Here is a 68,042-nt window from a genome sequence, read left to right as displayed (position 1 = left end):
CAGAAAAACACAATCTCTTATTCACTTTGAAGTAAGAGGGATTTTTTGTTGTTGTTGTTGTTGACAAAATATATGCTGAGAAACTCAAGGAATTCTATGACTGCAATGAACACTTGGTAAATTAGAATTTTGGTGACACAGGGATGTCAACACACAGGCGAAACTATCCTCTAGGTAAGTGTGTGTGTGTGTGTGTGTGTGTGTGTGTGTGTGTGTGTGTGTGTGTGTTGGGGGGGCTGGGGACGCCTGGCTGAGTGGTTTACTGTAGGCTCATATCTGGAAGGCTGTTCACACTCGCGCTCTCTTGGCTCTAGATTGCAGGTGTACCCTGCAATCCCAGCACTTGAGGGGCTGAAGGCAGAGAACTAGGAGTTCAAGGGGAGCATGAAATCTAGAATTTGAGATAGCAAAAATTTTCTCTCATTTAAAAAAATAAAATCATTTTATTTTAATTTGATTTTAGCTCACAAATCAAAAGATAACACAGCTGGGGTTAAGGAAACCACTCAAACGCTTGCCCACTCCCAAGCTATCCATCTCGGTATCTGTATAGTTAGAATGACTGAAGCCACATGAGCATCCACACAGTTAGAATGCTGAAGCCATGTGAGCATCCACGTAGTTAGAACGTCTGAAGCCATGTGAGCATCCACACAGTTAGAATGTCTATGCTGATCGTAAACCATAGGGCTTTGCCCAGTGTTTACACTTTCACTGTAAATTGCATTTTATGCAATTATCCATAACAAAAATCTACTAAAGCCAAAGTTAGTTTTTATGTATTTATCCAACACACACACACACACACACACACACACACACACACACACACACACGACAGTTGAAAGTAGGGGGAAAATCTTTCTATTCTCTCTCATAACTCCGTTCTGCATTCCATTTTTCCTCCTTACCTGACGTCACCCTTCTTGCTGTACCTTGTTGTAGGTGCCCACACTCACATCTGTTTGCACACATGCATGTACATGTGATCGGCTGGAATCTGCATATGATGGAGAACATGAGCTTTTCCCCCTTTGGGTTTGGGTGACATTGCTTAATGGTACTTTCCAGAACCAGGTATTTTCCTGAAAATTTGATCATTTCATTGTTTTACAGATAAATAATACTCCACCTTGTGTACGTACCCCATTTTCATCACCCATCTGATGAAGGGCGTTAGGGTGGCTCCATCCCCTTGCTATGAGGTGCAAAAGTTCTAACAATGGCTAATGTTCACATTCTGTACACTTAGAAAAGAGACCAGCTTCCTTTGAAAATTCCTATAGCTGTGGCCATTTTCAACGTCATTCCTTGGATTCGGGACAGATAATAAAAGCATCAAGTTATCTCGCCACACTCCCAAGCCTGTAAATTTTCTCATCAGGTAGCCAATACCCATTTGTCCACTAGGTGGCGCCAGAGGCCTACTCTTTCACGGCTCAGACTGAGCAAATTAGGTACTTAACATTCTTGGTGCTCATTAAAAAAGCAATTCTGGGCTACCAAGAGAGTTCCAGGAAAGGCGCAAAGCTACACAGAGAAACCCTGTCTCGAAAAAAACAAGAACAAAACAAACAAACAAAAAAAGCAATCCTGTTATCAAATTTACGGCGTGGGAAACTGAAAAACAAAAGTAAGAACAGGAATCCAGTCTTGCTTGGTGTGTAGATTAGTATTTTGCTAACTTGCCACAGCTAGGGTCATGTGGGAATAGGACCCTCAATTGAGAAAATGTCTTCATCAGATCGACCTGTGGGGCATTTCCTTGACTGATGATTGATGTGGCAGGGAGCAGCCCACTGTGGGCGGTGCCACCCCGGGCAGGTGCCACCCCGGGCAGGTGGGCCTGGGTCGTATGGAAAGGCAAGCTGAGTGAACCATGGGTAACAACCATGAGTGAACCATGAGTGAACCAGCGCTCCTCCATGGCCTCTGCTTCAGTTCCTGCCCCGCCTTCCCTCAGTGATCAGCTGCGAACTATGAACGGGTGTGTAAGCCATATTGACCCTTTTCTCTCCAATTTGCTTTTGATTACAGTGTTTATCACGGCAACAGAACTCAAGCTAGGACACTTGTGTGGGAGCGCAGCTGGGGGACCGGCTCCCACATTCAGGGTACTCTTGAGGAGTGAGGGATAAGAGATTTAGATAGAAGGATAGAGTGGAGAGAAACAGAAACACAGGATAGCTTCGGGAGGGTCTGGATCCTAATCCACCGGCCCCTTCTGTCGCTTCTAAAGGGCTATTTATAGGACTGCCAAGGGGTGGAGCAAAAGACACCCCCCACCCCAGCATAGCCAAGTGCAGACCCTTTCCAATCACCTAGTAACCATGCACGTGGTCAAACAATCCTCTAATGCAGCTCTGCTGGGTAAAGCAAGCTCGGCTCTCACTAGGAAACCTTTGTGGGCCTCCATACACTTGGTAATGCTTCTCTAGGTGAAATATTACTGATGTTTTAGTGACTGCATACGTTTTCTGGACAGGTTAGTCTATACTCTTGTTCCTATTTTTTTTTTTTTTTCGAGACAGGGTTTCCCGGTGTAGCTTTTCGCCTTTCCTGGAACTCGCTTGGTAGCCCAGGCTGGCCTCGAACTCACAGAGATCCGCCTGCCTCTGCCTCCCGAGTGCTGGGATTAAAGGCGTGCACCACCACCGCCCTGCTCTTGTTCCTATTTTGTATCTGATCGTCAATAAGCCCATTTCAGGAAGACTTAATTTCTGGATTTAAAAAGCCTTGTTGCTGGGTGGTGGTGGCGCACGCTTTTAGCCCCAGCACTCAGGAGGCAGAGGCAAGCGGATCTCTGTGAGTTCAAGGCCAGCCTGGTCTACAGAGTGAGTTCCAGGACAGTTAGAGCTACACAGAGAAACCATGTCTCAAAGGGGGAAAAAGCCTTATTAATCAGTAGAAATTCAAATGTGTGCTCCGTGAACTGAACAGAAGATGTGGAAGCTGTCCAAAGCTATCACGTCTAAGATCCATTCCTACTTCAGAATGATGACAGGCAGGTCTTGGGGAAATTGTTGCACGTGGGTGGCTTCTCTACTCTGGTCACAGACGGACACTTCCTGCTCTCTTAGCACCCGAAGGCTTCTGCTGTGGGTCACCCAGAAAAAACTGGGACCCTTGAGAGAAACAACAGAGAAGGACACTCTTCAGACTCCCACGAGGCATTCCTTACCCTCGATATTTGTAGAGAATGGAATTGCTAGAAGAAATTTACCCAACTAAGGGGACATTGCCACCTGTCAGGCTGTAACAGAGGACTTGAAAATTCTCCAGCAGAGCTGGAGAGGTGGCTGCCTCTGCAGAGGACCAGATTCGGTCCCCAGCATCACACAGCCCCCACAATTGTTTGTAGCTCCAGTTCCAGGGATCCAAACCTTCTTCTGGCATCCATGAACACACACACACACACACACACACACACACACACACACACAGTGCATATACACGCAGGCAAAACACTCATACATGCAAAATTTAAAAGTCCTTTAAAAATCCATCTGAATATTTTCTTTTGTTAGATTTTCATAGCTCAGGCTCCTTTTTTCTTTCTTTCTTTCTTTCTTTCTTTCTTTCTTTCTTTCTTTCTTTCTTTCTTTCTTTCTTTCTTTCTTTCTTTCTTTCTTTCTTTCTATGAAGTCCCGGCTGTTCTGGAACTTGATCTGTAGACCAGGCTGGCCTTGATCTCACAGAGCTCTGCTTGCCTCTGCCTCCCAAGTGCTGGGATTAAAAGTGTGCGCCACTATGCCTGGCACCCAGGCTGGTCTTGAACTCAAAATCTCCCTGCTTTGCTCTCTACAGGTGTGTGACACTGTGCCTCACTTCGTCTGAATCTTAAAACAAGCCAGATAAAAGAAACGATGAGTGCACGTCTTACTTACTTTTCAATCGCTGCGACAAAGCACCGCAGCCAAGGCAACTTACAGAAGAAAGAGTTTATTGGGAGCTTACAGATTCAGAGGGTGAGGAGTCCTGGCAGGGATCATGGCGGCAAGCAGACTAGCATGGCACTGAGCAGTAGCTGAGAGCTCACATCAGATCCACAAGCAGGAGGCAGAGGTGGGGCAGGGAGAGCTAACTGGGATGGCCGGGCCTTTTGAAACCTCAAAGCCCACCCCCAGTAACACACCTCCTCCAAGGCCACACCCCCAATCCTTCCCAAACAGTTCCTCTAACTGGAGACAAAGCATTCAAATGTATGAGCTTAGGGGGCCGTTCTCACTCAGACCTCCACAATGTATGAAGCTGAATTGAAATGCTTTTGAGAAATAGGTTTTTAGAGACTCAATTTTATTTTTATTTGTATGTGTGCTTCTGTGTATGTGCATGTGAATGCAGTGACCACGGAGGCCAGAAGGGGGCATCAGATCCCCCTGGAGCTGGAGTTTCAGGCTACTGTGAGCTTCATAACATGGGTGCTGGGAACTGAACTCTGGTCCTCTATAAGAGCAATGTGCTCTCTTAACTGTTGGGGTGTTCTCCTTAATTCTCCATTCTTCCTTGCTCCCTCCCTCCCTCCCTTCTTTCCTTTTTCTCCTCCTCTCCCACCTCTTTTCCATGCCCCATCTCTGTTTATTTGAGACAGGAAATCTCTATGTAGCCCAGGCTGGCCTCACACGTCTACCCTTCTTATCTCTGCTTCTGCCTGCTGGATTTGCAGGTGTGCACCCCCAGGCCTGGCTGGATTTGGCTTTTCAACAGGAAATGTGGAGCAACATATGGCAGGCTCCTCTTGTTTAGGTAAAGGGAAATATTCTGGACCACACGGCATCCCTGCCCCCCCCCCCCCCACAGCTCCTCACCCCCCCCCCCCACCCCAGTTGCTGTTTGTCCCCTGGAGGGGAACTGGCTCCACTGCCCAGATGCCTAACCTACCTGCTCGGCCACTTCTTCCCCAGAAACTCCCCTGTTACTCTTCTGCTTCCCCAAAGCCAGCTGCCGCTTCTCCTTCCCAATGCCCTTTGCCAGTGAAATGAGAAACAGGGTGGATCTCGCTTCCTTATGCTGCTCTTTTGAGTTGAAGTGTCAAGTGCCTAGATCTGATGACAGGATTCAGTTCCTGCATTTGTGCCCTGACTTCAAAAGAGGTGTGTGTGTGTGCTGGTGGGGGAGTTTTGTGTTTTTCATTTTTAAGAAGGTGGGACTTATGAAGCAGGGGAATTCCACAGCACCTTGACATCTCCAAATCTGAATTAATGTAATCAATCAGTGTCCATACCCCAGGCACCTTGAGGTGGCGGCGGCTGTGAATGGGAGCTTTTCTTCATGGCTTCGTGGGTTATGACAGTGACTCTGAGGACCCAGGCAACCACAGCTCACCACATAGGATAAAATGGCTGCTTTTGTTCTAACTACCAAGTTTGGGATGGTTCACTAACCCAGACAGTAGGAAATTATAGTGTGAGTTTCTTTCTTTCTTTCTTTCTTTCTTTCTTTCTTTCTTTCTTTCTTTCTTTCTTTCTTTCTTTCTTTCTTTCCTTCCTTCCTTCCTTCCTTCTCTCTCTCTCTCTCTCTCTCTCTCTCTCTCTCTCTCTCTCTCTCTCTCTTTCTTCTTTCCTTCCTCCCTCCCTCCCTCCCTTCCTTTCTTTTTTTTTCTTTTTCTTTTTTTGTTTGTTTTTTGAGACAGGGTTTGTCTGTGTACCTCTGGCTTTCCTGGATCTTACTCTATAGACCAGGCTGGCCTCAAACTCAGAAATCCGCTTGCCTCTGAGTGCTGGGACTAAAGGTGTGCATCACTACCACCCAGCTCTCATGTGAATGTTTTATGGGGCTGCTTTGCTTGGTGTTATTTCTCTGGTGTTCATAACTTCCATCGCCTCCACACTGTTGAATAAACAACATTTTATTTATTCATTTATCGTTGAACAACTATTTTGTGAAACCATTTGAGAGCAACCTGTGAGGTGAGCAGTCTGACATTTCACCCTTAAATACTTTATCATGTGTATTTTTAAGAACCAGGACACTTTTCCTGCATAACCATCATATTGTCACCTCATTCTGGTAGTTAAAATGAATGCCATCTTATCTAGCACACAGTCTACACTAGAATGTTCCCAAAGTGCCCAGTGGTAAATGCATGCCATATTAAGATGCTGTTTGGACATCATGGTTACATAGCAACAACTAACATCAAGGTGTATTGGATTTCTGCTGCTGTGGGGAAATGTCTGGGATAAACGGAGGAAAGATAGGTCTATTTCGGCTCACAGTTTGAGAGGCTCTAGCTGAAGGTTGACCATGGCTCTTGGCTTGAGATGAGGGAGGGCATCATGGTGTGGAAGACATGGCGGGGCGAAACTGCCCCCATCACAGCAGCCAGGAGGAAGAGACAGATGGGAAGGGTGCGGGGACAAGATGAACCCCTCCAAGCGTGACCCTGTGACCTACTCTCTGATAAGACCCCCGTCCTACTTTCCAATAATGATGAAATTGTACGTCCATCAATGGATTAGCCCATTGATTAGGTGAAATGCTTATGATCCGGTCACCTCTCACTGCCATCCCATGGGTCTCTTTCTGCCAGTGAGGCCACCGAGGGGCTTGGGGACTCATGGTTGTCAGAGCCACTGTATCTGTTAACAGCTCTACAGCATCACAGCCCTTAGCAGAAGATGGAAGACTTGTCCTCCTCTGAGTCTGTGCTGGGTTTTAGGACAATTATCAGCGATTACAGCAGTTATCCTGGAGGATGTCTGTAAGGAGGGCTGCAGAGGTGGCTCAGCAGTGAAGGGTGCATATTGCTTCTCCAGAGGACCCAGGTTTGGCTCTGAGCACCCACACTGGGTAACAAGCTAGAGTAACTGCTTGTTACTCTAGCCCCAGGAGACCCAGCACCCTCTTCTGGGAACACCGGAAACACAAATAAAAATAAGCCTTTTAATAAAAGATGATGATAGACACCTTTCATTCATGTCTTGAGTTCAGATGAAGAACTTCACTCTTGTTCCATGTCCTCTGTATGCTTCCCAGGGTGGTCAGAAGCAGCCAAAGGTTGGGACAAAAATTTCAGCTCAATTACTCAACATTGGCATGATTTCTGTCTTGGATGTAAGAGTCTAACACCCGAGTGATGATCCAGCTTTAGCTGGTAACACTCAGTTAATTTCTTCCTTTGCCTAAGCCATGTTCATCTTGAAGTTTCAGCAGTCATGTGATAGCTGACCTGGGGTCAATTTGTCCAGGCTCTGATGTTCCCTTATTTAGACAATCACTTAGATGTTGATGTGAAGGTGTGAGGGTTAATCTCAATAGTCATCTTGATGAGAACTAGCATTATCTGGGAGACAGGCCTCTAGGCATGCTTGGGGGGTTATTTTGAGAAGATTAATTAAACCAGGAATATCTGTCTACTGTGGGTGGCACCATTCCCTGGGATGGGATCCTGGAGTGTATAAAAACCCCCTTCTGGCTTTTGTAGCCATCTACACTCACACGCAGATACAAATATACACATAATTTAAAATAAAATAAATCTTAAAATTAAGGAGAAATGAGCCAAGCACAGAATTCATTGTTCTCTTTTTTCTGACCGCGGACATCCCGTGAGCAGCCGAGTCTTTCTGACTGTGGACATCCCGTGAGCAGCCGAGTCTTTCTGACTGTGGACATCATGTGAGCAGCTGAGTCTTTCTGACTGTGGACATCCCGTGAGCAGCCAAGTCTTTCTGACCGTGGACATCCCGTGAGCAGCCGAGTCTTTCTGACCTTGGACATCCTGTGAGCAGCTGAGTAAAACTGACTTCCCCATCATGATGATACCATGAGCTGTGAGCCAAGTGAACCTTCCTCCCTCAGGTTGTCTTTGTCAGGCTGTCTTGTCACAGCAACAGGAAAAACAACTAAGACGGAAGCATTCAACGTTTTGTAGGCAGAGTCTGTCCGTGACTCAGCAACCGCTCCCAAATAATCATTCAGAGACTTATTACTAATTATAAATGCTCGGCCAACAACTCAGGCTGGTTAGTAGCTGACTCTTACATTTGAAATTACCCCATATTTCTTATCTACCTTCTGCCACATGGCTGTACCTTTTCTCAGTAGAGCATGCTCATCTCCTGTTTCCTCTGTATCCGGCTCGTGACTTCTGAGATTCCACCCTTCTTCTTCCTAGCAATCTCTCTGCCCCCAAATCCCACCTAGCTACCGACCAATCAGCATTTTATTAACAATGAGAGCAATACATTTTCACAGTGTACAGAAGGATTATTCCACAGCAACATTTAAAGTAGAAAATGTTTGGGTAAAGCTGGCGCCCTCTTCTGGTCTCCTGAGGCACTGCATGCATGTGTTGTGAATACATGCAAACACTCACACATGTAAAATAAAAATACATCTTTGGTTTTTAAAATATGATATGTGGGGAGTGTCCTCCAAGTGAGCCCTGGGAAGGGTGCAAAAAGAGAACATTATAGAATGAACTAGTGCCCTGGGTTGTTACGGGTCACTCTGTCTAGACACCCCTTGGGGAAGGGGGCATGAAGGCGCAGAGTCAATGACATAGACACTGGGAGTCAGGTGAGAAGCAAGCAGTGGGCTTGTTTATTGCAGATATGGGGCGAACCTATATACTCCTTCTCGATTTCCCATTGGCAGCCAGAGACTCTCTTAGCTGTGTTGTCTCTTTCTCATTGGCCCCCAACACTCTGATGGTCGTGCATCACCAATCACCAACTCCAAGTTGGCTCAGTGGGAAGTAGCTAGCATGCATGCCTATGCGTACTACCCAGAACAGGGAAGCTGCAGTTTTATCAGGCTAGCTGGCTGTGCTCCACCTAAACTGGGTCCATTCTGTCTCCCCACTGTATACACCCCACGCACCATTTCTTGTCCCCACTCACCAGTCCCTTGTATCCTAAACTAAAGTTGCTGGGCTAACATATAAAGGGGTGTGGCTTTGCTGTAGCTCCTCCTCTTCCACTGTCTCAGCCTTGTCCTGAGATGGTTTGTTCTGCATGGTCATTTGGAAGGTTTTTTGTTTTGTTTTTTAATCTTGACCAGTTCCCACTGGAATAAAAGATTCTGTAACTCAAGGACTTATGCAAGACCATAGGGGAAAAGTCTTTTCAAAGGTGTCTTTGAAATCTTGGCAGCAATAAAGTCTATCAAGAAGCCTAGGAGCCCTGAAGGCTACAGCTAAGGGCTATGGCAGAAACAATAGGAGTCTGGTCAAAATCATGGAAAAGGGAGGAGTCCTCGGACCCCTCATTTGTCAATGGAACAGCAACTTCTGTGCACAAAGGTCTAAAGCAGATGAGATCCCTCACTAGATCTACTTCATGATGTAAAGACAGCAGACCCAGCAAAAGTCTGGCATTACAAGCAGCCGTGAGCTGCATAGTGTGGTCCTGGGAACTGAACTCCAGCCCTTGGTGAGAACAGTATGTGGATGAGTGCTTTGCCTGTTTGGATATGTTTACCATGTGTGTGCAGTGCCTCAGGAGGTCAAAAAGGGTGCCAGATGCCCTGGAACTGGAGTAACAGATGGTTGTGAGCCACCATGTGGGTGCTGGAACCAAACCAGAGTCCTCTGCAAGAGAAAGAAGTACTTTACCTGCAAAGCCATCTGACCAGCACCTTTTACAGGTATTTGCTTTGTTTTTTTGAGACAAGGTTTGACTATGTAGCCTTGGCTAGCCTGGAACTCACTATGCAGACCAGGCTAGCCTTAAACTGATAGAGATCTGCTTGCCTCTGCTTCTAGGTACTGGGATTAAAGGTGTGCATCACCAGCTCCAGATCTTTCTCAGGTTTTTGAGAATTTTTAGGTCATTTACTTCTAATTTATCTTGTTATAATAAAAATATATTTTTCTCTTAAAATTATTTTATTTGCATTGATAATGATGGTGTGTGTGTGTGTGTGTGTGTGTGTGTGTGTGTGTGTGTGTGTGTATGTGCTAGTGCATGTGCTCACATGCACTGTGTGTGATACAGTGCATGTGTAGAGGTCAGAGAACAATTTTTGGAGTTGGTCCTCTCTTTCCAGTGTAGAATCCAGGAATCAAACTTATGATCAGGCTTGGTCAGCACATGCTGTTACCCACTGAGCCATCTTGAGGGTATTTGAAGGGATACAGTTCTTTTAAAGTACAGATTTAGCTACATCCTACAAAATTTGACATGTGAAATTTTTTTTTTGTACATAGCACTGGGTCTCATAAGGACATTTTCATGTATTTATTGTGCTAGATAGTTTTGTGCCAACAAGCTGAAGTCATCTTGAGAGGTTGACTTAAGAAAGATTCCATAAGGTCAGACTGTAGACAAGCCTGTAGTAATTTCCTTAATTAGTGATTGATAGGGGATTGATAGTGATTGATAGCCCATTGTGGGTGGGGCCATCCCTGGGCTGGTGGTCCTGGGTTCTATAAGAAAGCAGACTGAGCAAGTTATGGGGAGCAAGCCAGTAAGCAGCAGTCCTCCATGGCATCAGAATCAGCTCTTGCCAACAGGTTCCAGCCTTATGTGAGTTCCTGTCCTGACTTCTTTGGATGATGAACAGTGATGTGGAGGTGTCAGCCAGATAAACCCTTTCCTCCCCAGGTTGCTTTGGTCATGGTGTTTCCTCACAGCAATAGTCACCCTGACTAGGACAAGTATCTGATGTACTTAGACCACACTGCTCCTTCAATTGCCTCTTTCTTGTAGATGTGGCTTCATTTCCTATAGACAGCCTGTGCTTTCCTGGACATGGAACTTTTTTGTTTTGGAGACAGGATCTCGATGTCTATTCCAGTTCCGCCTTGAACTCACAGAGATCTGTCTGCTCTGCCCCTCTGGTGCTGGGATTGGTCAATGTAACAGTTTTGATAAGTAACATTTTTACTAGACAGTTCCCAATGAGTTAGTTCATTTGTGGTTTTGTCTTAAGTCTCTGTTCCCAATATTTGTTAGTTTCCAAAGCATGAGGATTCTAAGTGTCCTTTTGTTGCCGTGTTCTAATTCTCTTGCAGGGTTGTTACAGGACACAGTTGGCAGGACTCTGGCTCTCTGAAATTGACCAGAGATTGCTTTAACACCAGTGCAAATCCCTCAGTTCCCGTCCTGGGTGGCTTCCAAAGTTGAATGTAGCTTTTGGTATTTGGGAAGGAGATGTAACGGCAGAATTTTGTTAGTCTTCTGCCTGGTTTTCTTTCTTTGTTTCCACTGCCTTGTGGCTCAGAGCCAACGGTTGCCTGTTGATAGGCTGTATTAAATTAGCCCTTTGAGAACTCAAAGGATCCCAACTTGTAGTGTTTCTGATGTCCACAGGACAGACATTTCCACTGCAGATAACATCCGGTTGCCAGTGGTTAACAACTGCCTTTCAATCTTCTCCAGTCTTTTACGTGGATCTGTGAACTAGGGTAAGCCAGTTCCACACTGTTTTTATTTATTTTGCAGGATGCATGTGTGCCCTGAGCTCAGAGGACAACTTCAAGGAGCCAGATTCTCCTTTGACTATGTGGGTCCAGGGAACAGACTTTGAGTCGTTAGAATTGGTGACAAGTGCCTTTACCCACTGAGTCACTGGCTGGCTGTTATTTCTTGACATTTATGTTGTGTATTTTTTGTTTGTTTGTGTTTAGAGACAGAGTTTGTCTGTGTAACAGCTCTAGCTGTCCTGGAACTCACTCTGTAGACCAGGCTAGCCTTGAACTCAGAGATTCGCCTACTTCTGTCTTCCGAGTGCTGGGACTAATGGTGTGTGCTACCACCACCCAGCTATGTATTTGTTTTAGCCTTGGCTTTCTTTATTTTCTTACCCTTACTCCCCTTTTGTCCAGTTGCTTTTTTTTTTTTTTCTAAAGATTTATTTATTATGTATACAGTGTTCTGCCTACATGTATGCCTACAGGCCAGAAGAGGGCACCAGATCTCGTTATAGATGGCTGTGAGCCACCATGTGGTTGCTGGGAATTGAACTCAGGACCTTTGGAAGAGCAGCCAGTGCTCTTAACCGCTGAGCCATCTCTCCAGCCCCTGTCCAGTTGCTTTTTAAACTGTCTGTCTCTGTAGATGTTTCAAACTCTTGGAATGAAGGGTGTAATGATACGGTTATTTGATTGATAGAAACAAAACAAGGCGTTCCAGTTTGAACAGGTTTATATTTCAGTTTCTGGGGGTCTGTGTGGTGCTGGCTCAGGCATGTCACAGGCTTGAGGGGTCAAGGCTAACTGAGCTTGCAGAGTCGCCACACTGTCCTGCTCAGAGTCCCTTCTCAGTTTCTCTCATTAGGGAGACTCCTCCCTGGCCGCTGCTGAGCAGCTGCGCACTGCGGCTGATTTTCAGGGCAAGCTGGGAGTTCTCTGCTCGCTGTCCACTTTCAGTTCCTGCTTTCTGACTCCTACCCAGAGTTCTCAGTGGCCATCCTGGGAGAGAGGCTCTTAAACTAACATTTCAATTTCAAAATAAATTAAACAGCAAGGCTAGAAGCACCTCCAGGCATTGTGATTTTAGACACCCCACCACAAGCACCCCTTTCCAGAGGCCTGGGACCATTTAGAGTACCTTGAATCTGTGTGCTCAGCCTTCAACGTTACTCACGGTTCAGTTTAATATGCTTGCTCATTTAGTTGTTTATTAGCAAAATAACAGTGTGTACTGGAGACGCAAACCACCTCAGGGTCACCGAGGCTTCATTTGACCACAGGAGGATGAGGGGCCGGTTGGCCCTGCCTTGGGACACACAAAGATGGGAACAGGAACCAGGAGCTGTATTTAACTTGGTTACTGAGGCACCTGTGATAGCTGCTTGCCAAAGGACAATGGTTCTATCCCCTCATCTGTGAACCTGAGAGTGAAATCTCATCTTCCTTTTTTAAGCTTTACCTCTGAGCTACACCCAGTGGTCATATGAGGACTTTTATGATTTGCATTATTTTTAAAAATTGTTTATCTTGTGTGCATGTGGAGGCCAGCCATAGGAAGTCAACAGCAGGTGACCTCCTCAGTCACTGTTCACCTTACTTTTTGCGACAGGGTCTCTCACCGGACCTGGAGCTCATTGATTTGGTCGGCCACTGAGTTATGTGGGTCTGTTTCTGCCTCCCCAGCACTGAGGTTCCAGGCAGGCGCCACTGTGTCTGGTTACTGCGTGGGTGCTGGGAATCCGGCCCCATGTTCTTGTGCACAGGCAGCCCTTTATTGACTGTGCCATCTCTTCAGCACCTGGTCTACAATATTTAAAAAACCACCCAGGGGCTGGAGAGATGGCTCAGTGGTTAAGGCCTGGCTGTTCTTGCGGAGGACCCACATGGTGGCTCACAACCAGACTCCAGTTCTAGAGTTTCCCTTCTGGCCTCTGTGGGGACCTGCACACGTTCATGCAGGAAAAAAATTACACCTATAATAAAAGTAAATAAATCTTTAAGAATTAAAAAAATTCAGTACACAGTAACCTCTCATCTGTGAGGTCTTTTTTCCTAGTGTCCTCTACTCCCTTTCTCTGGGGAAGATGTTTTACTTTGGGGTAAAGAATGATAAGGTGTGAAATTTAATGTGAAGCTTCACAGTTTCCATTTTGACTCCCAACTCTAACTGTATAGAAGTTCATTAGGTTGTGAAGGCTTTGGATTGGGTTAATTTTAGTATTGGATATTTTTTTTATCTATTTGCAGTTTATTTATTTATATGTTTTATTTATTTTTATTTGCAAGTTTTTTTAATAATAAAGTTTATTTTAAAAAAGGAATGAAAGGGCTCTCTGCTCTCTGGGCCGGGGAGGAAGCCCCCCTCCCCACCCTGTGTCTCTCTGATGCCCATTTCACTTTCTGTCCACGACACCAGCGTCTGGTTCCACGACAGGGAAGTCTGGGGACGAGTCACTCATCATAGAATTTTGGCAGCTCATCTCCCAGGATTACTCGATGGTCCACGCCAGCAGCTGTAATGGTGACCAGGTAGATGACACCCCCACTGGAGCCGTCACGGTTCATGGCCAGAGCGATGGCTGCAGGGGGTTGCGTTGGGGAGAGGAGCAGAAAATGGCTGAGCTTCAACACTCTTTCCCTTCCCTTCCACCCGTGTGCCGCTTCTCCCTCAAAGCTCATCGAACAGAGGCATCTTCAGAAATGTCCGGTCAGCAGCATCTGCCGCGTCCCTACTGTAAATGTTCCCACTGCGTTCTACTTCAGGTAACCTACAGATTAATGCATTGTCCAAATCCTTGAATGGTGAGCAGTCATTCCTGTGAGCTGGCGTGGAGCAGGGGGCAGCGCTTGCTTAGCACCCTGCTGGTTTCCATAGTGATCTTGTACCCTTACTTGGTTTGTGCAAAGCAGTCCCAATTCATCCCGACTGCTCCAGAGCTCCATCTCTTTTAACATTCGTCTTGTTCCCTTTCACTCTAAAATGGTTCCCAGTTTTATAGGGTGGGGTTGGAGAGATGGCTCAGTGGTTAAGAGCACCCACTGTTCTTACGGTGGACCCAGGTGAGTTTGGTTCCCAGCACTCACATCAGGTGACTCACAACCGCCTATAACTCCAGCTCCAGAGGATCCTCTTCTGTCTCCACATACACATGCACAAACCCACACACAGACACATTCAAGTACATTTACATACTTAAAGTAAATATTTTTTAAAAGCTTGGACATGGGATGGTCACCCGTGTATTCCTTTTCTGGTTCTTCACAGTCTACTCTCTTCCCATGTCCATACGCCCTCCCCAGTCACCTCTCACTCGGCTAGTTACCATTGGTGGTGAAGCGCCTGCACTCCTCAGGGGTCATGCCTGCTTTATATGCTGCGTCCACATAACCGTAAATGTAGGTACTGCCGGAGCCTCCGATGGCAAAGGGCTGTCGGATCAGCATTCCTCCCATGGTTCCATACACCTGGAGAGACGGTCCCGCAGGTCAGAGTCAAGGATCACCCCACAGGTTCTTCCACTGAGACAGCGAGCATGAAGACCTGGGACCCCCACAACTGAGCCTGCGGTATGCATTTGCTTTATTTTATGTATGTGTGTTTGTTTTGAACCAGGGTCTCACTATGTAGCCCTGGCTGGCCTGGAACTCATCTACAATCAGGTTCTTCAAACTCACTGAGGTCGCGTGCCCCTGCCTCCCGAGTGCTGGCACTGAAGGCCTGTGTCACCACACCTGGCCTGTAGTATGCTTTTAGAGGAACTGCCTGTGGACCACGTTGGCAGAATGACAAGTGACTTTCATGTCTCTGAAGAGAGGAGTGGGGAACCCCCGAGACCAGGAAGGGACACTTACCTGGCCTCCCTCACGTTGGTCCCAGCCAGCTACCATGAGATGCGCCGACAAGTCCTCACGGTACTTGTAGGTGATATTCCTTACCACATTTGCGGCAGCCAGAACAAGGGGCGGCTCCTCCAGTTCCAATCTGAAGAGGACATTGGGAGTAAGGGTCAGTACAATGTTCCAAGTCCCACCCTTGGCACCACGGTCACCCTCTCTGCCAAGTCACACTTGAACCCGCAGCTGCAGCAGACTCGGCTTCTCTCCCATGTGTCCAGGGAGGCATGACCAGTCAGAGGCCTCCAGCTGCTCACCCTCCTTTTCTCAGCTCCTCCTTCCAACTCCCTCCTTGGACTCTAAGGGCCCTGCCCTCAGGGGTAAAAGCAGATAAGCCTCGCTTCCGCCCAGTGACCTTGATTTCTCATATGGCGACTGCTTGATATTAGGAGTGGGGTCAAACTGTCATCTTCTCCCTGATTTCCCACATCAGGGCAGTGAAGTGCACTTTCCAAGTCTCCACGGGGGAGACAGAATCACTACTGTGATTTCCTCTCTGCAGAAGCAGGACACTCGTCCCCAGACACTCCAGTGCAAGTTCAGAGCTGGCAGAGCCACGGAGCTGGGGAGTGTTACTGGGAGGGGAGTCAGGACCCCGGGCGCTTTGTACCCGTGCAGCTCCAGCTGGTAGGCGGCCATGTCGGCTATGGCTTGAGCATCAGCAGCTGAACCAGACAGGGCACAGTAGATACGCTGGTGCAGAGGGGACAGCTTGTCAAACACTCGGTTCACCACTGCTTCTCTGTCGGGAAGGAGCCAAACATTCGAGTTGGTCTGACAAAAAGAACAGCGACGCTCGTAATGCTTGGGTTGAGGCAGAAAAAGCAGAAAGGCATTATCTCGGCTAAGTGACTCACCGTGCTAACCACAGTTAGGCGGGCTGGGCTGGGGATACGGCCCAGGTGGCATAGTCCCTGCCTGGTAGGCACTAAGCCGTCCAGGCACAAGGCGGGCATGGCGGCACTCAGGAGGTGAGGCAGGAGGATCAGGAGTTCAAGGCCAGTTTAATTACATAGCAAGTTTGAGGCCAACCTGGGCCACAGGAGACTCTAGACTTTAGACACCCCCCCCCCCAAATCTAGACTTTTAAAGACTTATATTTTATGGTAAAACAGCAAAAAGAACACCTAATTAAGAAATTTGTGCCTCTGAGCCAGGTGGTGGTGACGCACGTCTTTAATCCCAGCACTCAGGAGGCAGAGGGATTTCTGAGTTTGAGGCCAGCCTGATCTATAGAGTGAGTCCCAGGACAGCCAGGGCTAAAAACCCTTTCTCAAAAAAAGAAGTGAAAAAGGGAGAAAAATGTGCCTCTTACTGGCGTTTCTTGGCTATTAACCACCTTGAGGGCTCTGGTATTTCTACAGACCCCGGCACAAACAGCAGTGATGTCCTCCCACGGCCTTGCTTACGTGTGAGGAAACTGGCCAGGAGGGGAGACCAAGCAAATCCAGTTCAAACTGTGGCATAAGAGTGAGACACCTACTCAACAAAACTATTTTTTATCCTATGTGCAGATCGCAGAGTCCCTCCACAACCTACCCCGTGTCCCTCTGAGGCACGATTTATTTCCATCAGGCTACAAAACATTCAGACCTGCAGATCCTTGCCCACGCATTGCACTATGATAGCTTTCTGGGAAGTTCAGCTCCATTTCCTGGATGGTTACCATACTGTCCAGAAGTTGGTAAGCAAAAGGTGAACGTGGGGCCTCCAGCCTCCTTCCCAACACCTAGCGCTTTAGTGAGACTCACCCTGCTGACACCCGGGAATCAGAACCCACCACGACACCCCCATCAAACTCCACTGCCATGATCGTTGTCTGCAGAGAGACACAGAGATGAAATGTCAGAGCAAGAAGCGCCTCGACCCTTCATCTTAAGGAAGGTGAAATGTTGGTGGCGGGAGGTGACTGACTCAAGGTCACATAGTCCTTCAGGCCTGAGCTCCCCTCTGTCTTCTGTGCTGTTGTATCCGGATGCAGGGAACGGTCACAGCGTGGCTGTGGTACAGCATAGAGAGCCACCTCCCCAGGCCCCAGCTTCTCTGCGTGTAACCCACCCACCCTGAAGACAGAGAAGCAAGGGCGGATTCCCCCCTGAGAGGGTGATCAGGACAGGAGGAGGCCGCCAGCGAGAGGACTGTCTCCACTGCTTGTCCAGTGCGCACGGCACAGGTGCATTATGTGACACAAGGCCGGGCCTTTCTTGGTCCGGGATCTCTCCCCTGCACCCTCACTTAATCAGGAGCGGGTTCTTAAGTTACTGAACAAGGGACACAGAAGAGGCCAGCGGTTAACACGGCCAGGAGCTGACAGGGCGAAGCTGCAAGGATCGCTCAGAGAGAACCGAAGTCTCCTTTAAGGGACTTCTCTGCAGCCAGGGGAGGGGCTGCTGGAGAGCAGAGTTTTTTCCAGGTCAAGAAGAGGATTAAGGAAAAGTGAAGCAGGAGGAGGACACGTCTACCTCCCCCACGCCCTTTGAGCTAAAAGGCACCTTAGAGACCCTCGCTCGGTTGCGCTGAGAAAACCGACTGAGGAGAATGAGTCTTCCAAGCTCACGCAGGTCTCACTCTGAACCCTTGATTAATTTGACTTCTCCTTCCCACTGCTCCGTGGCATCGAGGGGAGATTTTCCCAACCTTTCTGGCCACTCCACACCTCACTCTGATCTCCAGGGACCCGGCACCTGAGTGTGCTTTCTGACGTACTGATCACAAATAAAAACCTAGAAATGGCCACTCGATTTTAGCAGCTGCTCTCCCAAACCACGCTAGGAGTGGGGTTGGGGTTTTCAGAGAGCAGACACTAGCTTCCATCTCCTCCCCGGCTCCTAGGCCGGGGCAAAGTTCTCCTGCGAGCATGGGAATGCGGGAGTGGGGGCGAACACGGGGTAGGGGGGACAGGGCAGCACCTGGACCAAGGAAGACCACCGATCATCACCCCCTCCCCCCAACCCCGGCGCCAGGGAGCTTGTCCTCGCTCAGGGTGGAGGTTATCAAAGCCCAGGTTAAGCAAAGATCTGTCTGATGTGTAGGTCCTTCTCAACGGAGCCTTCGTGTTACCTTCACCCAGGCGCTTCATCCGGGACACTTTCTCAGCACCTCTTTGCAGGGTCCTCAAGCCCCTCACTTGATTTGGCCCCCACTGCGCAGACCAGAGTGAAAGCGAAAGCGCTTTGTAGCAACTTCCCTTAGATGCTTCCAGCTCGAGCCAAAGTACGCACCTTCCCACTAGCTTCGCCTGCGGGGCCCTCCAACAGACCCCCGGACATCACACTTCGGAGCAGGGATACCCTACGTTCACTGTGGAGCGCAAGCGCTGGGCGACACGAGCTTCCTAAGTCTCAGTCTCCTGGTTCACTTCCCAGAGCTTTAGGGTTCCCTGGTCACCCCACCCGCTGACTCTCACCCCCAAGCCCATTACCCCGGTGTGGACTTCTCCTGTCCGGAACAAGCCGGCGGTAGGTGCTCCTGCCCGCAGCATCCTGACAGAGCGGAGCTCGGCTTTCCAATCCGCCGCGCTCGCCCGGCGCTCCCAGCTTGCAGCCGGCGGCCCCGCCCCATCGCCCTGCGAGGGGCGTGCACTTCTACCAGGCACTTGGCGCCCTTCGCCAACCTGAGCAGCGCAGATCTGCCCAGAGACAAGTGACGACTGAGGGTCCCGCCCTGAAGCTGGGGTGGGGCTTGGGGAGGGAAAATTCTTGCAAGCATGGGAAGAAGGCTGGGAAAGGCGAGGAGAATGGGAGTGATGGAGGAGAACATGGGGCGCCAGGGCCGCTAGCCAGAACTTCAGATCTGACTTCAGCGGCAGCTTCCAGAACTGCCGGAGCAGGCCAGCGTGAGCAGGCGGGTCCCAGAAGGGGGGCGTGTCTAGTGATTAGGCGGCGGCTTTCGGTTTCTCCTTCCTCTAAACGCCTGCACTTCTGGTCAGCGCCACCAGCTCCAGCCGGCGTCCCGTACTTTCCGCGCACGCCGCCGGCCCGCCCTTCTTCCCTCCCGTGGAGACTCCTTTGCAGCGCGGACGCCGAGAGTCCCAGGCTGGGACCAGACCCTGGACAGCGCGCTCGATGGCTGCGCTCGCCTGGGTGGCTGCCGCGCTGCTGCTGTTGGCCGACTGGCTGCTGCTGCGGCCCGGGCTCCCGGGGATCTTCTCCCTGCTGGTTCCGGAGGTGCCGCTGCTCCGGGTCTGGGCTGTGGGCCTCAGTCGCTGGGCCATCCTGGGGCTGGGAGTCCGCGGGGTCCTTGGGGTCACCACGGGAGCTCATGGATGGCTGGCTGCTTTGCAGCCGCTGGCAGCGGCGCTGGGGTTGGCCCAGCCGGGACTTGCCTCGTTCCGAGAGCTGGCCTCCTGGGGAGCACTCCGGGAGGGTGACAGCGCTGGAGTACTGCACTGGGGCAGTCGCCTCGACGCGTTCGTTCTCAGTTATGTGGCAGCATTGCCCGCAGCAGCCCTGTGGCACAAGCTGGGGAGCCTCTGGGCGCCCAGCGGCCGCGGGGGCGCTGGAGACATGGTGCGTCGGCTGCTAGGCTTCCTGGGTTCCGAGAAGCGGCGCCTCCACCTGGTTCTGGTTCTCTTGATCCTCTCCTGTGTTGGTAAGAGGGGCTCAGGGCGAAAGAGCAGGCCACAGGGGACAGGGCAGGAATCCAGGGCAACGGGCAGAAAGGAAGATACAGTGTTCCCGGGAAGTGTCAGAGCCTAAGGAGGCAACCTAGGCCGAAAGGGAAGGACCCTGGCCCGAGAGGGAGCTCTGCTGGGACGGGGTCTTCCTGGGAGCAGAAGCTCACATCACAGCCTTAGTGTAAGGTTTTCTCTCCACACCGTCATCTTTCTTTTCTTTTCTTTCTTTCTTTCTTTTTTCCTTTTTTCGAGACAGGGTTTCTCTGTGTAGCTTTGGAGCCTGTCCTGGAACTCGCTTTGGAGACCAGGCTGGCCTCGAACTCACAAAGATTCGCCTGGCTCTGCTTCCCGAGTGCTGGGATTAAATGCGTGCGCCACCACCGCCCGGCTCTCTTTTCTTTCCTTCCTTTTTTCCCTTTGAGACGGTCTTTCTATGTAGTTCTGCTGTTCTGATCTCACAATGTAGCCCAGACTGGCCTCAAACCCAGAGAGATCTGCCTGCCTCTGCCTCCCAGTGCTGGGATTAAAGGCTTGTGTCTCAAGCCCTGCTAACTGACATCTTTCTTGATTAGTCCTGGAAAAGTTTGATGTAGCCGAACAGGCCTCTGTCCGGGAGCTCCGTTCCTGCTTTCTGGACAGTGGTGAAGGGAGAGGGGCAGGAGGAGATCCTAAGTGGTGTGCTCCTAACGCTTGTGACTGAGGTATCTCCTCTTTCTCCCCAGGGGAAATGGCCATTCCCTTCTTCACTGGCCGCATCACTGACTGGATTCTTCAGGATAAGGCAGCTCCTAATTTTACTCGCAACATATGGCTCATGTCCATTCTCACCATAGCCAGGTGTGGAGGATGGGAACGGGGATCCCCGGAGCAGAGGGGACTGGATGCTGGGACTGTTGTTTGAGCATACTTCTGCAGGGATCCCTGGGACTCTGTCCCAGGGAGGAGCACACCTGACTCTGCTTCCATCTCTCCGACACTCTAGTACAGTGCTGGAGTTTGCTGGCGATGGCATCTACAACATCACCATGGGCCACATGCACTGCCGTGCGCATGGAGAGGTGTTTCGGGCTGTCCTTTGCCAGGAGACAGGGTTTTTCCTACAGAACCCAGCAGGTATCTCACGAAACTTTTTCATTTGTATAATATAATCTGTGTATATCCACACACACTCTCAGCTGCCCCTCCTTTATAAACATGTACACACGCATGCCTAGGTCAGTCCCCAGCACCATATAAAGGGGGTGTGGCAATCCCAACACTTGGGAGAAGGAGGCAGGAGATAGAGGTTGAAGTTCAAAGCCATTCATTTACATAGCCAATCTGAGGCCAGCCTAGGCTACACCATCCTGTCTTAAAATCCAGGGCTTGTATGTTAGGCAAAAATCCTACCAGCTGAGCGACTTCTCAAGCCTCCTTATTCATGATGTATCTAAAATGGAGCAAAGCATTGTCCTCTTTACTCAAAGGGAAACAGTCTCTGCAGAGACCCCGGAGAAACCAGCCTCAAACCCTGGAAAGCCGGAGGCTGTGATGTCCAACACCTCATTTTAAAAGGAGGAGACCCGCAAAGGCAGATGCGCTGGGTTCGACCCCAGGGTCCCCCTTGTCCAGTGGACCCTGGGCTGCTTCCTTGGCAGCAGCTCTTTCCTCTCTACGTCTCCTTGACCAACGGCAGGACGCACACAGCACATACGTGGGCTTTAGAAGCCGAAAGCATTCAGGGAACTAGATATTCACATTCCATTAACTGTTTCGTTTTGTTTGCTTGTTTGTTTTCTTCCCTCTTTCTCAAGATAGGGTCTCACTGTGTAGCCTTGGCTGGCCTGGAATTCACTAACTACGTAGACCAGGCTGACCTTGACGCCCCCCCCCACCCCCACCCTAGAGTGTTGAAATTAAAGGTGTGTGCCACCACACCCACACCCAGCTCCATCAGCTTCTTTATAGGTCAACGCAGGTCCACCAGAACTCTCCTTTCTCCTTCCCAGCACTGAAGTTCCCACACCTACCCAAGCTCCCGCCCCTGCTGGCTGCAGCCTCCTCAGAGTGCTGACATGGCCACCCTGGCATCCCGTTTTCTGTTAGCGCCTCTTGTCTCTGTGAACCACTGTCTCTCACTGTCCCTCTTGTCCTCAATGTGGCAGGTTCCATCACATCTCGGGTAACTGAGGACACATCCAAGGTGTGTGAATCTATTAGTGACAAGCTGAACGTGCTGATGTGGTACCTGGGGCGAGGCCTGTGTCTCCTGGCGGTCATGTTTTGGGGGTCACTGTACCTCACTGTGGTCACCCTGCTGGCCCTGCCCCTGCTTTTCCTTCTGCCTCGGAAGCTGGGGAAAGTGTACCAGGTACGTGCTCAGGGTCCTCAGCTCCCACGCTGTTTCTCCTAGACTGCTTTCAGTGCGACTTCCCTCTGCTTCTCCATCATCCCGAGCCCCTGTTGCCTCTGGCTCCCAACTGCCCTGCATCCACAGCCTTGTTCTCTGCCTTCTCTCTAACATCTGGCCACAATCTGTCCTTATGAACTGGAGTCCAGGTTGGAGAGGCAGCTCAGGGTTAAGGGTGCTGGCTGCTGCTCTTCCAGAGGATCTGAGTTTGGTTCCCAGCACCCACACCAGGCAGTTCACAGTGGTCTGTAGTCTGATGCCCTCTTCTGGGCTCTACAGATACCTATACATACATAATGCACACACATACATAAAATTGAAAATAAATCTTACAGAAACCTAGAAGTATGGCTGTAGACCTTTGTCCTCGATCTGTCCCTCTGGCTGCTGACTTTAATCTCCGTGTAGGTAACCGAGGTGTTGGCGTTCCTTCTCATTTGCACGTCCTGTGTGGTGTCTCTGCTCCTTGTCTCCCCCAGTCACTGCAAGGGAAGGTGCAGGAGTCTCTAGCGGAGTCCACGCAGGTGGCCATCGAGGCCCTGTCCGCGATGCCTACCGTGCGGAGCTTTGCCAACGAGGAGGGAGAGGCCCAGAAGTTTCGGCAGAAACTGGAGGAGATGAAGACTCTCAACAAGAAGGAGGCCTTGGCCTATGTAGCCGAACTGTGGACCATGAGTGTGAGTACCTGGAGACGAATGCTCACTTCTTTGTCCCAGCATGTCTTGATTTTACTCTTTCCCAACCCTACTTCTGTTCCTCCTCCAGTGGGAAGTGATTGGCTCTGGGTCTTCGATCACTCTACTCTCTGTCCTTAATTCCTTCCATGTTTTGTGGTGCTGGGAAGCATCCTTCCACAGAGACACACGAAGTCCACTCGACCTGTGTGTGAGAAACACCACTCTCCCAGCTCCAGGTCTTTCCTTTGCTGCTCAGAAAGCCACACATTCCTGTGCTGTGTGTGCCTCATGCTGGCACTGTGTGTGTGAGCTAGTTGGAGCCATGAGAAGTGCCAGAGGCCAGTGGCCAGGGGCATCTGTGATAATGACGTAGAGGGAACTAAAAGCAGTAACCAGCGGTTCCAGGCTCGATCCTGCCATCAGTCAGCTCTGTGACCACACACGTTACCTTTTTCTGAGGCTGTTTCCCTGTTTAGGAAAATGGGAATAAAAACTGGTATGTTGATTCACACCTGTAATCCCAGTACTCAGGCCGAAGCAGGAAGATTGCTGTGAGTTCCCAGACATCATGGGCCATGATGTGGGGAGTGAGGGCCGTGAGATGGCTCAGGAGGTAAAGATTCCTGCTGCCAAACCTGATGACCTGAGTTCCATCTCTGGAACCCACAAGATGGAAGGAGATAAGTTGTCCTCTGACCTTCACAAAGTGCACCATAACATCCACTCACATATAAACAAGTAAATAATTGTAGTTTAAAAAAAAGTAAATTAAAAAACCAAAACAGCAACAAAAAAGGAATAATAAACTCATTCACAGAGGCTCCTGATGTCAGAACAAGCTGATGGATGGCTCAGCTGTTAAGAGTGCATGCCTTAAGCCAGGCAGTGGTGGCACACACCTTTAATCCCAGCACTCAGGAGACAGAGCCAGGCGGATCTCTGTGAGTTCGAAGCCAGCCTGGTCTACAGAGCAAGATCCAGGACAGGCACCAAAACTACACAGAGAAACCCTGTCTCGAAAAACCAAAAATAAATAAATAAATAAATAAATAAATAAATAAATAGGTAAATAAATAAATAAATACATAAATAAATAAATAAATAAATAAGTGCACGCCTTTAGTCCCAGCACTTGGAGGGCAGAGGCAGACAGAGGCAGGCAGATCTCTGTGAGTTCAAGGCCAGCCTGGTCTACAGAGAGAGTTCCAGGACAATCAGGGCTACACAGAGAAAACCTGTCTCAAAAAACAAAACAAAACAAAATACAAAAAAGAGCACAGACTGCTTTTCCAAATGATCAGAACTTATGTAGGGCAGCTCACAACCGCCTGAAACTGTTGCTCCTGGGATTCTGATGCCCTCTTCTGGCTTCTGTGGGCACCTACACTCATGTGCACATACCCACAGAGACATACACACACACACACACATATAACTTAAAGTTGTAAAAATAAATCTTTTTAAAAGAGTCAAATGTTCCTCAATCAAGGAGACGATGGTGATGAGGACCTGGAGGACTCCCTGAGCTGTGTTCAGATCTGACCCTTGATCCCTCCTTTCTCCCTGTCTCTCATGTCTCGGAGAACGCACTTGTGACCTTTCCAGTCCGTTTTATCGCATGGTTTCCCGTAGGTGTCGGGAATGCTGCTGAGGGTGGGAATCCTGTACATCGGTGGGCAGCTGGTGACCCGAGGGGCTGTCAGCAGCGGGAACCTTGTCTCCTTTGTTCTGTACCAGCTGCAGTTCACCAACGCTGTTCAGGTGAGCCCCCCCACCCTCCATCCTTGTCCTCACAGTGCCTCAGCTGTCTCTGCCTGCCCATTGGCTGTCTCTACCTACCATTGGCTGTCTCTGCCTGCCATTCTCTGCCTGCCATTGGCTGTCTCTGCTTGCCTGGAGGTCTCTGCCTGCCATTGGCTGTCTCTACCTGCCATTCTCTGCCTGCCATTGGCTGTCTCTGCCTGCCATTGGCTGTCTCTACCTGCCATTCTCTGCCTGCCATTGGCTGTCTCTGCCTGTCATTGGCTGTCTCTGCCTGCCCGTGGCTGTCTCTGCCTGCCATTGGCTGTCTCTGCCTGCCCGTGGCTGTCTGTGGCTGTCTTTGCAATTCTCTGTCTCTTCACATCACAGAATGCTATCAAACAGGTTAGCCCTCCCACCTGCCTTCAAGGTCCGTCCAGCTCCCACCTACACTCCACTCTACTATGCAGGGTCTGCTCTTCTCCTATCCCTGGATGCAGAAGGCTGTGGGCTCTTCAGAGAAAATATTTGAATACCTGGACCGGACTGCTTGCTCTTCACTCAGTGGCTCGTTGGCACCCTTAAACATGGAAGGTCTTGTCGAGTTCCAAAACGTCTCCTTTGCCTATCCAAACCATCCTGATGTCCAGGTGCTTCAGGTACTGCCACCAATCCTGAATCCCACCTTCGCCTCTTCTACCCTCTTACTAACGGCCCAGGTCCTTCCTAACCCTCAAAGGTGCCAATGAGAACCGTGTGTTTATGCATCACCCCAACCCAAGCATGGGCTCGGGTTCCAGGCCTATGGAGAAGAGGCTTCAGGGAGAAGGCTTCTGGGCTGGAGCGATGGCCCAGCGGCTAAGAGCATTGCTGCTCTTGCAGAGGACCCCAGCTCAATTCCCAGCATGCAAATGGTGACTCACAACCACCGGTTCCAGTTCCAGGGGGATCCTACACCCTCTTTTGACTTCTGTGGGCATAAGGCATGAACATGGCATGCATGCATTCATACTGGAAAAATAGTCATACACGTAAAATTAAATAAATAAATCTAAAAAAAGTTAAGAGGAAGCTCCTATAACAAAGGAGTTGGCAGGGCAACATGTGACTCCAGTTGCCATTTGTGATGCAGATATGATTTCTGCTTCCTGAGGGGAATGCTCAGCCTCCACCCTCCAGTTTTGTTTTTTTTTTGTTTTTGTTTTTTTCGAGACAGGGTTTCTCTGTGTAGCTTTGCGCCTTTCCTGGAACTCACTCTATAGACCAGGCTGGCCTCGAACTCACAGAGATCCGCCTGCCTCTGCCTCCCAAGTGCTGGGATTAAAGATGTGCGCCACCACCGCCCGGCCCCACCCTCCAGTTTTAACTCCCCAGTGACGCTTCTTGCCCATTCCTTTGCCCCAGCCCCTCTCTCTTCTCCTTTGGTGGTGTCATCCCAGAGGTCCATGCGTACAGAGGCCAGGGATGGCTGTATATTCTCCCATTTTTCCTTTTGGGTAATGTGTCATGTTGTACACCGAGTGCAGTGACCGGCTCTAGGCCAGAGGAGCTTTTCACCATGTGCTTCTCTGGCCTCCAGGGCCTGACATTCACACTGCATCCTGGGAAGGTGACAGCGTTGGTGGGACCCAATGGGTCCGGGAAGAGCACCGTGGCTGCCCTGCTGCAGAATTTGTACCAGCCCACTGGGGGCCGGCTGCTGCTGGACGGCCAGCCCCTGGTCCAGTATGACCACCACTACCTGCACACTCAGGTGAGCAAGGAGGAAGTGTGGAGGAGGGGAGGAGATCAAGCCAGGAGAACAGTCTCAGTGAAAACTCTTGCCGAAGGTTGGGGATGCAGGCCGTCGTGGGCAGAGTGGGGGCTGTGTGCAGGACACATGACTGTAAGGTGTGCACTTGCTTGTGAGTCTGTAGGACACATGATTATATGGTGTGCTTGTGAGTCTGCAGTCCCTAGACAGTGACACTCCTGTGTTTCCTGTCCATGGCTCTTTGCATTTCACCTTAGGTGGCCGCGGTGGGACAAGAGCCACTGCTATTTGGAAGAAGTTTTCGAGAAAATATTGCCTATGGCCTGACCCGGAATCCAACCATGGAGGAAATAACAGCTGTGGCCATGAAGTCTGGAGCCCACGATTTCATCTCCAGACTCCCTCAGGGCTATGACACAGGTATCTCCATCTCACCTCCAGACTCCCTCAGGGCTATGACACAGGTTCTCCATCTCACCTCCAGATTCCAATAACCCTGCTTTATTACTCAATTCCTCCTCCCTTTGGACTTCAATATGTAGTTGAAAGTCTTGTTTCTGTGATTCACATCCTCAGAACTCTATCCACCTTCCCAGGGCCTCCCTTCCAGCTGCCTCTGTTGGTCGTGTGTGTGTGTGTGTGTGTGTGTGTGTGTGTGTGTGTGAGAGAGAGAGAGAGAGAGAGAGAGATTGTGTGTGAGAGTGTATGTGTTGGTGTGAGTGTGCATTTATGCGTAAATGTGTCTGTGCATGTGTGTGTGTGAATGTGTATTTGTGTGAGAGAGAATCTGTGTGTGTGTGACTGTGTCTCTCTGTATGAATGTGTCTCTATGTGTGAATATGGGTGTTTATGTGAATGTTTGTATGTATACGTGAGAGTGTCTGTATGTGTGTGAATGTGTGTGTGTGCATGTGTATGTATGTGTGTGCTTGTGTGTGTACACACCTGTTTACATCTCAGCTGGTCTCTTGTCTGCAGAGGTGGGTGAGGCTGGGAACCAGCTGTCAGGGGGGCAGCGACAGGCAGTGGCCTTGGCCCGAGCCTTGATCCGGAAGCCACGCCTGCTCATCTTGGATGATGCCACCAGTGCCCTGGATGCTGGTAACCAGCTACGGGTAAGGCTCTAGTTTTCATCTGTCTTTCTGAGACTGTCTGACTATAGTCTTGGCTGGCCTGGAACTCACTTTGAAGACCATCCTGGCCTCAGAGGAGTAGCAGGCTTTCTTTTTGTGGCCGCCACCCAGCTCCCTGACACAGACTTATTGGTTCTGAATGCTCAGCCTAGTTTAGGTTCGTTTCTGGCTAGTTCTTTTAGCTTAAATTAACCAGTTTCTCTTTATCTTCCTTTTGCCTCAGGCTTTTTACCTTTTCTTGCTCTATGTCCTACTTTTTCTGCTTCTTCTGTGTCTATTTGGCTGGCCCAGGCATCTCCCTCTCTTTCTCCCTTGTTCTCTCTCAATCTTTTTTTCAAGCCTGGATTCCTCCTCCTATTTATTCTTTCTGCCCACCAGCCCCACCTATCCCTCCTCTGCCTAGCTATTGGCTGTTCAGCTTTTTATTAGACCAGTCAGGTGCCTTAGGCAGGCAAGGTGAAACAGATGTAACATGTCTTTACATAATTAAACACATATCCTTACATCATTTAACAAATGCAGCATAAACAAATGTAACACACCTTTACATAGTTAAAGTAACATTCCACAGCATAAACAAATGTAACACATCTTTGCCCAGTTAAAATAATCCATAGCACAGACCCATGGCAGTCTTCCTGCTGCTACCTCCAGAGGGCGGGGCTACCCTGCTGCATCATCTTCCTAACGTCTCGGTTCCATGGGATCTTGCTTCTGTTGCTCATCCTGTTAGTTACGCCATCACATAACTATTCAAACCTGTCTTTGGAATTATCAGTTCCCGTTAGCTTTTCTCCAGGACACTCAGAACCAGTGAGAAGGGCCTCTGCCCCAACAGTGCCGATGTGGGCTGGGCTTGCCTTGTGCACCAGAGCCATCCCGCCCTTTGAACTCAGTCATCCATGTCCATCAGGAGTCCTTTGCTTATTCTTGGATGGCAAAATAGAGACTAAGAGAGGTTGATCAACCTTCTAAAAGTCACACAGCTCTTGAGCAGTGGATCCAAATCCAAGTCATCTACCTGAATTCTCACGTTCTTTGTTACTAAGTTAAATTTTTCTTTAATTTTTTTTAGATTTATTTATTTTATGTACTGAGCGTTTTGCCTGAATATATGTGCATTACATGAGTGCCTAGTGCCCTCGAAAGTCAGAAGAGGGTGTTGGATCCCCTGAAACTAGAGTTATGGATGGTTGTGAGCCACCAGGTGGGTGCTGGGACTCAACCCCGGGTCCTTTGGGAGAGCAGCCAGTGCCTTAACCGCTGAGTCGTCTCTCTGTAGACAGATTATTCTTTGGGCCACCAGCTCGCAAAAAAAGACTTGGAGACTTATTTTTAATTATGAAAGCTCGGCCTTAGCTTAGGCTTGTTTCTAACTAGTTCTTATAACTTAAGTTAACCCGTATCTTTTAATCTACATTCTTTCACGAGGCTTGGTTACCTTTACTCTGCACTGCCCACCCTGCTTCCTCTCCATCTCACAGGCGACTCTGCTGTCTTCCTCCCCAGTCCTCTCTGTCCCCAGAAGTCCCACCTGACCTCTTCCTGCCTAGGAGATGGCCATTCAACTCTTTATTAAAACCAATCACAGTGACACATCTTCACACAGTGTAGAGGAATATTCTGCAACATCTCTCCAGCTCCAAAGTTAAACTTCTTTAAATAATATAAAACTCCTCAGTTTATTAGGGGTTATTAAAAAAGATGTATGCAGTAGGGAAGGGGATGTATGGGGTGGGTCCTGGGGGGTGGAAAGGAGGGAAATGGGAGGTGGTATGATTATATTTCATCATATACGTGGATGAAATTCTCAAAGCATAAACTAATGTGAAAAAAAAATTCCCACATGTTAAGGCTGAACGAGGCAACCCTAGTCTTATTGCAACTTGATATGCCATGTTTGGTTGATATCTCTGGAAGGCCTGCCCTTTTCTGAAGGGAAACAGAGGAGGAGTGGATGGAGGAGAGGGGAGGAGGAGAGGAGGGAGGGGAAACTTTCCAGTTGGGATGTAATATATGAGAGAAGAAGAAATTAAAAATAAATTAAAATTTCCCAGCTCACGGATAGACTATTATGGGGGATGAGCGACTGCTCAGTTCCCTCCATGTTGTGCTTTTGTGCATCTGGACCGCCTCTTGCCAAGAGGCCTCAACAGAACAAGGGTTTGGAGAGAAGCACTCGGACCAGGAACATCAGCATCCTCGGGGGTGTTGGCAGGTGACAGTGTGTCCCAGCCCTGGAAGTCCAGAGGCCCCTGCCCTGTAAGGTCTGTGTTTCTGCAGGTCCAGCGGCTCCTGTATGAGAGCCCCGGGCGGGCTCCTCCAACGGTGCTGCTTATCACCCAGCAGCTCAGCCTGGCGGAGCAGGCTCACCACATCCTCTTTCTCAAAGAAGGCTCTGTCTTCGAGCAGGGCACCCATCTGCAGCTCATGGAGAAGAGTGGAGGGTGCTACCGGGCCATGGTGGAGGCCCTTGCGGCTCCTTCGGACTGACAGGCTTCCGGAGCTGCCCACTTACGGCACTGACCTCCTCCATTGCCCTCTGCTCTGTGTGGTGGAGAACCTGGGGGCAAAGATAGCACCACACCCATTGACCAGGGAGTTGAGGCGCCGCCGAGGCTTTTGTCACAAGATAAAATGTAACACCTAGGACATGGCTGGAATTAACCATGAATGTTACCTCCACCTCTGCCCCTTAGTTAGACTGGGTTTCAGGCACCTCAGGCTGACCTTAAACTTGCATCTAAGACCTTGAACTCCTGATTCTCCTGCCTCCACTCTCCTGGTGCTATCTGGTATCACAGCATGCACCAACAAACTTGGTTTATGTGGTGTTGGAACCTATGAGAAGAAACGCCCAAAATGTACAGAGAGGAAGGACAAGCAGCTTGTAATTAACCAAAGGCATAGACTGGCCTATGGATAACCCGTGGGCTCTTGATATTTATAATAAAACTGGTGTTTTGTACTGTGGCTTCTCCTGTTTCTCAGCATCCACCGAGTTAGCCTGCGTCCTTCCCCACACAGCGCGCGGTCTCGCTCTTCAGAGCCTCTGTTTTACTGCTGGGTCCTATCATCTTTTATTTCCCGTGCTTCTCTTTTCCTACCTACCCATCGACTCCCCGTGCTGAGCAGGACGGGGAGGCATCCCCTCCCTCCCCGCAGCCCAAGGCATCAGCAGCTGCATCTCTGAGCCCAACTCAGAGGCGGGAGGAAGCACGGCAGCGGCTGGGGAAGCCAGGATGCCACACCAGGCCACCTCGCATCCGCTTTGATCCTTTCTGAACCGCTCACTCTGCTCCTCAGCGGCATACTCCGGGATAATCTCGAAGAAGCGGATAGGATTATCTAGTAACTCTCATCCATTTAGGGAGAGCCGGGTGAATGTGACGCCAGCAGTTGCTGGGCAGATGAGGTCCGCACAGGTTGCAAAGAGAGGCGGGGTTTAGAAGAGTAAGGGGAAGAAGCGCTCAGCCGGGACCTGGGCGAGCAGCCCAGGGCAGGAGCGCGCGTGGGTGGCCTCAGGGTGGAGAGACTGTTGAACCGTGAAGGGCCCTAGGAGGGACCACATGGAAAGACCCGACCTGCGCCCTCATCTTGAATGGCCCTTCCCCACGCGCTAGGGTGTCTTTCCCCGTTCCTCCTTCTGGTCGTGCCTATGCGCCCGTTTATCGTATTTTCCAGTTTCTATAAAATGACGCTTATTTGAATGCTGCCCCCGTCCTCAGGACGCACGCCTAAGTGAAGTTGCTCAATGCTCCTCTCAGGCTCCAGCTTTCCTGAAGCACCTCTAGAGGTCAGGACCCTACCCAGTCCTCCGCGGTTCCCAGAGGATGCCCGCCTGTGGGCGCTCAGGTACCCCACGGCTAGGCGGCCTCTGAAGGCGCACCTCTTCCATCCCGGCCCATTCACAGACCTGGCAGCAGGGAAACTCTCCTCAGTATATGATACTCTTCGTTCAGACACCCATTGATTGGGTTCTTCACGGAAAGGGCAGGGGATGGGGAGCGGGAGGGGAGGCGGGGGGGGGGGGTTTCTTGTTCCCTCCCCTTGGTGCTGTGGCTTTCGCTTTCACTTCCTTGTCGGAGAGTCGACGGCAGATCTCCGGGGCTGAACGGTCATGGCGTTACTGGATCTGTGCGGAGCTCGGGGGCAGCGGCCCGAGTGGGCTGCCCTGGGTGCAGAAAGTGGGTATCGCTCGGACCCGGGACACTACAGTTTCTCTGTGCGAGCTCCGGAGCTCGCCCTTCCCCGGGGAATGCAGGTGAGGATTGCAGGGACCCTTGAGAGATGCAAGGGGGAGGTGGAGGAAGGACGGGTCTGCCTGGGTCTGCGGAGGTGAGCAAGCCTGGAGGGACTGCCCAGGAGAGCAGCATCCAGGCCAGCCCTAAAGAATCCACGTGGAGATGATGGCTTGGGAGAGAGGAAGGGAGGGAGAGGGGGAAGGAAGGAGGGAAGGAGAGGGGGAAGGAGGGAGGGAGGGAGGGAGGAGGGAGGAAAGCGGGGTAGGGGTGGGGGGTGGGGGGGAGACAGAGACAGGGGGGTGCCAGTCCTGAGACACTGCACAAATCACTATGCCTCAGTCACCACTGCTAGAGGGAACACACTTGGTCTCTGAAGATCCGTGAACTGGGGTGGCTAACCTGGCCTCAGCACCATCCTAGAACATGTTAGGCAGTCTAGGTCTCAGCCTCTCTACTGTAAAATGAGAATACATCAATAAAATGTGCTTTGGGAGAACCGAGGGAGCCATGGATGGGGAAACACCTTGAAGTCAGTTACCATGACCTTTGCTCCCTGGTGCTGGAAAACAGAAAGATTGGTGGACATGCCTCCCTCCTTCCTTCTCCATCTGGAGTCTGGCTATTGGTGGTTATAGAATTCGGAGACCCTTCCTCACCTACTACTCTCCAAAACCCTGCCCAGGGGCCTCCTGTTACTGAGGTGTTCTGTGCCCCCTTTTTCTCTCAGCCTTCGGAATTCCTGAGGTCCTTTGGCGGTGACCAGGAAAGGAATGTTCAGATTGAGATGGCCCACGGCACCACCACGCTAGCCTTCAAGTTCCAGCATGGAGTCATCGTGGCAGTGGACTCCCGGGCCTCTGCGGGGACTTACATTAGTGAGTACGCATGCGCTGTGGCCAGCGCCTGAGGCCCGCACACCAGTTAGGGTAGAGCAGCTGTGGAGTGGAGTGAGCAGGGAGGGCTGTGGACTCATTCCTTTGATCTCAAAACTCTTCTAGGCACCCTAAGAGTGAACAAGGTGATCGAGATTAACCCTTACCTGCTCGGCACCATGTCTGGCTGTGCTGCCGACTGTCAGTACTGGGAGCGGCTGCTGGCTAAGGAATGCAGGTGGGCAGATTTCCTCATCTCATTTGTTCAATCCTAGACTCTCCCAGGTCACTTATTCCCGGTGATCTATCCTAGTGCTAATAAGGGGTTTTACAAAAGAAATAAAATAGCCTTTGTGTGATTAAAAATCTCCCGAACCTTAGTCTGTGCCCCTGCTTAGACACCAGGTAATCTGTCAATTATTTAACACGGACACCGTCACGTTAGGATGGGGTCCTTTAACAGGCTTTTAAAAACGTGGCTCATATATTTTAAATTCCAAATCTTTCCCTCATTCCTACATCGCGCCAGCTCATACCTTCCCAACACTCGTCTCTACATCCTTTCTTAACCTCATTCTGTGGGAGAAAATGGACTCTGGCCTGCCGCCCCTGAGGCCTCCTTCCTCCTCACCTAGGCTGTACTACCTGCGGAATGGGGAACGCATCTCCGTGTCTGCGGCCTCCAAGCTGCTCTCCAACATGATGCTGCAGTACCGGGGCATGGGCCTCTCCATGGGCAGCATGATCTGCGGCTGGGACAAGAAGGTGGGTGGCCTGTCCCTATGCTCCCCACCCCCATGAGCTGTCCCTTACCCACTGGACACTACCCTCCCCCATGCTTGGCTCAGGTGTTGATGTTGGCCACAGTGCGCCGTCTTAACTCAAAGGTTTCCCTGCCGGTGTCTGCCCACACCAATCACACTTGAGTCTTTCTGTTATTGACAAGGTATTTCCAAATGTAACTCAGGATGGTCTCCCATCTTCTAGGGACCAGGACTCTACTACGTAGATGAAAATGGGACTCGGCTCTCAGGACAGATGTTCTCCACCGGCAGCGGGAACACCTATGCCTATGGGGTGATGGACAGTGGCTACCGGCAGGATCTCAATCCTGAAGAGGCCTATGACCTTGGCCGCAGGGCTATTGTTCACGCCACCCACAGAGATTGCTATTCTGGAGGCGTTGTTAATAGTAAGAGACCAGTGCTTCCCCCAGACACCTGGGAGAAGGGGGTTTTAGACTGGGGAGACTCAGGGGTGATGGAGTGGGGAGGAAAATGTTTTCAGCTTGTGTGGGGGTGGGGATGGGTGCGAAGGCCTCTGCAAGTCGCTGCTGCCGCCCAGGCCACACCCCTGACTTACTGAAGAGAGGGTTGAGGCCATGTTCTTTTCTCAACTGCTCACAGTGTACCACATGAAGGAAGACGGCTGGGTGAAAGTGGAAAGTTCCGATGTCAGTGACCTGATGCACAAGTACTGGGAGGCCAACCAGTGATGGCGGTGGCCGCTGGGCAGGTGGCTCCTGGCAAGCCTGGTGGACTCGGGGACCTGGGCCAGCTTCAGTCCCAGGAGGAAGGAGGGCCCAACCTGGGCCGGAGACAGAAAGCTCTGAGGCCATAGAGACGGCCAGGTTCACCCTCGTCTCACTGAGCACTCCATCCCTGGATACCTTCTACGTACAATAAAAGAAAACGGTTATACGTGTCTCTGTGCTGTGGCTGAACGGAGTCAGGCTGTGGGGTCCTTTGGAGGGAGGGTCAGGGAGCAAGCAGGAAATCAAGCGGGCTTCTACTGAGAGGGGGCGCCACCTTCTCTGTAAGTAGCTGAGCATCACCAGGCTCTTCCTGGACATCCTCCAGCACTCCCCTCCCAGGAGGATCCATCAGCCTTCTCTTTGGACACTCACATTTAATTTCATTTGGCCCCACAGCCCTTCCTGGAGGAATGCCATGCTCTGGGGACTCCAGTGTGGCCCCTGGTAGATGTTTTGGGGTGACTGGACTTTGTGATGATTATAAACACTGAATCGCTTCAGTAGCACCTTTTTGACATTGGATATTGAAGTGTAAAGATGCTGTTGGGTTCAATTTCATGATGTCCCCTCTGGCTGCCAGGTGAGAGCCCAGTGAAGAGAGATGAGCAGGAATACCCGGGTCTGTGGAAGCACAGGAGTGGTCAAGAGTGAGGTCATGGGTCAGAGGAGAAGCCAGAGCAGCCGCAGGAGTTTCCTTCACTGGGGGTGCCCTAAGACCCAGAGCAGATAAGGTGGCCATGTAGCAGGACCGGCTTCTATGCTTTCACCCCCAACCCCCACCCCACACTTAAACTTCAAGTGATTCGTGGGTAGTCACACCAACATTTCAGAGGGGATTTTTTTTTTTTTTTAACTTTTTCTTTAGAGGTAGTTTCAGCACACGGAGTCATTTCTGAGTCTGTCGCTTTGGTAGAGGGAGGCTGCGATGTGCAGCAAAGATACTTTGTTTTCATAGCTGAGAATGGAACCCAGGGACTCACCATGCTAGGGAAGGGCCCTACCCTTGAGCCCAGAGGGGTGATTTCTTCGATAAACTGGGCTCTGGGGGAGGAGGTTGGGTAGAAACTGTCGCTGTTTGATAGCATTAGCCTATACCAGCCTCTCCCTCACATCAGTAGGCCCTGGCACTGACCCAGGACCCTCACCGCAGGTCCGCAGGTCCGACACTGAGAAGGAAGTCTGAGGACAAAGTCTGGGTTCAAAAGGAAACCTTCAGCCTGGTGATAGGGGCTAGGCCTTCCAAGAAGGCCCCATGTTTTACCCCAAGACCTCTGTTTCTGGGCTTGTCTGGAAAAAAAAAACTAAGCCCCTCATCTCCTCTCCCTCCTCCTTACTCCCCCTTCTCCCTCCTCCTTACTCCCCCCCCTTCCAGAAGTGGGACTCCTGTGTGGTCCATTGTTAATTGTTTGGGTGACTGGGAGGGCATCTAAAATCACTCCCTCCTTCACTCTCTTCCCCTCCTCCTCCTTCCTCCCCTCCCCCCTTTCCCCTCCTCCTTCCCTCCTCCTCCTCCTCCTCCTCCTCCTCCTCCTCCTCCTCCTCCTCCTCCTCCTCCCCTCCTCCTCCTCCTCCTCCTCCTCCTCCTCCTCCTCCTCCTCCTCCTCCTCCTCCTCCTCCTCCTCTCTCTTCCGGAGAACGAACCTAGAGCTCAGGCAAGTGTTTTCTTCCTCTGAACTATGTTTCCAGCCACATGAGCGCTTCTTAAAATAGGTCCGGAGTTCGAGAGAGCAACCGGGGAAATGCAGGGCTTTTCCCATGACAAAGCAGCTCAGACCCTCGGAGGCTTTTGCTAGTAGCGGCCAACTAGGGTGGGTGAGGCTCTTTGGGGACTTGGGGCGCTCACCCCACCCGCAGATTGGCAGGCGCCGCCTGCTGGCCGCTGTGCGCAGCACCGGGACCTGGACAGTGAAGTGAAAGCGAAAGTCGCGGGACCGGGCGCTCTTATTGCGAGACCGTCGCGGGCGCACCCGGGGGATCCAGTTTGGGAAGAAGCAGATTTCAGAAGCACTCCTGAGCTGCTGGTCCGCAGGTGAGTTCTTGTGGATAGAGCCCGAGCGCTAGCAGGGGTGCGGCCCACTCCCAAACCCTTGGTGTCTCCATCTCGCTCCCCTCTCTGGGTCCTGCCTTAGGTTTTCTGCCCCACGCCCCTGCCCCACCCAATGTCCCAGGTCTTCTGCCCCAGGTTCTGTGCCTCTCACCCAGTGTCCCAGGTCCCCTGCCCTTCACCCCTTGCCCAAGGTCCTCGGTCCGCTCCCTTGCCCGGTGTCCCCTGTCATTGTCTTCTGTCCCGTGCCGCCTGCCCCAAGTCCTCTCTCTGACTCTGCGTCCCACTGCTGCACGCTGTTCCCTGGCTCTAAGGACCCGGGGAGTGGAGGGAGTGTGACCGGGGACTGAGTCTTCTCGGTTAACACCAAGAACCTTCAAAGGGACAGGCGTGGTGACAGCAGACTAGCCCCCCCCCGTGTGTGTGTGTGTGTGTGTGTGTGTGTGTGTGTGTGCAGAATGGCATGGATCTCAGGAGAGGTGTGACTAGGAGGAGACCTTCTCCGTGAGGTTGCATAAAATGAGAAGTTGAAGCCTGGTGTGGGTTCGGGGCAGGAGGCCTGTGGCCAGGGAACCCCACCGCCCTAATTTCTCCCTTTCTCCCTGCAGAGCCCATCATGGCGCTGGCCTACCTGAGGCCCTGGGCCTCTCTGCTGCTGGTGGACATGGCTTTACTTGCGCTGCTACAGGGGTCTCTGGGAAATCTGCTTCCCCGGGGGCTTCCAGGACTGTGGCTGGAGGGCACCCTGCGACTTGGAGGGCTGTGGGGACTGCTAACAGTGGGAGGGGCGCTGGGGATGGTGGGGACCTTTCTGCCCTTGCTCTGCCTGGCCACCCCCCTGTTTTTCTCGCTGAGAGCTCTGGTGGGAGGCACCATGAGTGCCCCAGCAGTCAGAGTGGCTTCTGCCTCGTGGGGCTGGCTGCTGGCTGGCTATGGGGCTGCCATGCTGGGCAGGGCCGTGTGGGATGTGCTGAGCCCTCCAGGAGCCCAGGAGAAGGAACCTGGCCAGGAGAACAACAAAGCCCTGATGTGGCGGTTGCTGAAGCTCTCGCGGCCGGACCTGCCTTTCCTCATGGTTGCCTTCTTCTTCCTCGTGGTGGCTGTGCTGGGTGAGAGGGAGAGGCCACCGTGGAGGGAGGGCGGTGGGAGAAGGGCCTCGGCAGGGCGCAGCCTCCTTATCCTTCCTGCCTCTTTCAGGAGAGACCTCAATTCCTCACTATTCTGGTCGTGTGATTGACATCCTGGGAGGTGATTTTGACCCGAATGATTTTGCCAGCGCCATCTTCTTCATGTGCCTGTTGTCTGTTGGGAGGTGAGTGGATGATTGACTTCAGGTCCCTTTGGTAGACCCACACCTGGACAGGGGCCCTCCATCCCGACTTTGTTTTGCACAAAGCACGAAGTACTTCAACTGAAATATGCACATTTACCCATCACGGACTCCCATCTATCCATTTATCTCCTCCTTTGAATTTTCCAACGTGCTCCAAGTTTATTTTATGTTACAGAGACAGGTAGGAGGGTGGTGCGGAGCAAAAGGAGCCGTGTGTCCAAAGGGACTGTTCCCAGTGTCCTCAGGTGTCTCCCCAGAATCTCCCGCAGGGGAGGGTGTGTCTCCCCCACCCCAATCTTGTGGCTCCCTCACTGGCTGCCTTTGCCTGTCTTTGTACAGACCCAGGAGCCTGCAGTCTCAAGTAAACAAACGATGAACTGTGTGGCAGGGCTGTGACTGGGATGAGGAGGCTCAGGTACAGAGAGAGGGTGCAGGTTCAGGCAGGTTCTCTCCCTCCCTCACCCCTTCCTAGTCCTTCATTATGCCTCCATTCTAGTTTTGCTGTATTTTCCCCCTGAAGCCATGCACAGGTGAACTCCTTATGGGTCAGTTCTCTGCTCTCCCGGCCCAGGCTGGATTCCCTTTGGTGTCTTGGTAGCATTTGGTGTTTGTAGTTCAGTTGATCTCTTTCTGCAACTAGCATTTATGAAACTCCCTTCTGTCTTCGAATCTACTCCGCTTTTTTGGAGAATTTTCCTCCTCTAGACCCTTAAGTTTGGCCTGTTCATGGGTATGTTGTGTTCTAAACTAACCACTCCCCCACCCTCCCACCCTGTCATTCTTCCTGAGTAAGAGTGTATGTGCACTGGAGGTCAGAGGACAGCTTGCTGAGTGAGCTCTGTCCCTTCACTGTGTGGGGTCCAGGGGTGGAACTTAGGTCATCACCAGGCATGGCCACGCAGTGTGTTATGATTTCTTAAAAATATTCTTTGTGCCAGGTGATTCTCCGATGCAGATTTACGCTAAGCTGTTTCCTAAACCCAGTTGTTCCAGGGGCTGGAACTGCTGCTGGCTAGGCACTCTCACCTTGTAATCATATTCAAACCTCAGTGCGTCACACTCCCTCCTGGACCCCCTAAAGATGCCCCTCTTTCCTGTCTCCAACCACAAAGCTCAGTACCCGCACTCTGGGCCTCAGCCTCAGGTCCCACACTGCTCTGCTGTGTCTTGCCTTCAGAACCATCTCCCTGGACTGGGGAGCCGGCTCACTGCGTCACGTGCTTTCCGTGTAAGCACAGGGAGACTCTCTAACCCCAGTACGGGTGTGGAGTGAAGACAGGTGGATCCTAAGGCCATGGTGACTGGCCAGTCTATCGGAAATGGTGGGCTCCAGGTTCAGTGAGAGACCCTGCCTCCAGAAAAATAAGGTGGAGGGCAACGGAGGGAGATGGGATGTCATCCTTTAGTCTTTGAACACACACCCACCACACACACACAGAGCAGTACACCTGGATCTGTGTGTATCCACATGCAAAACACACACACACACACACACACACACACACACACACACACACACACAGAGTGGTGGCTCCTTTTCATTCTTACTGTGATTACTCAAAGTCCACCATTTCATGTCTGCTTATCCAATATGGGAACTAAATTTGCATTTGAAACCCATATTTTGTAAAACATTTGCTTTTGTGCATTTAAAAATACTTCTTCCTTTAAGTTTTTATTATAAAAAATTGGTTGATCCAAGAGGACTTCCCAAAGGATGGAAGGTGAGATTGGTGACTGGGGATCCGTAAAACGGGAGGGAGGGAGGGACTTGTTGCTGTTTCCAAAGGAAGCACGTGTGAGTCCGTGAGCCCGTGGGGATTTGTGCTGGTTCCCTGTGTCTACCCTTCCTACCCGTTTATTCATGTGTTTTCCCCCTTTGCCTCTTGTCTACTTCCCCCATCTCCTTCTTCCCCCTTCTCTCCATCTCTCTTTCCCGCTGTCTGCCCCCCAACCCACCCCCCAGCTCCCTGTCTGCAGGCTGCCGTGGAGGTTCCTTCCTCTTCACCATGTCCAGGATTAACCTGCGGATACGAGAGCAGCTTTTCTCGTCCTTGCTGCGCCAAGACCTTGGGTTTTTCCAGGAGACCAAGACAGGTGAACCTGGCATCCGGGTCTGGGGTCCTCTGTCCCTCCTGGTCCCGTCACCCACCCCCCACCTCTGGAGCCTGGCAGTTATCTCTTAGAGCAGGGTAGAGGTGTAACCCAGTCTCTGTGGGGGAAGAGGGTGTGAGAGGTGGCATGAGTCAGTGAGATGGCTCAGATCGAGTTCTTGGGTTTCTGCAGTATCCATGGTCCCCTCATCCTCTCTGTCCTCCCCAGGGGAGCTGAACTCACGGCTGAGCTCCGACACCTCCCTGATGAGCCGCTGGCTCCCTTTAAATGCCAATATCCTGTTGCGGAGCCTGGTGAAGGTGGTGGGGCTCTACATCTTCATGCTCCGGGTGTCTCCGAGACTCACCTTCCTCTCCCTGCTGGACCTGCCCCTCGCCATAGCAGCAGAGAAGATGTACAACCCCCGCCGCCAGGTGTGTGTGCATGTGTCACAGTGCCCTGCCTGTCACAGTGCCCTGCGAGGAGACTAAAGTGCAGAGGTGTGCAGGCTTCCACGTGCAAATCTCAGCATGAGAGACAGACAGGTAGAATGGACAGTTCTTTTCAGCCTCTGCAGTACCACATTTTCCTAGTCCAGCCATCCACTGAGTTGAGGAGGTTGGGGGCCCACTGGATCTATAAGCAGAAGTGTTGCGTGTGTTGAGCTGTGGGGAGAGGGAGGTGAGGGGACATCTTTCTGGTAAGATGGTGTCTTCTCATGAGTGTCTCAATGTCTGTGTATGCCCTTCCCACAAACGTTTGAGAATCAGTGTGAAGAACATCTTAGGAGGTTTACACTTTGTTTTTATTTTATGTGTATGAGTGTTTTGCTTGCACGTCTGGACATCTTTGTGCAGTGTCTGAGAAGGCCAGAAGAGGGCGTTGGATGCCCTGTGCCTGGAGTTACAGACAGCTGTGAGCAGTGTGGGTACTGGGAATGGAACCCTGGTCCTCTGGAGGAGCAGCTGGTGCTCTCAGCCACTGAGGCATCTCTCGGGGCCCTAGAAGGTTTCCCCTTTGACCTCAGCATACATAACTAGATGGAGTGTGGGGGAGGGAGGACTTGAGTTAGGCAGTCCTGAGTTTGGATTCAGTCCTGCCTTGGGCTTTCCCTTGTAGCAAAGCACACAGGATGTAAAAAAAAAAAAAACCACGTTACTCACTTTTGGGCCACAATTCAAAGCACAAGCCTTCTGATTCTCCACATTTTCCCCAAAACGTACTGTCACTTTATTTTTAAACGTGAACAAAAGCTGTTTTGCTGGCTGTGGTGGCTCATTGTGGCTTTGCTTTGTATTTTCCTGACCACTAATGATGTTACGTGTGTTTTCACGTGCGTGTGGGACATTTGACACATTCTTTGGAGGGATGCCCATCCGGTTCCTCTCGGTGCTTTTCGGCCCTTTGGTGAAGAGAAATTCCTATGCCCATTGTTTTTTTCATTTTTAAAAATTTGTAGTTTTGTTGTTGTTTTGTTTTTACTTGTTTGTTTTTGGTTTTAGGTTTTTGGTTTTGGGAGACAAGATTTCTCTGTGTATTCCTGGCTGTCCTAGAACTCGCTCTGTAGACCAGGCTGACCTTGAACTCACAGAGATCCACCTGTCTCTGCCTCCCGAGTGCTGGGATTAAAGGCATGCGCCACCACCACCCAGCTTAATATTTGCATCCCCCCCCCCCCCCCCGCCCAAACAGGGTTTCTCTGTGTAGTTTTGGTGTCTGTCCTGGATCTCGCTCTGTAGACCAGGCTGGCCTCGAACTCACAGAGATCCATCTGCCTCTGCCTCCCGAGTGCAGGGATTAAAGGTGTGTGCCACACTGCCCGGCCAAAATTTGCATTTTGAAAGGCATTCTTTATATTTTTTAAATTGTATTTTTAAAATGCAGTCTGCACATATTCTGGATGTTACTTGGCATGCTGGGGACAGCGTGGGTAGGCTAGTGATGCATGGCCTGTGGTAGAATTCACCAAGACAGGAAAGGCAGCAGCAGAGGGTGACTAGACACTGTGGTATGGCCGAAGCAGAGAGAGCAGGAAGCTGAGCCCACAAGGCAAGTCTTAGGGGCTGCTGTTAGAGGGTGTGTGTTTCAACATACACAGCCAGGCTGTGTTCAGTGTCACAGTGTCCTGGAATAGTCACTGTTGTGCTTGATCTTGAGGCATTGGCAGTCTCACCGTGAGTCAGACAGGGCTCAGCACAGAGCACAGGCCTTAAACGGGCACCCACACTTTGCAGCTGGGCCTTGCTGTGGTTAACTCCTGTTTAGAGGCATAGGCCCTGCTGAGCCCACCCTGCCCTGAGGCAAAACAGACCTGCTGTGAAGTTGGGATGCTTAGACCAGCTGCCTTCCCAGAACAGCAGCTGCTCTGGCCTCTTATCTGATTTACAAAGATGCGTCTTGAGGTGTCTTTCACTACAGACAGGTCTTATGCTGCAGTGTGGACAGGGTCCCATGCTGCAGTGTGGACAGGTCCTATTTGTCTTTGTTGCCTGTGCTCTGGTGTCCCATTTAAGAATTCACTGTGTAGTCCAGTGTCAGGAAGCTAGTTAATTGGGGCTGGAGAGATTGCTCAGTGGTTCAGAGTGCTTACTGCTCTTGTAGAGGACTGAGCTTGGTTCCCAGTACCCACATGCCAGCTATCCAGTTCCCTCTTCCAGCCTCAGAGGCCCCTGCACTCGTACACACACACACACACACACACACACACACACACACACACACACACCAAGTCTTTATAAAAAGAGTTTTTACAATTTCAACTCTTAAATTTAGGTCTTTGATCCATTTCTAATTACAGCTCCACCTTTTTAAAAAAATAAAGATTTACCATTTGTGCGTGTGTGCTCATGTGTGTGTGTACACATGTGTGTGGCTGCTCACAGAGGCCAGAAGACGGTCCCTGACCCCAGTTGGCTTAGGTGCTGGGAACTGCACTCTGGTCATCCGGAAAAGCAGCGAGCTCTCTAAACAGAGGAGCCGTCTCGACAGCCAGGTCTTCATCTTCCTTAACTGCTGCGTCTCTTTCCCCATCTGACATCAGGGGGAAGGATTTACTTCAAATGGAAGTTAAACAAAATGTCCCACATGTCCCACAGTGTTTACCAGTGAGAGCTCAGCAAGGCACATGCTCTCTCTCCTTCCTTTGTGTGTGAGTGTGTGTGTGGCAAGAATGTGTGTCTAAGGTGGGTGTTGTTCCTTAGTAGCAAGGTGAAGTCTCTTGGGGCTTCAGGTCCTTATGCGGGCATGGCAAGCACTGAGCCATCTCCCCAGCACATCTCCTCTCCCCTCCCCTCCCCTCCCCTCCCCTCCCCTCCCCTCCTCTCCTCTCCCCTCCCCTCCCTTCCCTTCAATATTCCTTCTGGAAAGAAAATCAAGGAACAGGGACGAAGGGCTGGAGTGAAGCCCCCGGGCCTGTTGTGTTCTGTCTCGTTAACCGGTTTATCCTGCTGTCTGTTCTCAGGCGGTGTTAACAGAGATCCAGGATGAGGTGGCCAAGGCCAGTCAGGTGGTGCGCGAGGCAGTAGGAGGGCTGCAGACCGTGCGCAGCTTTGGGGCCGAGGAGCAGGAGGTCAGCCGCTATAAGGAGGCCCTGGAGCGATGTCGACAGCTGTGGTGGCGCCGAGACCTGGAGAGAGCCTTGTATTCAGCCATACGGAGGGTGAGGCGGCCTGCGGAGGGAGACCGGATGAGGAGCCAGACAACGGAGGTTCTAGGAACCAGTATAGTGCACTGGCCTCGGGGGCTCACTCACTTCTCCCTCCTGCCCTCCCAGGTGATGGCCTTGGGCATGCAGGTGCTGATTCTGAACTGTGGCGTGCAGCAGATCCTGGCTGGCGAGGTCACCAGGGGAGGCCTGCTCTCCTTCCTGATGTACCAGGAGGAAGTGGGGGCCTATGTCCGGGTGAGTGAGATGCCCTCAGCAGATGCTTTGCTGCTGTTTCTCTCTGGACTTCTAGGCTGAGCTTTATTTGTTCAACAAACAAACTATTAATGTTCTTATAGATAATCTAAAACATGCTAAAAAAAAAAAAAAAAAAAAAAAGACCGGGTGGTGGTGGCGCATGCTTTTAATCCCAGCACTGAGGAGGCAGAGGCAGGTGGATCTCTGTGAGTTCGAGGCCAGTCTGGTCTACAGAGTGAGTTCCAGGAAAGGCACAAAGCTACACAGAGAAACCCTGTCTCGAAAAGAAAAAAAAAAAAAAAAAAAGAAGACATTATAAGGAACCTTCAGATAACTATTATCAGCTTTAACAATGATCATAACCCTAACCTTAACTCAAACTCCCTAACCCTAGCTTAACTCCATTATAAACTAATGCTGACCCTAACCCAATCCAAACAACTCCAAATAGCCATGACCCTAACTTAACCCCACCGTGACTAACCTTACCTCTAACTGCAGTCCCAAACCCAACCCTACCCCATCCTTAGTCTTGCCTCAACTCCACCTACTCCCAACAGCCCACTCTGTTGGGTCTGCCCTCACTCCCCTCATACTATTTTGAAACAAATTCAAAATCTCACAGTCTTATCTGTAGATATTCCTGTGTGCATCTCTAGATTATAAATATGTCGTCCAAAAGGCACTATGATACCAAAAAAATAGCAATAATTTCTTAAATTCACCCAGTACACTCAGTGCCCAGATCTCCACAGGTCCACATGGTGTGACTGATGTCCTTTCAACCTCTCTGTGTCTACTGATTTTAAATTCCCACCTTGCTATTTGTCGAAGGAATATGTATTTCTGTCTTGTGTTTCCTATGGATTCTGTGGGTCGAACCTCTGTAGTATTATTCCAGTGTGTACCTCTGACTATTTCTTATCCACTGGTAGATCAATATGGAAACTTTAAGACTCAGCATTTCCCTTTTTATAGTTATGGCTGTGTTCTTTGCTCTGGGAGACACAACATATCTGGTTCTCTTGGTGCTGGTGTCCGCCACTGATAAGCAATGCCTGACATGTGTTAAATGATCAGGTTGTAAATAGTGCTGCTCTGTCCTGCTTTAACTTGGCTGCATCAACCGAGGGACTTGATCTCATTTACTGCCGGGTTACCCAGTGCTGCAGTTTGACTAGGAAAGGCTCTTAACTATTTCTTTGTATCGGATCTCTTTAAACAATCAGTTACCTTGTTCTGGGCCCGGGCCATAATTTTCCTGGTTACTTCTTCACCATCCCTTATGTGTGGAGAGCTGTGCCGCGCACTCTGATAATTTCAAAGGCGAGTTGGCCACAGCGACTGCTTTTGAAAGGGTTCCCTGTCTCAAGGGAGGTGATACTAGGCACAGAGTGCAGGGCAGTGAGCGAAAGCTGTGGGGCTTGACGTACTCTGGGGACTTCAGAGCTTTTCCGTTACAAACTGAAAACGCTGAAATATCGCTGCAACTTTAAAATTCTACCAAAATTACCCTGCGTAAGGGAGCACATGTCTGTAATCCTGTGGTACTTGCAACCCTGAGGGAAGATGTCACATTTGAGGCCAGCCTGGGCTATGTAGCCAAAACTTTCAAAAGAACAAAGACAAAGCCACCCTCCTCCATTCCTAACTAAAAACAACTTCTCCAAGCCCCCCTCCATTAAAAGATAGAGGCTCTCTTTTGGGGGTGAGGAAAGGGGAGAGGCTGGCCGAGGTCATGCTGTGGGCAGAGTATGTGAGGAGCTGAGTTGGGGACCTGGTTTCTGGTGGGGTTTGATTAGCTGACCTGTCCGTTCCTGTTTTCCAGAACTTGGTGTACATGTATGGGGATATGCTGAGTAACGTGGGTGCCGCTGAGAAGGTTTTCTGCTACATGGACCGAAAGCCAAATCTGCCCCAGCCTGGGACCCTGGCCCCTCCCAGGCTGGAGGGCCACGTGGAATTCCAAGACGTCTCCTTTTCGTACCCCAGTCGCCCCGAGAAGCCGGTGCTCCAGGTGCCTGCGGGAGACCCCGTGGTCAGGTCCGGCAGCCTGTGCATCTCTTCTCTAGGAAGCTGTCCTTAACTCTTGCCTGCTTTTCCAGGGCCTGACGTTCACACTGCATCCTGGGAAGGTGACAGCGTTGGTGGGACCCAATGGGTCCGGGAAGAGCACCGTGGCTGCCCTGCTGCAGAATCTGTACCAGCCCACCGGGGGCCGGCTGCTGCTGGACGGCCAGCCCCTGGTCCAGTATGACCACCACTACCTGCACCGCCAGGTGGGAGGGGCAGGAGAGAGGGAGGGGCAGGAGAGAGGGAGGGGCAGGAGAGAGGGAGGGGCAGGAGAGAGGGAGGGGCAGGAGAGAGGGAGGGGCAGGAGAGAGGGAGGGGCAGGAGAGAGGATCAAGCGTTGGGGGGGGGGGATGAGGAAGAAAGGCTGGGTCCATCCTGAGGAAACCGTCCGTCCGTCCCCTCTGCCCAGGTGGTTCTGGTGGGACAGGAGCCGGTGCTGTTCTCCGGTTCTGTCAAGGACAACATTGCCTATGGCCTGAGGGACTGTGAGGATGCTGAAGTGATGGCAGCTGCCCGGGCGGCCCGTGCAGACGACTTCATAGGGGAAATGACTAACGGAATACACACAGGTACCTACAGGTCCCGAGCCCACCCTGGCAGGGGGAGGAGGAAATGGGGCTGGGGCGAGAGCCCATTGGATAAAGCGCTTGGTTGCAAGCGGGAGGACTTGAGTTTGATGTCTGGGATCCATTTATGGTGGTGGTGGGGAGTAGGGGGGTGGGGGGTGCGGGGGGGGGGAGAGAGCCAGACTGGGACTAATCTGGGGATTCAGAGGTTCCTTTGGGTCTCATTCTAAGCCAGTGAGAGACTTTGGTTCCGAAAGATAGACACTGCCTGAGGAATACATACCCCCCGCCCCCCAACACACACAGAGGATCATGCACCAGCACAGGCACGCGCGCGCACACACACACACACACACACACACATACACATGCTCACATGCACACACACACACACATACACAGGCTCACATGCACACACAGGTACACACACACATACACAGGCTCACATGCACACACACACACACATACACAGGCTCACATGCACACACACACACACACACACATACACAGGCTCACATGCATACACACTCAAACACACAGGCTCACATGCATACATACACACATACACAGTCTCACATGCACACACACACACACACATACACAGTCTCACATGCATACACACACATACACAGGCTCACATGCACACACAGGTACACACACACACACACACACACACACATACACACAGAGGATCATGCGCATGCATACACACACACCTCAGATAATGGAACTTACTTTGGGGTGATGTTTGTATCCCGGTTGCTCCTCCCTCTGTTCCCTCCTGCCCTGCTTTGCTGCCTCCTGATTGGCTAACCCAAGCGGATGGGAGAGAGAACCTGTCCTTCTTAGTGGAGAGGGCTGTTTTCTGACCTGCAGTGTCTCATGAGGGGAATTTCTCTGATTTCTTCAGAAATAGGGGAGAGAGGGGGGCAGTTAGCTGTGGGACAGAAACAACGTCTGGCCATCGCCCGGGCCCTTGTGCGGAACCCACGGGTCCTCATCCTGGATGAGGCTACCAGTGCCCTGGACGCCCAGTGCGAGCAGGCTGTGAGTACCAGCATGGGGCAGGCAGGGGACAGTGTGATTAAGGGTATGTTTGGAGGGTCAGGTGGTGTGGAGCTGGGCGGGGGTGGGCCGATGTCCCACTGATGGGGAGAATGTCTGCACCTTGCAGGGCTGTGAATCCTGTGAATTGCAATGGTTACTTTCTGTTGCTGGACCAAATACCCGAGAAAAGGAATGTAGAAGACAGGTTATTTTGGCTCAGGGGTTGAGAGAGCACACAAGACATCAGGGCAGGGACAGCGTAGCTGTGGGGTGGGTCGTTTGGACTCTTTTTTTTTTTTTTTTTTTTTTTTGGTTTTTTGGTTTTTCGAGACAGGGTTTCTCTGTGTAGCTTTGCGCCTTTTCCTGGAACTCACTTGGTAGTCCAGGCTGGCCTCGAACTCACAGAGATCCGCCTGGCTCTGCCTCCCGAGTGCTGGGATTAAAGGCGTGCGCCACCACTGCCCGGCTCGTTTGGACTCTTTACACCTTGGTGGACTGAGAGCCAGAGTGTGAATGCTGGCACCCAGCTGGCTCCCTCTTTCCCTCTTTTTCATGTGGTCCAGGACCCAGGGCATGGGATGGTGCCACCCACTTTCAGGGTAGATCTTTTTCCTCAGTAGTCCTCTCTGGATTCTTGAGTCAGTCCTCACAGACATGCCCAAAGGTGTGCCTTGCCCATGCCCTGGGCTTTCTTAAGTTGAGTTGGCAATGAAGATCTGTCTCCAGGATGGAATGGAGAATGGTGTGAGGTGTCTGGTCCTCCATCACTGCCTTTCCCAGTGGCATCAGTACAGCCAGGGAGGACAGACCCCTGTCGCCTGCCCTCTGCAGCCCCTGCACAGTCACGCCTTCCTTACCCCAGTCACGGGGTGGCCCAGCTGTGGTGTCCCATTCTTGCCTTTCTGAGGCGTGTCCTCTGTCCTCTGCAGCTGCAGGCCTGGAGATCGCAGGGGGACAGAACGGTGCTGGTGATTGCCCACAGGCTGCACACGGTTCAGAACGCCGACCAGGTCCTGGTGCTCAAGCAGGGGCGGCTGGTGGAGCATGACCAGCTCAGGGAGGACCAGGATGTCTATGCCCACCTGGTGCAGCAGCGGCTGGAGGAGTGAAGACTTCCAGACACTGAACGCTTTCCTCAGAACTGAGGCCAGAATCCGACGCACAGGGACTGTGCTGGAGGCTGGAGTCAGGATAAAGTCTGGGACCATTTTGGACTTTGTATGTTTTGGTGGGCTTGAGTGGGTGAGAGTTGGGGGATGGGGTGGTCATGGGGTGGAGTGAGCATTTTTGTGGTTCTAGAAACATTATTTTTTGCTGAATATAAATATAAATATGGCTGGGCGGTGGTGGTGCACGCCTTTAGTCCCAGCACTCGGGAGGCAGAGCCAGGTGGATCTCTGTGAGTTCGAGGCCAGCCTGGGCTGCCAAGCGAGTTCCAGGAAAGGCGCAAAGCTACACAGAGAAACCCTGTCTCGAAAAACAAAAAACAAACAAACAAAATATATATATAAATATGTATAAAATGCTTTTCCTTAGTATATATTATGGGGCCGGGCGGTGGTGGCGCACGCCTTTAATCCCAGCACTTGGGAGGCAGAGCCAGGTGGATCTCTGTGAGTTCAAGGCCAGCCTGGGCTACCAAGTGAGTCCCAGGAAAGGCGCAAAGCTACACATAGAAACTGTCTCGAAAAACCAAAAAAAAAAAAAAAAAAAAAAAGTATATATTATGGTTAATATTGATTGACATTTTAACCACATCTAGAATCACGGACAAACATCTGGGCGTGTCTGTGAGGGAGTTATAGATAGATTAGGTTAATTGAGGTTGGAAGACCTGCCCTAACTGTGGGCGGAGCCATCCCGTGGGCTGGGGGCCCAGACTGTGTGGAAGGGGAAAGTGAGCTGAGCACAGCGTCATCTCTCTCTGCTTCCTGACGGCGGACGCCGTGTAACCTGTGGGCTGCCACTCCTGCCTCCCTGACGTGATGGACTGTACCCTCAAATGTGTAGACCCCCTCAAGCTGCTTTTGTCAGGCGTTTTGTTGCACAGACAAGAAAAATAATTAATATGATATGTACCTATGAATAAATACACATTCATAGAGTTGTCTCACAAAGTGTAAAATCTGTCCATCCTGTGATTTACCTCAGGATATAACCATTGTTAGCCTTTTGCTAGCTGTCTATTCAGTGTGTATCTGTTCTTTGATACGCAAATAGCCCAACTCCTCATGAACATTCATAAAGCTGCCTTTCTGTCTCCTTCCTTATTCCCACCAGGATAATTCTTTTCTTTCTGTTTTTGATAGGGTCTCTATGTAGCCCTGGCTGTCCTGGAACTCACTATGTAGACCAGGCTGGCCTCAAATTCAGAGATCTACCTGCTTCTGCATCTCAAGTGCTGGGATTAAAGGCGTGCGCCATCATGCCTGGCCCTGTACCTGATATTTTGGGGGAAACTAGAGGATGCCTGGGTAAAGCACAGCTCTTGAGTTAACAGTGTTAACAGAAGTGTGTGGGCAAGAGCTGCACTTGTAGAGTTTGAGTGTGAGCAGGAACTATGCAAAGTGGTCCCCATGCTCTAGCAGGTCTTTCTTTGGATTGCCAGCTCCCGAATAACGACATGGAGACTTTTTATTAATTATGAAAATTTGGCCTTAGTTTAGGCTTTTCCCCAAACAGTTATTAAAACTTAAATTAACCTGTTTTTATTAATCTGTGTTTTACCACGTAGCTTGTTAACCTCTCCTTAGTACTGTAAATCTGCTTTCCTCCATGTCTGGCTGGCAAATCTCCCACCAGATTCTCTCCCAGAGTTCCTATCTGCCCAGAAGTCCCGCCTATCCTCTCCTGCCTAGCTATTGGCCATTCAGCTCTTTATTAACCCAATCAGAAGGTACCTTAGGCAGGTGAGGTAAAACAGAGACACATCTCTACAGTGTACAAAAAGATCATCCCAATACCATGTGTTATCTTTAATCCTTATTCTGAGCCGTATACGATTTGTGTATTACTACTTCCAGTTTCTTTATCATTTCCATCTTATGGGTGGGGAAACTGAGGCTCAAAGAGGATAGAGGACTTTCCCAAGGTGCCTAGTTTCATTTTGGTTGCTGTGACAGACACCCTGACCAAAAGCTGGGGGGGGGGGGAGGGTTTACTGGCTCACAGCTCCAGGTCACAGTCCACCAGCGAGGGAGTCAAGGGTCCTCGCGGCAGGCAGGCTTGCTCTTTCACACCGCACTACCTCTGCCCAAGGAACCCACTTCACAGCCAGAGAAGAGCAGCGGGACCAGAGCGGCCACTGCTCCATAGGGGCCAGGCAGGTTTATTCTCAGTCAACTTTCTCACACAACCCAGGGCCACCTGCCCAGGGAACGGTGCTGTCCTCAGTGGGCGGGGTCCTCCTACACCAGCAATCAAGACTGTCCCCAACAGACATGCCCATGGAGCAACCTGATCTAAATAACTCTTACTGAGACTCTCTTCCTGGGTGTCTCAGCTACTTTTCTGTTGCTGTGGCAAAACACCATGACCAGAAGCAACTTACAGGAAGGAGAGTTTATCCGGCTTGTGGCTCCAGAGGCAGCGTCTGTGATGGTGGGGGAGGTGTGGCAGCAGGCATCAGAGGAGCAAACCAAGAGATCTCATCTCTATCCACAAAGGAAGCAGAGGGCAGACTGGAAGTGAGGCAACTCTCGCCTCCCGCCCTCAGCGACACACTTCCTCCAGCAAGGCTGCATTGCTTCCCCGACAGCATCAACTGGGGACCAAGTATTCAAAGATTGGGTCTTTGGGTGACGTTTCTCATTTAAAGCACCATGTCATTCTAGGTAATTCTAGGTTGTGGCAAGTTGGCATTAAAAATAGGTTGTTTTTTTTTTTTTAGATTTATTTATTGTCTGTGTATGAATTTCTGCCAGCAATGCTTGTATGTGTACATGTGTGCCTGGTGCCTATGGAGGTCAGAAAGGGCATTGGATCCCCTGATTTGGAGTTAAAGGTGGCTGTGAGCCGACGTGTGGGTGCTGGGTGGGAATCCAACTCAGGTGCTCTGCAAGAGCAATGAGTGTTTTTTAAATTCCTGAGCCCCCTCTCCAGGCTGCAAGTGGACATTTAAAACCAACCACCCCACAGGGTCACACACTGTTGGAGTTGGTGTTGCACACACCTGGAGTCTGAATTCTGAACAGTTACATTGTATCTCCTGTCCAGGATCTCTAACCCAAGTCAGACCAAGTGAAGCCACTGGCTCTTTGAATCCAAATCCAGTGTATTCTCTCCCCTCAAGACAGGTGTCATTCACAGCTGTAGATCATTCCGTCTCCAGAGAGGTTCCTGTCGGGTTTCCCACCCAGCTGTTCAGGAAGGCAGATTTTCATTCTGGGGGACTCTTGGGAGGGTGGCACTTCTATGACCTGCTTCTGGGCCTAGAGCCTTTGCCCAACACACGGGGGCCCCCAACTTCCCTTTCTTGGTCCCATCAGCCCAGGACACAGCGAGCTCCCTGGCCACCCTCCAGGTTTCCCACAAGCCCTTCTGAAGTTGACAGGAAAAGCCTCCCTGGCTCAGTCGGGAGATCTCCTTTCCAGGTGGCCGGTTCTCACCTCCTTTAAGCTCCCCAGCCTGCCTGTCCTCTAGGCAGGAGCTCCCAGGGAAAGTCACGTGTCTCTTTGGGCTGTGTGTATTTGATCTGGCGCAGAGCCCAGCTTCAGGGACGATGAATAGCAAGTCTGTTGGAGAAATGAACTCCTGCCGCTGATCCACCACTGAGAATTAGATGTTGTCTCACTCACCAGCACCGGGAGTGCCGGGATTGGCACACTCCTGTTCTAGGAAACAGAAACTTAGACGTTCCTGGAAGCAGCAGGTACTTTCCAGTGCTAGCCGGAGCCTGCCAGCACAGCCGTTCTTTGTCTCCCAGCCTGGCACTCTGGCACTCTCGCCCCAGCCTGGCAGTAGGGTGAGAGTGTACAACAGCCTGAGACCTACCCACCTCCCAGGCGGGGTGAGAGAAGCCTTGCCCAGAGTCCTTCCCTCTCCCACAAAAATCCCTTTCTTATAAGGGGAAAAGAATTCTCCATCTAGTGATCTGAGGGAAGCTGAAACTCTCACGGAAAATGGTCTGTGAGGAGTCTTTGGTATTTTTTTGCTACAATCACACCAACATTTGTCATTCTTGAAACCTGGAAGAGCATCTTAAAAATATTACAGCAGGGGCTGGAGAGGTGGCTCAGTGGTTAAGGGCTCTGGCTGGTCTTCCAGAGGATCCAGGTTCAACTTCCCACACCCACATGGCAGCTCACAGCCACCTGTAACTTCAGTGCACGGGGAGCTCACGCCCTCTGCTGGCCTAAGTAGGCACTGCACTCACACCGTGCACAGACATCCAGGCCCAAGTACATAAAACAAATAAAAATAAAAAATGTGGCAGGGCTGAGTAATGATGTTTTCTGCAAAGCCAGATGACATGAGCTCAATCCCCTGGGCCCACTTAACGGAAGGAGAGAACCAACTCCCACGATTTGTCCTCTGACCTTCATGTATACAAGCCAAAAGCTCTCTCTCTCTCTCTCTCTCTCTCTCTCTCTCTCTCTCTCTCTCACACACACACACACACACACACACACACACACACACACACACAGCAAAGTGGTCAAGTCTTCACAGATATAGAAACAGGCCGGGCATCACTCAGCCCATCTGTTATATAGTTGGGGCAGACATGAGTGGGGGTAAAAGGGGGGGTTCCCAGGAGAGCCAGACACAGGGGATACAGAAGGTAGTCCCCAAACACAGAGGCCAAACCCCCTCGAGCGTGACCTGTCTACCAATCACAAGTATCAGTGACTCTGGTTTACTTGGAGTTTTCTTCACCCATGCCTCATGCTTTCTGTGCCCCATAATCCCCCAGTTGCCTTCAGTTTCTTTCTCACTTATCCAGTTTTGTTCTAAAAAGTTACTGTTACTAATTTCAACATAGGTGGGTTTCATTGTGACTTTTTGTAGACCGAGTTTTCCTGTCCCACTAGCCCACTCCCAAATGCAGGGAGTCTTATTATTAATTATAAATGTTCAGCCAATAGCTCAGGCTTGTTACTAAGTAGCTCTTACATTTAAACTAACCCATATTTCTTATTTACACTCTGCCACCTTTATTAGCATGGCACATTCATCTCCTGCTCCCTCTGTGTCTGGCTGGTGACCCTCTGACTCTGCCCTTCTTCTTCCCAGCATTCTCTGTTTGGCTCTCCCCCTAACCTTACTCTGTCCTATTAATGACTAGTCAGCTTCTTTATTAAGCCAGTCACACTGACATATATTCACACAGTGTAAAGGAATATTCCACAACTTAAAAAAATATTTTTATTACATTCGTGTGTGTGTGTGTGTGTGTGTGTGTGTATGTGAGCGCATGTGTGTGCATGTGACTGTGTGTGTAGGACAAATAACAACTTGCTTCAGTTGGTTGGTTCTCTCCTCCCACTATGTGGGTCCCAGGGATTCAACTCAGGTCACCAGACTTGGCAGCAAGTGTCTTTACCCACTGAGCCATCTTGCCAGCCCTCCTCATGACATTTTCATACATGCATATAACATATTTGATCATATTCAGCCTCTGTCACCCCTCTTATCCTCCTTTTCCCACTCACATCGCTGAGAGTACCCCCCTTTGTTTACATGTCTGCTTTAAATCTCACAGAAAAAAATACAGGATGTTTGTCTTTTTTCTCTGTGTGGTATATCCAGGTCTATCCGTTTTCCTGCCCCTGACATTTTATTCTTCTTTATGGATAAGTAAAGCTCAATTTTGCAGGTATACCCCATCCTCTCTCTTCGTTAGTTGATGAGCTTGTAGGCTGTTCCACAACTACCTATGGGCATGCAGGTTGTTCCACAACTACCTATAGTAATGTAGGCTATTTCATAACATACCTATATGTTTGTAGGCTGTTCTACAACCTACCTACCTATGGGCATGCAGGCTGTTCCACAACTACCTATAGTAATGCAGGCTGTTCCACAACTACCTATAGTAATGTAGGCTGTTCCATAACTACCTATAGTAATGTAGGCTGTTCCACAACTACCTATAGTAATGTAGGCTGTTCCACAACCTACCTACTATGGGTGTGTAGGCTGTTCCACAACCTTTTGTGTTGCACTGAGTGGGGGTATGCGGGTGTCTGTTTTATGCTGACTCTGACTCCTTCAGGTGTATACTTGGGTATGGTACAGCTGGGCTGTATGGTGGTTTTAATTTGGTCTTTTGAGGAGCCTCCATGCCGATTCTTACAGTGGTTAGACTAAGTCACGTTCCTCAGCAGTGTATAAGAACCCATTGCCACAAACACTTCCTTTCCTTTTCTCTTTTTGGTTTTTTGGGACTCACCATGTAGTTGGGCCTTGAACTCACAGTGAACCCTCACCCCTACCTCTGCCTCCCAAGGGCTGCATTTTTTCTTTTTCTTTCTTAAAAAAATCTGTTAATTTTTGTTTTATGTGTATGTCTGTGTACCACATGTGTGCCTGGTTCCAATGGAAGCCAGAAGAGGGCATCAGATCCCCTGGAAGTGGAGTAGCAGATGGCTGTGAGCTGCCACGTGGGTGCTGGAAACCGAATCCTGGTCCTCTGTAAGGGCAGCCAGTGCCGTTAACTGCGAGCGTCTCTCCAGCCCTTCCTCATTTTGTCTTGGTCGTCAGACTGAGGTGAGATGGACTCAGTGTAGCTACACTTTCTAAAAAACTGTATTTTATTTATTAATTGTTATTTGTGTGTGGATGTTCGCTCCCTCTGTGGAGGCCGGAGGACAGTTTTGTGGAGTTGGTTCTGTCTTTCCACCATGTGGGTCCTGCAGATTGAACTCAGGTCATCAGAACTGCAGCAAGTGCCTTTACCCCGAGCCATCTTGGTTGCCCTCAATGCAGTTTTGTTCGTCGTTTCCACAAGGGCTAACATTTTTGAACTTAAATAAAAACTCTGAAGTCAGCCCCTGTGTAGATGTAACCAACCGTCTTATTAAATAAGAAACACAGAACCAATGCAAAGAAGAAAGCCAAGAGATCAGAGCTAAGAGCTTTACCTGCCTGCTGCAGCTAGCCTCTTAAGCCAAGAGAGCTCTCCGAAAAGGAGCTACTTCCTGTCTGTTTGTCTTTATATAGACTTTCTGTTCTGCCTTCTCATTGGTTGTAAAACCAACCACATGACCGCCTCGTCACTGTCTGTTGTACAGCCTTCCAGGTCTTCTATGGTATTGAGATTAAAGGCGTGTGTCTCCAATGCTGGCTGTATCTTTGAACACACAGAGATCTACCTAGCTCTGCCTACCAAGTGCTGGGATTAAAGGCGTGCACCACCAACGCCCAGCTTTTGCTATGGCTCTAATAGCTCTGACCCCCGGGCAACTTTATTTATTAACATACAATTAAAATCACATTTCAATACAAATAAAATACCATCATACCCCTGAAAGCACAGGCTTCCTTGTGGCGTATTCAAACATGCTTAGTTTTGGTTGACTGGCCTCTCTCTTCCCTCCATCCAGGTTTATAACATCCTTTCCTTTCCTCTTCCCATTTCACATCCCGTGCATTGTTAACCCCTTCACCCTCCTCCTTCATGAGCTTTTCCCACGTGTTCATTGGCTTCATGCACTTTTTCATTTGAACAGTGTATTTTCAGGGTTGTGGGTGTGGGTAGCAGTAGCCTGGCATGTGGAAGGCCCAGGATTGATTGACAGCACCACAAACAAATGTTCATCTGAAAAGTATCATTTGCTGGTTGGGTTATTTGCTTTTTAGTGTCTGAAGTTCCGACATTGTTGCATGTTCTGGATACTGGTCTCCTGTCAGGCAGACAGCTGGCCAAGTGTTCTCTCCCTTTCTGTCTGTCTGTCTCTCCCATTCTGTCTGTCTCTCCCATTCTGTCTGTCTCTCCCATTCTGTCTGTCTCTCCCATTCTGTCTGTCTGTCTCTCCCATTCTGTCTGTCTCTCCCATTCTGTCTGTCTGTCTCTCCCGTTCTGTCTGTCTCTCCCATTCTGTCTGTCTGTCTCTCCCATTCTGTCTGTCTGTCTCTCCCATTCTGTCTGTCTCTCCCATTCTGTCTGTCTCTCTCATTCTGTCTGTCTCTCCCATTCTGTCTGTCTCTCCCATTCTGTCTGTCTGTCTCTCCCGTTCTGTCTGTCTGTCTCTCCCGTTCTGTCTGTCTGTCTTTCCTGTTCTGTCTGTCTCTTCTGTTCTGTCTGTCTCTCCCATTCTGTTTCTTTGCTCCTCAGAAGCTTTTTAATCTGATGTAATCCCACTTTTCACTTCTCACTTCCCCCAGGCTCCTGGAGCCTTTCCAGCTGCCTCTCACCCCTGGTTCTTGTGGTGTTCCCTGTATCTGTGTTTCCAGCTCTTACACCAAAGCCTTTGATCCGTTCTGAGTTGATTTTTTTGGCACAGGATGACAGATAGGTAAGGTTTAGTCTTTCAAAAGGAAAATATAAACAGAGAGGGGACACTCTTAGGAAAGCTTTGTAGGTTCTTTGAGACATCGAGGCAGCTCCCCAGTCTGTCCTATTCTGTGGGGACAGCATCCAGCCTCTAGTCCTCAGTGCCTTGCACAGTGGGATGACCTCCTGGAGGTCACACAGCTTTCATGGATCCCCAGGAGGGAATGTGGAGTAGTTAGGATGTCTGGGATGGAGACCTTCCTTATTCTGGTGAGCTAGGGACCAGGACTGGTGTGAGTCTGATGCCATCTGGTGGCCCTAGAAAAAACTGAGTCGTTTTGGGGACTCTTAGGAACTTACTCTTTCCTGGGTGCTTCCTGAATGCTATGACTGCACCCACGCAGGACATACATATTCTTACTTTATTCTCAGGATAACCTCATGTGGCAGGTGTGATTATCCCAACCCTGAACATAAGAACACAAATTTAGAAACTGTCACTGGGTCTCACTCTTGGAGGTGGACTTTGACTTGGGAACAAGTCTTCGAAGACTTGTAAAAAACAATTCTCTCTATTCTTTTTTTTTTTTTAAATGCACAAACATGCAACGTTTTAATGTAGCTGTAAATTCAAAAGACAAGGAGGAGCGCTTCACTCCATCACTCCCTGACTGCCCAGAAGATCCAGTTCTCAGCTTCAGGCTTGTCGTTCTGGAGAGATTTAACCTACATTTAAGTGAATATGTTGTCTCAGTTAGTTTTTGTTGACACAGCTAGGGTCGTCTGGGAAGAGGGAACCTTAACTGAGAAAATGTCCCCACCAGACCAGCCTTGAGCAAGTCGGTGGTGCATTTTCTTGATTGATGACTGATGTGGGAGGACCCAGCTCACTGTGGGTGGTGCCACCCCTTGGCAGGTGGTTCCTGGTTATATAAGGAATCAGGCAGAGCTATCCAATAAGCAGCGTTCTTCCGTGGCCTCTGCTTCAGTTCCTGCCTTGAGTTCCTGCCCTGACTTCCCTCAGCAATGGAAATGTAATGGGGATTTGTAAGCCAAATAACATTTCCCTCCTTGAGTTGCTTTTGGCCATGGAGTTTATCTCAGCAACAGAAAGCTGTGATGTACGTGTACATATTTCTGCTTCACATTTTCCCAAAGAGCAGCTCCCTAAATCTGCTTTTCTGAAATGTATTTTTTTTTTTTTTAGGGAAAAAAAAAGTGTTTATGGAACCAGAAGGATAAGTGGTATCATCACCAGTGACATAGTTCCTGCAGTGAGGCCACACCTACACAAAGAGCATAAGTAACTGGACTGCAAATATGCAAATGTCTGAGCCTATGGGGTACGTTCTTATTCAAACCTGAAATGTAATTTTTACACTGAAAGTAAATGGCTGTGTGAGACCCTAGCTCACGGATGTGCCCATCAGTGGTGCAGCGCACGTTAAGTTGGTGAATTCTCACAGGCTGCTTAACCTCTCTGGAAGTGAACTCTGGGAACAAGGAGGCCCCTTCCCCTTCCCTCCAAAATTCCCACCCTGGGTCAGACTGGCCTCCTAACTGCCACAGGAAGAAAAGAAAATAGCAAATAGCTAAGGGCATTGGAGACACAGCATCCTTGAGAACAGCTGGAAGGTGAGCCATATCTAGCTGAGGTTTTTATTGTTTATCACATAATACAGTGACTGCCTGTGGTGGGGCTGGGAAGTCTGACACTCTTACAGGGAAAGGATGGACCCTCCACCCTGGGCTTTCTTGATCCAACTTCCAGCTGACTGGCTCAGCTTCCTCAGTTTCTGCTGGGCTTCCCATTGATGGTGTCTGCTGCTCTTTGACATTTTCTCTTTCAAGGGATGCTCAGCAAGACTCTCCCCACCCACGGGACACAGCTGGCGGCCTCAGTGCGCTTCCCCAGCTGATTTCTCTTGGGAATCCATTCTGTGTGTCCCTTTGCTTGCTCTCCGTTGGCGATGCTGGTCCTCTCTGCTGGGTGTTCTGAGCGCCTGATGGGTGGCGTTTGCTATTATCTGCCATTTCTCTCTTCTACTGGCTATTTATTCTATTTATTTTGCTTGCTATTTATTTAATAAACTCATCCATTTTGAAATGAGAAGCTCAGCTATTGTAGATCACCCTCTGGACATACAGAACAAGTGGGTAGCTGGATGATGTTATTACAAATCTTTTGCCATTGTCCACAATGTCTTGTTTAGGTGCTAAAATGCATGTATACAAACATGTCAATAGGATAAAATTCCTCACATAGTAGACACACCATTAAATTACTTTGTTGGATATACTGGCCAGTTTCTTTCTTTCTTTCCTTCTTTCTCTCTCTCTTTCTTTCTTTCTTTCTTTCTTTCTTTCTTTCTTTCTTTCTTCTCTCTCTCTCTCTCTCTCTCTCTCTTTCTTTCTTTCTTTCTTTCTTTCTTTCTTTCTTTCTTTCTTTCTTTCTTTCTTTCTTTCTTTCTGTGTGTGCATTCCAAGCATGTCTATCAACTTTAAACAGCTGGGGTCATCTAGGAAAAGGGAACCTCAATTGAGAAAATGCCCCCATCAGATTGACCTAGGCAAATCTGTAGGACATTTTTTTTTTAACTTGATGATTGATGTGGAAAGGCCAGCCCACTATGGATGGAGCCATCTCTGAGCTGGTGGTCCTGGGTTCTATAAGAAAGCAGGCTGAATAAGCCATAAGGAGCAAGCCAGTGAGCAGTGTTCCTCCATGGCCTCTGCGTCAGCTCCTGCCTCCAGGTTCCTCCCTGAGTTCCTGCCCCAACTTCCCTCAGTGATGGACCATAAGCTGTGGGGTGAAATAAGCCCTTTCCTCTGCAAGTAACTTTGGCCATGATGTCCATCACAGCAACAGAAAGCTGACCAAGGCAGCAGAGGTGGATTAATTTACACGTCTTTCCCCATGCTGTTTTCACCACAGTGTATAGCCATTTCAATTTTTGTCAATCATCTTCATCATTGTTGTTATATTATTATTATTATTATTACTATTATTATTTTGAGACCAGGGCTCACTCTGTAGCCCAAGCTGGCACTGCACCCATGGACCAGTAGTTCTGCCAACCACTGTGTCCTATAAAATCCTATCCTGCCATTTTTCTGACCTGGCCCCCCAATGCTTCCGTATATTCTGTCCTTATATTTGCATGGTTTTATTCTTTTGAGAATTCTGTCTCCCTGTCTGTCCTTCTGTCTCAGTCTCCTCCTCCCTCCTCTCCTTGCTTGGCATAAAAGACACGGTACAATCCGTCTTCTGCTTTGTGATGAGCCCGCCACTGACTCCCTTTACACCACGTCCACGAAGCCGTCTACATCTTCCTTGTTCAGCACCCTCTGCTGCCAATGTCAGCCACGCTGCAGGAAGGGAGACCTCTGGGTCAGAATAGTTCAGGGACCCTACTAAACGAGGCTAGCAGGATGCACAATAAACAATCTGCTTTGTTCTAGGACCTTATACTCTGTAGACTTTCCCCCTCCTGACTTAAACCACTGACACTGACCCTCCAGGTAACCAGTTCTTGGCTATCATAATGCAACTATATCAAAGTGTTCTGCCTAGCAACAAATGATGCAGAAGTCTTCAGTCTTGATTGGTTAACAGTCTGAAGATGGTCCCAATCTCAGAGCAGCTGGGAGTTATCTATTCTTTGTGAATTTTTTTTTTTTTTATTTTCAGTTGTGTGGAAGACAGCTCCGTTCTAAAGAGGCTCATCAGCCTCTCTAGTGTCTCGTGTCCCCTCCAGAATGGGTGTTGGGAGGGTCCCCTGGGTAGTGGCTCTACTAGTGAACCTCATGAGGCCGAATTCCTTCATGTCTGAAGGCAGAGACTCCCCAGGTAAGAACAGAGCAGTTTGTTTCTGGGTGTGTTTGCTGGAATTGGTGTGGGGGTTTCTCTCCACAGATCAAAGTCTCGCAACAGAGTGGCTCTGACTTAAAGACAGCGCCTTCCCACTGACCAGGAAGCCCTCATGGCCTCCTCCTCATCCACAATGAGCTGTCTGGAAAGGACTTCCTGTACACAGACGCCAGGGGAGGTAGGAAGAAAGAAGGAGCCATTTTTCCTTGTTGGGTTCCTTATGCATCAATGTCAGACACTAGAACTGTGAAAGCCGGAGTCGGAGAGCAGCTGAGCCTCCTAAGTAAGAGTTACGTTGTAACTCTTGTTATGACTTTCTGTTTATCTAGTGAATTGGAAATAAACCCCATGTTAAGTGGTCGGCATCACACTGAGCAGTTTTGAGGTGTAAGAGAAGAAGTCAGACAAGTTGAATATGTTAGTTATTTTTGGCCTTAGGTTACTGTGTGCAATTTATTTTTTTAGCCGGGGAGACGGGCTATGCAAACACGAGCGTTGTTAGACCATGAAAATGTGGGGTTATGAGCAGAAAACAGGATGTGATATGCTAAGAAAAGATGTCCCTTTAGTGTCAGGGTCTCGTCAAATACAGAAGAGGAACAAGCCTTGGGGAGGGAGCATCATTTTTCTCTGAGAACAACAACAACAAAAATGCTCTGAGTTTATCATGTCCATTTGATAAATAAAAGAAACAGCATAGAGTTTTTTTTCTTGTTTATGTATTTCTGAGACAGGGTTTCTCTGTGTAGAGGGGGCTGTCCTGGAATTCACTCTGTAGACCAGGCTGGCCTCAAACTCACAGAGATCCACTTGCCTCTGCCTCCCAAGTGCTGAGATTAAAGGCACGCGCCACCACCTCCCAGCTTCAGCATAGATTTTTAAATGATAAAAAATCCACACATTTTTTCTTCTTTAGCTTGTAAGAGGGAATGGAGAAGGGGGGAAATGCTGAGGGACTGGAGGATGGCATGTCATCTGAACTCAGTGAATGAGACAGAGGGGCCTGGACTGCTATTAAGGTCATTCTTAGCGGAGGCTGGGCACCCCTGGAGGAGACTGCAGAGCTTAGGAATGAGCAGACCCACAGCTCAAGCACAACAGCCATCATCCATCAAGTCATAGCTTCGAGTCCTTTCCTGGGGCTCTCCCGTGACTGCCCGCTCTATCATTCTCAAGAGTGCAGAACTGAGCCACAGCATGCCATCATTAAAAGGACTCTTCCTCTTCCTGTCCCTCCTCCTTCCTCTTCCTGTCCCTCCTGCTTTCTCTTCCTGTCCTCCTCCTTTCTCTTCTTTCCTCTCCATGGATATCGTTCCAAGTGTGTCTTCAACATGAGTGCAGTGTTCAGAGACATAAAATGTGCAGCAAGATGGCTCAGTGGCTAAAGCCGCGTGCTGCCAAACCTGACAATCTGAGTTCAATCCCCAGGACCCACATGTTGGACAGGGGAGGACTGACTCCTGAAAATGGTTTTCCCTGTAGATTTCACATTTTTAATAAATGCCAATAAGCATTGCTGACATTTGTGTTTTCATCCCTTAATGTTATGCTTTTGAGCATGTTGTGGTCAAAAGGCCTCCTCTCAAATCTGCACCCTCTGACTTGGTGTACCATGCAAGGCTTTCCCACAGCTGCATTGGTGCACCAGGCACAGGCTCTCCCACAGCTGCATTGATGTAATGGGCACAGGCTTTCCCAGAGCTGCATTGGTGCACCAGGCACCGGCTTTCCCACAGCTGCATTGGTGCACCAGGCACCGGCTTTCCCACAGCTGCATTGATGTAATGGGCACAGGCTTTCCCAGAGCTGCATTGGTGCACCAGGCACCGGCTTTCACAGAGCTGCATTGGTGCACCAGGCACCGGCTTTCCCAGAGCTGCATTGATGTGATGGGCACCGGCTTTCCCAGAGCTGCATTGGTGCACCAGGCACCGGCTTTCCCAGAGCTGCATTGATGTGATGGGCACCGGCTTTCCCAGAGCTGCATTGGTGCACCAGGCACAGGCTTTCCCAGAGCTGCATTGGTGCACCAGGCACCGGCTTTCCCAGAGCTGCAGCTGGCTCCTAATCCTTCTGTGGTTTCCAGAGGACTTTGTGATTCAGGCAAAGGCAGACTGTTACTTCACCAACGGGACAGAAAAGGTGCGCTTCGTGGTCAGGTTCATCTTCAACCTGGAGGAGTATTTACATTTCGACAGTGACCTGGGGATGTTTGTGGCACTGACTGAGCTGGGGGAGCCTGATGCTGAGCAGTGGAACAAACGCTGGGACCTCCTGGAGCGGAGCAGAGCCTCTGTGAACATGGTCTGCAGGCAGAACTACAGGCTGGGGGCCCCCTTCACCGTGGGGAGAAACGGTGAGTGGAGGAGGGGCCTAGCGGGGTTCTCCATGAGAACCTGTCTTATGAGAGGCGCTTAAAATGTTTTCAATTACATCTATTTATGTGTGTGTGCGTGTGTATGTGTGTGTGTGTGTGTGTGTGTGTGTGCCATGCATGCCACAGTGCACACATGGAGGTCGGGGACACCTTGAGACAGTTGGTTCTCTCTCCCCATCCTGTGGTCATAGGGATTGAACTCAGGTCCTCAGGCTTGGCGGCTGGCACCCTTACTTGCTGAGCCATTTTGCCAGCTTTCTTGTGACAGGAAATTTATTCTCCAGGGTAAGAGGGTCACAGGAAAGGGGGGCTGTGACTTTGCTCTGTCCTCAGCTGTGAATCACGGTCCTCACAGGATAGGACATTGTGGTCTTAGTTCTACAACCCCAGAGTTCTCAGGGACTCGGAGGACTGGTGCACTCTTGAATACAATAAGTGACTATGGGGGCACCTAGCGGTCTAAATACTCCTTGTGGCCATCCATACATGCTTCTCAGTCTAGGGGTCGTGGGTGTCCCTACACTTCCAGCTTCTGCTGGTGTAGGAAATGGATCAAGGGTGTCACAGTCCCTGTAGAAGCTCCTGTCCTTGTGTGATCTTTCTTCTCTCTTTCTTGCTAGTGCCACCTGAGGTGACAGTGTGTCCAGAGAGGACCCCGCTGCTGCGGCAACACAACCTGCTGCTCTGCTCTGTGACAGGCTTCTACCCCGGGGACATAAATGTTCGGTGGTTCCGGAATGGACAGGAGGAGAGGTCTGGGATCATATCCACCGGCCTTGTGAGGAATGGAGACTGGACCTTTCAGATGACAGTGATGCTGGAAATAATCCCAGAGCTTGGTGATGTCTACAGCTGCCTTGTGGAGCACCCCAGCCTCCAGAGCCCCATTTCTGTGGAGTGGAGTGAGCTTCCTTTAGTGTTTTTGTATGTCTGGGGCTTGTGCCACTTCTATGTTCATCTTGAGCACAAGACAAGTTCTCCTGATCTGAGAATTTTAGGGTCAGGGTGGGAGAGAACAGGGCAGACATCCATCCTCAGATGTCTGAGAGACAAGGTGGGCTGCTAACCCACCACTTGCCTCCAACCCTGGGACCTAGAGTCCTTTAGCACTGTAGTCTTTAGGGACACTGTCATGGGCTGTAAGTCAGGGACGGGGCTGGAGAAGTGGCTCAGTTGGTAAAGTACTTGTCACACAAGCGTGAGGACCTGAGGTTGATCCGGATCCAGGAGCTCTGGTGCCTGCTTCTAGTCCCAGGGCCAGGGAAGTGGAGACAGGCAGACTCTGGAGCTCATGGGCTTCTCAGCCTAGCCTGCTTAGTAGTTCCAGGCCAATGAGGGACCCCATGGAGAAACAACCACAGCAACAACAGGTGGATGGCACCTGGGGAGTGACATCTGAAGTTGACCTCTGTCCTTGTGCAGCACACACACACACACACACACACACACACACACACACACACACACACAATCAGTGACAGATGGGAGGCAACTCCATCTCTAGACAACTCTTCCCTGAGCAGTGCTGGATGGGGTGCAGTATAGGCCTTGGGGTTTTAAGAAGTTGTGTCCAGTTTAGCAGTGGCGGCACACACCTTTAATCCCAGAACTCAGGAGGCAGAGGCAGGAGGATCTCTGAGTTTGAGGCCAGCCTGGTCTACAGAGTGAGTTCTAGGACAGCCAGGGCTACACAGAGAAACCCTGTCTCAAAAAAACAAAACAAAACAACAACAAAAGAAGTTGTATCCAGTATTGGGAACATTGATGAACATTACATTGACTTTAAATCTTGTTTCCCACAGTGGCTCAGTCTGAATATTCATGGAAAAAGATACTGAGTGGAGGTGCAGCGTTCCTGCTTGGGCTGATTGTCTTCCTGGTGGGGCTTGTTATCCACCTCAAGGCTCAGAAAGGTAATGCACCTCTGAGGAGAACCTTCCCATCTGCCCTGTGGCTTCTCCACCTCCAGCTTCCTTTACTGTAAAAATGTGAGGGAAGCCTGGCTGTGCTGAGGCATCATGGTGACAGTGTTTTCTAAAGCCAGGGGAGTCCAGGGGAAGCAGAGACAGTGCTGGCATTGCAGGCCACCCTCCCCCCCAAGAAAATGACATTTGATCTGACTGGGATCCTATTCTCTCTTTCCAGCATCTGTGGAGACCCGGTCAGGTGATGAGGTAAGCGCTCCCATTCCTTGTCTTTGGCTGGCAGATCATTGCCTAGTTCTTTGGCCAGAGCAAGCATCATGGAGTGAGGGAGGCAGAGGTGCCTCTGGCTGAGTGGGTCTCTCGAGTCTCTGGAATGGGAGGGTGTGAAGCCTTCTGAGACTATCTCATTGTTTCTTCAGGTCTCAAGAGCCACCTCATCCCCAGTAAGATCCTAAATGGAAGCTTCTCCCACAGAGTCTGAAGAAGTGTCAAAAGTCCGGGGCCCTGGATTGGGTAAAGAACACTGGCTCTAAAGTCATGAAATACGGTCATGTATCTTCTCCTATGGTTCTTCTCCCTCCTGTCTGTACTTCAGTAGTCCCCACTTCCAGGACACTGTCCAGAAATTTCCTTAGGACCGAATTCATCCCAGTCCCACGTTGTTTTGGTCTCTATGGTGTGATCCTAACCCTGTGAGTGGGGAACCCCAGTCTTTCTGTCTTCCAACCATAGTTTCCAGTCTTCCAGACAGTCACTTTAAAATCCCTTGTATTGTAAAATAAAACAAGCACAGATAACCGTAGTGAATGTATAATTCAATGACTTATTTAAGGCAAAACCCTTGTAATCACCAGCTCAGCAAGAAATAGACCTTGGCATTCTCTGCAGAAGTCACCATGAGCCTTGACCAATAAACACCCCCAGGCACACATATGGTGGTGTTGTGTTCCCCAAAATATTGTGCACCCTAGTAAACTTATCTGGGGTCAGAGAACAGAACAGCCACTAGATACAGAGGCTAGAAAATGGTGGCACTCACGCCTTTAATCCTAGCATTCCAGAGGCAGAAATCCCTCTGGATCTCTGTGAGTTCAAGGCCACATTGGAAACAGCCAGACATGGTGACACATGCCTTTAATCCCAGGAAGTGAGCCTTTAATCCCAGGAACTGAGGGCAGAAAGCAGAAAGATATATAAGGCGTGAAAACCAGGAACTAGGCTGGTTAAGCAGTCAGGCTTTCGAGAAGCAGTTCAGCTGAGATTCATTTGGATGAGGACACAGAGGCTTCCATCTGAGGAAACAGGATCAGCTGAGGAACTGTCGAGGTGAGGTGGCTGTGGCTTGTTCTGTCTCTCTGATCTTCCAGCGGTCACTCCAATACCAAGCCCTGAGTTTGTTTTTATTAATAAGACTCTTTAAGATTTGTGCAACATACATGCTGTACACATGTGGTTATTTAACAGTCTCTTCAGCCAAGTGTACATTTCTGAGTACCACACTCCATTATCTTTCTTGTCTCTTAGACTTCCAGATGTTTTATTTCATACTTTTTTTTGGTTAGGATTAAATTTGTTAAGAAGCCTGAGCCACCTAAGGTGAAGAGTTTCTCACACTTGGATTTTGTTGCCTGCACACACGTGGCCCCATCTAGCATATTCTTCTGCCCTTTATGTTTTCTTAAGTTAGCACCTGATGCAGAGATGGGAATCAGACTCTGGTTTGATTCTTTTGGCATCTATAAGAGGCCATTTCTTTATCTGGAATCACATTTTATATCTCATTTATCTTTTCAATAACCATTGATGCTAATTGTCCAGGTCTGTTAATTTATCAGGGATTGCTTGCTACATTGTGACAGTCCAATTCTAGGATTCTTTCTTCATTTATTTATTGTGTATTGTTGGCTCTATTCACTGTTACTTGCACTAGAAGTTCCAAGTCTGTGATGGTAAGACTGTAGGTGTCTGCAGTGGTTCCAGCCTGCACCAGAGCCGCCCTTGTGTTCACTGCTGTGTGCTTCTTAAACAAAGACCTGGTTTCACTTAATAGTGACCTTAGTGGCACAATGAAATTCACTGGATTTGCTAAGTCTTGACACCCGAGTAACAGTTTTTAATAATTTGACAACATTGGGTGTGTTTCTGTTGTATGCAGATGGGAAGGCAGCTGTAAAAATTGGTTGAGTTGTGAGTGGAACAGTACAATTCCTTCAATAAACCACTATTTTGTTTTAAAAGGAAGTATTTTTATTAATTTTTACTGTTTGAAAATTTCATACATGCATATTATGTGTTTTGATCAAACCCACCTCCATCCCCTTGTTACAGGAATCTTAAAGAGTCTTATTAATAAAACAAACTCAGGGCCTGGTATTGGGGTGAATGCTGGAAGATCAGAGAAGCAGAACAAGCCACAGCCACCTCATCTCGCCAATTCCTCAGCTGACCCTGTTTCCTCAGACTGGAAGTCTCTGAGTCCTCATCCAGAATCGGTCTCAGCTGAACTGTAGCTCAAAAGCCTAAAAGCTTAACCAGCTAAAAGCTTCTAGTTTCTGGTCCTCACGCCTTATATACCTTCCTGCTTTCTGCCATCACTCCCTGGGATTAAAGTCTCACTTTCTGGGATTAAAGACGTGTGTCACCATGCCTGGCTGTATCCTTGAACACACAGAGATCCAGGTAGATCTCTGCCTCTGGAATGCTAGGATTAAAGGGGTGTGCTACCACTGCCTATCCTCTATGTTTAATATCGTGGCTGTCCTGTTCTCTGACCCCAGATAAGTTTATAAGCGTACACAATATTTCGGGGAACACTATACCACCACATCCCCTCCCCTCCAGTTTCCCCTATCCTCCCACCACATTTACCTCCCAACTTCATAAGCTTTTTTGCTTTACTTCATTGAGTCAACTTAGCTCTGCCTGGATGTACATGGGAGGAGGTCCACCTGCTGGAGTGTGGGGTGGCCTATCAGGGGCTGCATCCTCGAAGACCATGGACTCTCCCTCCCCAGAAGTCATCAACTGCCTGCAGCAGCTCCTCAGCTAAGGGTCCGACTTCATGAGTCCCTCCCATCCAAGCTGGGATTTTGGATGGCATGATTTTGGGCATGTAGACACTTTCTTAATGACTCTTAGCTTGTTTTGAAATAAATCATAGTTTAG

The 68,042-nt window shown here is 50.0% G+C and overlaps 5 protein-coding genes across 6 annotated transcripts; 4 read left to right on the top strand and 1 right to left on the bottom strand.

Annotated features, from left to right (window-relative positions):
* Nucleotides 1-13,783: 13,783 nt before the first annotated feature.
* Psmb9 (proteasome 20S subunit beta 9) lies at nucleotides 13,784-18,794 on the bottom strand. Its single transcript, XM_059281899.1, has 6 exons — nucleotides 18,675-18,794; nucleotides 17,005-17,072; nucleotides 15,864-15,995; nucleotides 15,212-15,341; nucleotides 14,683-14,824; nucleotides 13,784-13,938 (listed from the first exon to the last, which is right to left on the bottom strand). The coding sequence occupies exons 1-6, from the start codon at nucleotides 18,732-18,734 to the stop codon at nucleotides 13,811-13,813; spliced, it is 660 nt and encodes a 219-aa protein (XP_059137882.1). The 5' UTR covers nucleotides 18,735-18,794; the 3' UTR covers nucleotides 13,784-13,810.
* Nucleotides 18,795-18,969: 175 nt separating this feature from the next.
* On the top strand, nucleotides 18,970-30,515 carry Tap1 (transporter 1, ATP binding cassette subfamily B member). Its single transcript, XM_059282088.1, has 11 exons — nucleotides 18,970-19,843; nucleotides 20,591-20,705; nucleotides 20,851-20,981; nucleotides 22,013-22,218; nucleotides 22,737-22,934; nucleotides 24,567-24,695; nucleotides 25,145-25,333; nucleotides 26,254-26,427; nucleotides 26,685-26,847; nucleotides 27,406-27,542; nucleotides 29,844-30,515. Exons 1-11 carry the CDS (start codon nucleotides 19,318-19,320, stop codon nucleotides 30,051-30,053), a joined length of 2,178 nt encoding a protein of 725 aa, XP_059138071.1. The 5' UTR covers nucleotides 18,970-19,317; the 3' UTR covers nucleotides 30,054-30,515.
* Nucleotides 30,516-31,635: 1,120 nt separating this feature from the next.
* On the top strand, nucleotides 31,636-34,382 carry Psmb8 (proteasome 20S subunit beta 8). The gene is made up of 6 exons (XM_059282091.1): nucleotides 31,636-31,824; nucleotides 32,532-32,679; nucleotides 32,803-32,914; nucleotides 33,312-33,441; nucleotides 33,664-33,868; nucleotides 34,083-34,382. The coding sequence occupies exons 1-6, from the start codon at nucleotides 31,681-31,683 to the stop codon at nucleotides 34,169-34,171; spliced, it is 828 nt and encodes a 275-aa protein (XP_059138074.1). The 5' UTR covers nucleotides 31,636-31,680; the 3' UTR covers nucleotides 34,172-34,382.
* A 1,470-nt stretch (nucleotides 34,383-35,852) lies between these two features.
* On the top strand, nucleotides 35,853-48,756 carry Tap2 (transporter 2, ATP binding cassette subfamily B member). 2 transcript variants are annotated; one of them, XM_059282090.1, is made up of 12 exons: nucleotides 35,853-36,239; nucleotides 36,863-37,363; nucleotides 37,452-37,566; nucleotides 39,554-39,684; nucleotides 39,910-40,115; nucleotides 43,142-43,339; nucleotides 43,454-43,582; nucleotides 45,411-45,599; nucleotides 45,688-45,861; nucleotides 46,065-46,224; nucleotides 47,132-47,268; nucleotides 48,251-48,756. In XM_059282090.1, exons 2-12 carry the CDS (start codon nucleotides 36,871-36,873, stop codon nucleotides 48,314-48,316), a joined length of 1,998 nt encoding a protein of 665 aa, XP_059138073.1. In that variant the 5' UTR covers nucleotides 35,853-36,239; nucleotides 36,863-36,870; the 3' UTR covers nucleotides 48,317-48,756. The 2 variants fall into 2 exon arrangements, with proteins under 2 accessions (XP_059138073.1, XP_059138072.1); XM_059282089.1 differs by having other exon boundaries at nucleotides 48,198-48,756.
* An 11,628-nt stretch (nucleotides 48,757-60,384) lies between these two features.
* On the top strand, nucleotides 60,385-64,944 carry LOC131893780 (HLA class II histocompatibility antigen, DO beta chain). Its single transcript, XM_059243873.1, has 5 exons — nucleotides 60,385-60,554; nucleotides 62,662-62,931; nucleotides 63,573-63,854; nucleotides 64,755-64,865; nucleotides 64,922-64,944. Exons 1-5 carry the CDS (start codon nucleotides 60,464-60,466, stop codon nucleotides 64,942-64,944), a joined length of 777 nt encoding a protein of 258 aa, XP_059099856.1. The 5' UTR covers nucleotides 60,385-60,463.
* The last annotated feature ends 3,098 nt before the right edge of the window (nucleotides 64,945-68,042 follow it).

This window comes from Peromyscus eremicus, chromosome 16_21, assembly GCF_949786415.1.
Source record: "Peromyscus eremicus chromosome 16_21, PerEre_H2_v1, whole genome shotgun sequence".
Taxonomy (NCBI): domain Eukaryota; kingdom Metazoa; phylum Chordata; class Mammalia; order Rodentia; family Cricetidae; genus Peromyscus; species Peromyscus eremicus.
The sequence above is the reverse complement of the archived record's forward strand: the minus strand, read 5'-3'. Positions and strand labels throughout refer to the sequence as shown.

Excerpts from the sequence above, each read along its gene's own strand:
- Tap2 (XM_059282089.1), top strand. The coding sequence starts at position 36,871 with ATGGCGCTGGCCTACCTGAGGCCCTGGGCCTCTCTGCTGCTGGTGGAC. Across the intron at positions 40,116-43,141 it reads TGTACAACCCCCGCCGCCAG|GCGGTGTTAACAGAGATCCA; the intron begins GTGTGTGTGCAT and ends GTCTGTTCTCAG. Across the intron at positions 43,340-43,453 it reads TGTATTCAGCCATACGGAGG|GTGATGGCCTTGGGCATGCA; the intron begins GTGAGGCGGCCT and ends CTGCCCTCCCAG.
- LOC131893780 (XM_059243873.1), top strand. The coding sequence starts at position 60,464 with ATGGGTGTTGGGAGGGTCCCCTGGGTAGTGGCTCTACTAGTGAACCTC. Across the intron at positions 63,855-64,754 it reads CCCCATTTCTGTGGAGTGGA|TGGCTCAGTCTGAATATTCA; the intron begins GTGAGCTTCCTT and ends TGTTTCCCACAG. Across the intron at positions 64,866-64,921 it reads CCACCTCAAGGCTCAGAAAG|CTTCCTTTACTGTAAAAATG; the intron begins GTAATGCACCTC and ends CTCCACCTCCAG.
- Psmb9 (XM_059281899.1), bottom strand. The coding sequence starts at position 18,734 with ATGCTGCGGGCAGGAGCACCTACCGCCGGCTTGTTCCGGACAGGAGAA. Across the intron at positions 15,996-17,004 it reads GATTCCCGGGTGTCAGCAGG|AGAAGCAGTGGTGAACCGAG; the intron begins GTGAGTCTCACT and ends CCTTCCCGACAG. Across the intron at positions 15,342-15,863 it reads TACCAGCTGGAGCTGCACGG|ATTGGAACTGGAGGAGCCGC; the intron begins GTACAAAGCGCC and ends TGTCCTCTTCAG.
- Tap1 (XM_059282088.1), top strand. The coding sequence starts at position 19,318 with ATGGCTGCGCTCGCCTGGGTGGCTGCCGCGCTGCTGCTGTTGGCCGAC. Across the intron at positions 26,848-27,405 it reads CCCTCAGGGCTATGACACAG|AGGTGGGTGAGGCTGGGAAC; the intron begins GTATCTCCATCT and ends TCTTGTCTGCAG. Across the intron at positions 27,543-29,843 it reads ATGCTGGTAACCAGCTACGG|GTCCAGCGGCTCCTGTATGA; the intron begins GTAAGGCTCTAG and ends GTGTTTCTGCAG.
- Psmb8 (XM_059282091.1), top strand. The coding sequence starts at position 31,681 with ATGGCGTTACTGGATCTGTGCGGAGCTCGGGGGCAGCGGCCCGAGTGG. Across the intron at positions 31,825-32,531 it reads CCCTTCCCCGGGGAATGCAG|CCTTCGGAATTCCTGAGGTC; the intron begins GTGAGGATTGCA and ends TTTTTCTCTCAG. Across the intron at positions 33,442-33,663 it reads TCTGCGGCTGGGACAAGAAG|GGACCAGGACTCTACTACGT; the intron begins GTGGGTGGCCTG and ends CCCATCTTCTAG.